This window comes from Rana temporaria, chromosome 6 (genome assembly GCF_905171775.1).
Source record: "Rana temporaria chromosome 6, aRanTem1.1, whole genome shotgun sequence".
Taxonomy (NCBI): domain Eukaryota; kingdom Metazoa; phylum Chordata; class Amphibia; order Anura; family Ranidae; genus Rana; species Rana temporaria.
This window is the reverse complement of record NC_053494.1, coordinates 45,885,565-45,957,653: the sequence shown is the minus strand read 5'-3', so window position 1 is coordinate 45,957,653 and position 72,089 is coordinate 45,885,565. Positions and strand designations below refer to the sequence as shown.

The 72,089-nt window shown below is 45.6% G+C and overlaps 1 protein-coding gene across 1 annotated transcript; it reads left to right on the top strand.

The window, feature by feature from the left end:
- The first annotated feature begins 12,216 nt into the window (after window positions 1–12,216).
- Window positions 12,217–61,969, top strand: LOC120943449 (cytochrome P450 2K1-like). The gene is made up of 9 exons (XM_040356754.1): window positions 12,217–12,438; window positions 22,260–22,422; window positions 24,222–24,371; window positions 33,790–33,950; window positions 39,102–39,275; window positions 44,562–44,703; window positions 53,429–53,616; window positions 59,945–60,086; window positions 61,654–61,969. The coding sequence occupies exons 1-9, from the start codon at window positions 12,247–12,249 to the stop codon at window positions 61,839–61,841; spliced, it is 1,500 nt and encodes a 499-aa protein (XP_040212688.1). The 5' UTR covers window positions 12,217–12,246; the 3' UTR covers window positions 61,842–61,969.
- The last annotated feature ends 10,120 nt before the right edge of the window (window positions 61,970–72,089 follow it).

Below are 72,089 nucleotides of genomic sequence, written 5' to 3'. Positions count from 1 at the left end.
AAAATCTTCTTATTCTCCGCTTCTTCCTTATCTTCTCCCGCATCTTCATCCTCCGCTCTTCTCCTCCCCCTGCTTCTTCTTCCACTGTTCTTCTGTCTTCTTTGTCCAGTGTTCTTCTTCCTCTCCTGCCGCCGCCGCTCCTCCTTCGATGCTGTGTCCCGCTGATCTGTCAGCGCTGATGTCCTGCATTAGTTAAAAAACGGCGGGGGCGTGGCAATCGGATTACGTCATTTGGTGGCCAAGCTCCCTTGTGACATCACAGACCTATCATGCCCCAGGCGGTGACGTTACAAGGGGGCGTAGCCTCCGAATGACGCAGTCCGTTTGCCACTCCCCCGACATTATTTAAGTAATGCAGGACATCGGCACCGACAGATCAGTGGGACACAGCATAGGAGGAGGAGGAGCGGTGGCGAGAGCGACCGCAGAGGAAGAAGGACACCGGACAAAGAAGACAGAAGAACAGCGGAAGAAAAAGCAGGGAGGGGAGAAGACCAGAGGATGAAGATGCGGGAGCCGATAGAGAAAAAAGCGGAGAAGAAGATTTTTAATAAAAGACTTGTCAAAAGCTGTTTACTGTATTTATTAACACTACATTACTTTTCTTGTTAAAGGGGGCTTCTAGATTCCGATAAGCCCCCCGCCCGCAGACCCTGCCAATCACCGGGCAAGGGTTGTCGGGAAGAGGCCCTGGTCCCCATAAACAGGGTTACAAGGTGCTTTGGGGTGGGGGGTGCAGACCCCCCCCCGCCCCAAAGCACCCATTACCCCCCCCCCCATGTTGAGGGCATGCGGCCTGGTATGGCTCATCCCCTTCCTTTCCTGACCTACCGGGCTGCATGCTCGGATAAGGGTCTGGTATGGATTTTGGGGACCATCACGCCATTTAAAAAAAAAAATTGGTGTGGGGGGGTCCCCTCCGAATCCATACTAGACCCAAGGGCCTGGTATGCACCTGGGGGGGAACCCCACGCTGTATTTTTTCTTGTTTTTTTTTCCGGCAATTCTTTTTTTTTTTACATTCAGCGGGAAGCCTGCTGACAACTGATGACTTATTGGTTGTTAAGGACGCTGCTTTTTGCGGGGAAAAAAGTCTCCGACCCTTCCCAAAAACACAGAGGCACAAAAAAGCATTGATTTGAACATTTTCCATAGGATAGGTTAACCTCTTCCATACAGGGCATTTTCACCCCCTTCCTGCCCAGACCAATTTTTAGTTTTCAGCGCTGTTGCACTTTGAATGACCATTGCGTGGTCATGCAACACTGTACCCAAACGAAATCTTTATGTTTTTTTCCTCCCACAAATAGAGCTTTCGTTTGGTGGTATTTGATCATCTCTGCGGTTTTTATTTTTTGCGCTATAAAATAAAGAAGAGCGACAATTTTTTAAAAAAAACACAATATTTTTTTTTTATTTATTTAATAAATATCACAATTTTTCTAAAAAAATTAAAAATTTTCCTCAGTTTAGGCCGATACGTATTCTTCTACATATTTTTGGTAAAAAAAATCGCAATAATCGTATATTGATTGGTTTGCGCAAAAGTTATAGCGTCTACAAAATAGGTGATAGATTTATGGCATTTTTATTTTATAATTTTTTTTACTAGTATTGGCGGCGATTTGCGTTTTTTTTTACCGTGACATTGCGGCGAACACATCGGACACTTTTGACACGTTTTTGGGACCATTCACATTTATACAGCGATTAATGCTATAACTATGCATTGATTACTGTGTAAATGTGACTGGCAGGGAAGGGGTTAACCACTAGGGGGCGCTGAAGGGGTTAATATGTTCCCTAAGGTGTGTTCTAACTGTAGGGGGGAGGGCACTCACAAGGGGAGGAGACCGATGTGTGTTCCTCTGTACTGGGAACACACATTAGTCTCCTCACCGCTGACAGGAGGTGGATCTGTGTGTTTACACACACAGATCCACACTCCTGCCGTGATTACAGGCAATCGCAGGTGCCCGGCGGCAATCGCGGCCGCCGGTCACCCGCCCCTGGGTCACGAGCGCTGCAGCAGGCGCGCGCGTGCCGCCGGCAGCCCGCGCCCTAGGATCGCCGGGAACACAGGACGTCATATGACGTCCACCCGGATCGAGAGAGGGTCCCTGCCGGCGTCATTTTACAATGCACCGGTAGAGAAGTGGTTAAAAAATGTCCCTGCATTTCTGCAAAATGCATCAAAAAACGCATTCGTGTGAATCAAGCCTAACGCTGTCCACTTCTTATGGGATCTCCTCCACTGAATGCTAGTTTACAAGAACTTTCTCTTTTTTATCGGATCTTTTCCATTTGTATATCAGCCATAAATGAACTTTTTTTTTTCTTTTTTATTTGTTCACTTTGTCATTCAGTATTGCACATTTCTTTATTGAAGATTTGCACTTTATAGTATGTTATATGCTATATTGTATTATGTTAGTCATATGTACTGTAGATACTATTTTGTTAATTTCACCATTATTCAATACTGCATATTATTCATAGTGATAATGCATATTGATCATTGCACATTTGCACTTTATATTACACGCTGGTAGGCATTGTGTCATTTATATTTTCAGTTTAATTTAGCGCTGCACTTTATATTTTGTAGTATAAATGAATAAAAAAAGCACTTGTGGGTTTAACTAATAATTTTTTTTTGTATAATTCTCCTTTTAAAGGGGCGTGACGGGGGTGTGTGTACATACTTTTGCTAACTAATGTCACTCACTCCCATTGCAAAAAGTTGGGAGGTATGTAACCATCAAGAAATGTATAACTCTATGCATATAGCTAGTCAATTATAAAAATTGTATTTCTTTCTTGTACATCATGGGACACAGAGCACGTATAGTAATTACTACATGGGTTATACGCCCACCTTCAGGTGATGGACACTGGCATAATCAAGACAGGAAGTCCCCCCCCTATATAACCCCTCCCATACCGGGAGTACCTCTGTTTTTTTTCGCCAGTGTCTAAAGGTTTTGGTCATGGTTAAACTGTTAAGCTCCATAAGTGGCCTGGACAGGTCAGGGGGCTATGTTATCGGATCCATTCAAAAGGTCTAATGCAAAGACAAAAGTGATGGTACCTGAGCCTCGGCACGGAAGAACAAGGTCTTGCCTGTAACGTTTCTCTCAGGAGAACTGGTCCCTGGGATCCAGCACCTTGGTCACATTGCTATTTCACAGGTTTTCTGGCAGGACACAATATAGGTCCAAGGCAGTGAACCCTACGATCAGAGGGGACCCTGTCCTTGAAAGTCTCGCATGACACCAACCCGCCATGATGGGTAAAGATTGGGTCACTGTGATATTCCAGTAGTACCCTGCCATGGGAAGGGTAAGTTAAAGCGGAGGTTCACCCGTACATAACACTTTTTCCCCTTAGATGGATGCTCGTTTTGTCTAGGGGAATCGGCTAGTTGTTTTAAAATATGATCCGTACTTACCGTTTATGAGATGCATCTTCTCCGCCGCTTCCGGGTATGGGCTGCGGGACTGAGCGTTCCTATTTTGATTGACAGTCTTCCGAGAGGCTTCCGACGGTCGCATCCATCGCGTCACGATTTTCCGAAAGAAGCCGTACTGAGACTCTGCTATATACGGCGCCTGCGCAGTCAGCTCCTAGTCTGTGCGCAGGCGCTGTATAGAGCCGAGTCCCAGTCCAGCTATTTTCGGAACGCGTGACGCGCCTTAGCCGCACATCAATCATCTACGCCTCTTCATAGGAACGCCTATTCCCCTCGGGAGTCTGAAAAGAAAAAGAACGATTAAACGGTATGTACAGCGAAAAAAAACCCCAGCATACTGTACATGTTGGCAGTATGCTGGATGGAATGGTATATAATTGTTTTAGGGTGAACCTCCGCTTTAAGGACCCTATTGATAGGAGGTCCAAAGCGGTGACCCGCTCCATGTTCACCATGCTTGGGTCAGCGTTGGCTGCAACTTTGGTGTCTCAGACACTCACTGAATGGGCAAAGATTTTGCAACAGACAGTAGAGGAGCATCATCTTCCTCCAGAGTGCGTGAGGCTGGCTGACCAATTGGTACAGGGCCTTGTGTATGTCTGTGATGCCACTCTGGATGCAGCCCCCTTATTCTCCAGAGCCTCTGTATCTGCGGTGGTACTGCGCTGCCTGATTTTGCTGAAATGCTGGTCAGCTGACCAAGCATCCAAAAAAGCTCTGGCAGATTTACCCTTCAAAGGTGGGAGGCTTTTTGGTACCTCGCTGGACGACATTATTAAGGATGTCACTGGAGGTAAGAGCACACTTCTCCCGCAGTCCTCTAAGGGGAAGGAGCCGCGCTGTAAGCCGGGGCCCTCCTATTCCGCGCAAAAGCCGTATTTTCGTCAGTCAGGGTCAGCCGGCAGATCTTCCCAGACTGACAAAGCTCCAGCTGGGGGACAGAAGCGTCCCTGGGTGCGTAAGCCAAACAAGCTGGCTAACAAGCCTGCTACCGCAAGAAGTTTTGCCCCCCGCCCAACTCAAGGGTGGGGGGGATGGCTTTGTGAGTTTGCAGCTCGGTGGACCTCCGTGCTCTCCGACAAGTGGGTCTGCGAGTTGGTCACTTTGGGGTACAATATTGAGTTTCTTTCTTGTCCACCAAACAGATTCTTTCCCTCAAATCTTCCTCTTCTTCCGGCTTGTCGGTCTGCTTTGATGGAAGAAGTACAAGACTTGCTCAGGTGCGGGGTGGTTTTACCTGTGCCATTGGAAGAAAGGTTTCAGGAATTCTATTCAAATCTGTTTGTAGTCCCAAAGAACGATGGTGTCCGTCCAATCTTGGACCTCAAGGCCCTCAATGCCTTTGTGAGGGTGCGAAAGTTCAGGATGGAATCCATTTGTTCGGCTTTCCCCTTCTTGACGTTTGGAATTTCAGACATTTGTGTGACCGTGTGTATGCAAGACAAGTTTGAGCCAAAATTCAGTCGGAAAAAAACGGTTTTGTTGTCGGAATTTCCGATCGTGTGTAAGTGGCATCAGGCTCTAATCATGTGCTTAAAAAAACAAAAACCCATTGGAATCCATGCGTCTGGCACCCTGCATGTAGTTTAGGGGCCGGATTCATGGATTAAGGGGGGGCGGCGCCCCTGCATCCCTAAAGGACGGGCCGCCACTGTGAATCACCTTAGCAGAAAATTAATGACATTTTTTTTTCAATAGATTTAAGTCTCAGTTGATCAAACCTTGCAATTGAAATGGGGACATTTTGTTCTATTGTAAACCTGGCCGTACAGGGACTTACTGAATTTAGATCCATTTATGGGCACCCTGGTTCTACAAAAGTCGATCTAATGATTGACTTCTGTAAAACCTGCCTGTTGGATTTTTCCCAAGCGATCAGTGCTGCAGGTTACAGCCAGCAGCACTGATCATTGTATTCTCATGACAGGAAAGGCTCCCTGCCATCAGAACACATCGGCACAGCGGGAGGATTCCTCCATCTACATCAAATGTGTGAAGGAGGATGTACAGTGCAACTTCTACTAGGATCTGGATGCTGGCAAGTAGAGATGGCCTGGCGGTTCACCCGGTGGTCGTTTTGCGGCGAACTTTGCTCGTTCGTGGTCCGCCAAATATATTTGCGGCGGTCCGCCATTTTACATTGAGAAGAACTTTGACCCATGACACATCCATCAGGTGGTACAGGACAGCCAATTGAGACATTTCAGCACATGGACATACCCCCTAACTTATAAATAGACCTGACTGCAGAGGACCAACACCCTACTAATCACACTGTGACAAATGTGCTACACCAAACAAAAAAATATATAAAAGTGACAACGCAGGGGTAAATAAAAAGAGAGTGGGGAGAAGGAAGATGAGGGAGAGTGAAAGTGACCATCGTGCAATGCAATGGCCGACACTTACTTCTGTATCTGGTGAATGCCTAATGTACCACCAGCCACAGAATACAAAGTTGTTTGCTGTCAGGTGAACGCCTGCGGCCGTGGGCTAATTTTTGGGGCCTGTAATGGCCGACACTTATTTCTGCATTCGGTGAATGCCTAATGTACCACCAGCCACAGAATACAAAGTTGGTTGCTGTCAGGTGAACGCCTGTGGACTAATTTTTGGGGCCTCTAATGAGCGGCACTTCTGTATCCAGTGAATAGCTTAACCACTTAAGCCCCGGACCAATATGCTGGCTAAAGACCCAAGGTGTTTTTACAGTTCGGGACTGCGTCACTTTAACAGACAATTGCGCGGTCGTGCGACGTGGCTCCCAAACAAAATTGGCGTCTTTTTTTCCCCCACAAATAGAGCTTTCTTTTGGTGGTATTTGATCACATCTGCGGTTTTTAGTTTTTGTGCTATAAACAAAAATAGAGCGACAATTTTGAAAAAAATGCAATATTTTTTACTTTTTGCTATAATAAATATCCCCCAAAAACATACATAATTTTTTTATTCCTCAGTTTAGGCCGATACGTATTCTTCTACCTATTTTTGGTAAAAAAAATCGCAATAATCGTTTATTGGTTGGTTTGCGCAAAATTTATAGCGTTTACAAAATAGGGGATAGTTTTATTGCATTTTTTTTTTTACTACTAATGGCGGCGATCAGCGATTTTTTTTCGTGACTGCGACATTATGGCGGACACTTCGGACAATTTTGACACATTTTTGGGACCATTGTCATTTTCACAGAAAAAAATGCATTTAAATTGCATTCTTTATTGTGAAAATGACAGTTGCAGTTTGGGAGTTAACCACAGGGGGCGCTGTAGGAGTTAGGGTTCACTTTGTGAGAGTTTACAACTGTAGGGGGGTGTGGCTGTAGGTGTGACGTCATCGATCGTGTCTCCCCTATATGTCTCCGCCGCCACAGTGAAGCACGGGGAAGCCGTGTTTACACACGGCTCTCCCCGTTCTCCAGCTCCGGGGACCGATCGCCGCACTCGAGCGGCGATCGGATCCGCGGGACCCGCGGTCCCGGAGCTTCGGACCGGGTCGCGGGCGCGCGCCCGCGACCCACGGCTGGGTACAAGTACAGGACGTATATATACGTGCTTGTGCCCAGCCGTGCCATTCTGCCGACGTATATGTGCAGGAGGCGGTCCGGAAGTGGTTAATGTACCTCCAGCCACAGAATACAAAGTTGTTTGCTGTCAGGTGAACGCATGTTGCCGTGGGCTAATTTTTGGGGCCTGTAATGGCCGGCACTTTCTTTTGTATCCGGGGAATGCCTATTGTACCACCAGCCACAGAATACAAAGTTATTTGCTGTCAGGTGAACGCCTGTGGCCGTGGGCTAATTTTTGGGGCCTGTAATGAGCGTCACTTCTGTATCCGGTGAATAGCTTAATGTACCTCCAGCCACAGAATACAAAATTGTTTGCTGTCAGGTGAACACCTGTGGCCGTGGGCTAATTTTTGGGGCCTATAAATGGCATCATTAACGCCTGGTTAATACTACAACAAAAAGACACTAGTCACAGATTTAAAACAGAAACAAGAGTAAAATGACAAATACATGTATCTATATAGATATGGACATATAATATGATAAATTCAAATGTTGCAACGCATGTTGTAAGAATCAATGTGTACCGTAGTCATCCATATACTTGAAAAGGATTTAGCACCAATCTGTTATGGGTAAAAGGTGATGTTGTTTAATTCCCTAAACTCTGTCAATCTCAATATATTTGGTAAGGAAGAGACTTCTTTAGTCAGTAAAGGAAGCAATACTGCCCCAAGGGTCGGATGAAGGCTAGCAAAGGGCCAAATCCGGCCCTCTGGCCGCAGTTGGAGACCCCTGCTTTAAAATAAAACACCTTTTGTGTGTAACAGGTCCCCCAGAACCCCCAACACGATCCCCTCAGCCATTCGGGACTCTCCTCCTGATTGGCTGGGGCACAGCCACGGTGCCATTGGCTCCTGCAGCTGTCAATCAAAGTCAGTGAGCCAATCAGGAGGCGGGGCCAAACAGCAAATGCATGCCTGAATGGACACACAGGGCTGCAGCTCAGCTCTAGTGCCCCAATTAGAAAGCTGCTGGTCTATGGTGGAATTTGTCAGGAGGGAGGGGCCAGGAGCAGCGAAAAGGGACCCAAGAAGAGGAGGATCTGGGCAGCCCTGTGCAAAACCAAGTGCACAGAGGAGGTAAGTATAACCTGTTTTTTTTTTTTTTTTTTTTTAAGCAAGACTTTTCAATAACTTTAACCAAGTGATTGAAAAGTATTATTAGTGGGCTTAACAGTTGTTTGGAGCCGAGACAAGCTCCCTCCCTGGCTTGCACTCACAGCAGTTGACACTGGACTGCTTTCCCTTGTAGCCTGAGCAGCACACAATTTTTATTACTGGTTCATAGTTATGAATAGGTTATGCATAGTGAGGGTAGGGGTGTCAGTGACATACCACCATCTCAGGCAAGATGGTCACATCAGCATTGCAAATGTTACCTAAATTGCATGCAGCAAAATACTACATTTGCCTCTTTCTGGGCAGATACTACTTATTTGGCACGTTTTCATGTCTTACCTTGTAAGCATTAAAGGGTCACTAAAGGAAAACTTTTTTTTAGCTGAAATGACTGTTTACAGGGCATAGAGACATAATAGTTAACTGATTCCTTTTAAAAATAGATAAAAAAACAATCATTTAATGTGCCTGCAGTGTAGTTTCGTTTTTGCTGTTGTTTGCTGGTTCTCTGATGTACAGAGAGCCACTAGAGGGCAGTCAGCCAATAGAGAGCAGTGATACTTTGTCTAAAACTCCTCAGCACCAATCCAGTTTCGTTTTACACACAGTAATCACACCTCCTTGATTAGTGACCACCATGATAAATCTCCCAGTACTGTGGTTATCAGGAAACAGGCAACCAGGAAGTGTCCAGAACAGAGAGGATTTACAGCAACATGAAAGCAAAAACGAACAATGAGGACATGAAACCAGGACTGCAGTAAGGTAAAGGAAGCTATTAAGATAAAAAAAAAAATTCCTTTAGTGACTCTTTAAGTCCTGGCATCAAAACTGCAAAATTTCAACATAATCACATATTAATTTATACAGGTTTCTGGAGTACAATATTTGGTAAGATTATCTATAGCTTTGTATTTTGCAATCACAAACTAAAACAGTCTGATGAGACAACTGGTTTATTTTTTTTAAAGCGGGAGTTCACCCGAAAAAAAAATGTTTCATGGCTCATTTTGGGAAGCAGAATCGGGTGGTCTTTTTTAAATCAAAGCAGTACTTACCGTTTTAGAGATACTTCTCCGCCACTTCCAGGTATGGTCTTCGGGACTGGGCGTTCCTATTTGATTGACAGGCTTCCGACGGTCGCATACATCGCATCACGAGTAGCCGAAAGAAGCCGAAAGTCGGTGCGGCTCTATACGCCGCCTGCGCACGGACGTTCGGCTACTTTCGGAAAATCGTGATGCGCTGTATGCGACCGTCGGAAGCCTGTCAGAACCCTGTCTATCAAATAGGAATGCCCAGTCCCGCAGCCCATACCCATAAGCGGCGGAGAACATCTCTCTCTAAAACGTACTGCTTCGATTTAAAAAAAAAACACCCGATTCTGCTTCCCAAAATGAGCCTCAATCTAATGTTAAAAATTGAGTTTTTGGGTAAATCTCCACTTTAATCAAAAAGGTTTTTATTGAACACATGATAAATCATGTTTCCAATGCACAGGAACTTACAAAGATGGTAGCACTAGCAGAGAACTTGTGCACATTCCAGTACTACATCACCAAATACTCCATACTTATGCATGGCAGTACTATGGACATTGTAAAATTCCAGACATCACAAGCTCCCTAGGGCTTAAACCAGGTGTATCTAGTCAACGTGATCATATACATTCGAACCTGCCCAGGCATCCCCTGTGCTGTGCTGGTAGATATATTTTTCCATAATGAGTTTGTTTCCCATGTGTGTTATGCATGAGGCGGTGGTAGGAGGCAAGGACGATTTTCATCCCATCAAAATTAGTTTTCTGGCCTGAAATAGTGCTCTAGAAAATGCGACCCTGATCGGTTTCTCAGGGATCACATCCTCCAGGACCCCCAGCAAACAACACATAGGGTCTGTAGGGACTATCGTGTATATATATATATATATATATATATATATATATATATATATAAATAAAACAAGCTGCGCAATGGATGTGAATTATCCAGAAAAAACAAAAACATCAAATTCAAATAAATGAATACATGAGTATTCAGTGTTTGTGATTTCACAACACAGATAGGTCACCCTATCTGTTATAAATTCCATATAGTCCAAACAAAAAGAAGATGAACAAGTGAATAGTCTGCTTTTCAAAAGAACCATCGGATGATGAAGAAAAAAGGTTAAGGTGTGCAGTCCTCCTATAGGTGAGTTGGTGACATCAAACCAAAATAAACCAGGGAAAAGTGATGTAATAGGAAAGAGATCCTCCACCTCCTAAATAACTGCCTCTTACCGAAAATGAAGATCCCAACTAGAGATCTTCTGTTGGTATATGGCTTCTAACCCAGCCAGGGGGTCTATGCAACTGGATATCTTTTCTTCTGCGATAAATCGATCAGCACCAACTCACAAGCAGTCCAATATAATCACAGCCAGGTGAGGAAAGATAAAAAGGCCAACATAGCGTAATCCAGTAAACATTTAATGTAAAAAGGTTAAAATTACACTCAGTGTGAAGATAAAAAAATAGCATGTGGAAATTTCGTAGCTGGCCGGCAAACACAGCCCGTTCACTCGGGACTCTCTTTGTGTAGTGATGATGTCAGCACGCCGCTTCTCCCTACGTCGTTTTGTTAAAACTGACTTCGTCCTGGGGCACGAGCGGCGTGCTGATTCACCGCTATTTATTCATTATAATCACTCCTCTCCTTGCCCTCCTTTAAATGGCTTGAAGTTTCAGCAATTAGCCTCAAAAAGCTCTATTAGTAATGTAGATGAGAGCAATGCAATGGCTAGCTGCCAAATGTCAGGCCTCGTACACACGACCGAGAAACTCGACGGGCGAAACACATCGTTTTGCTCGTCGAGTTCCTTGTTAGGCTGTCGTGAATCTCGGCGAGCCAAATTTCTTCAGTGCCGTCGAGGAAAAAGAAGACATGCTTTCTTTTTGGCTCGACGAGATCCTCGACAGTTTCCTCGTCGAAAAGTGTACACACGACCGCTTTCCTCTGCAAAAAAAAAAAAAACAGCAAGTTTCTTGCTGGTTTTTGCAGAGAAACTCGGTCGTGTGTACGAGGCCTCGGTGTAGACTCACCAAATGCTCATTAGATTGTGAATTGGTGTCATTAAACACTTCCATGCCTTGCCCATTGAGATGTGGTGTCCAAAGCCATTAATTCCTTAAATACTAGGGGCTGGATTCACGTAGATCCGCGCATTTTTACGGCGGCGTATCGTATTTACGCTATGCCGCCGTAAGTTAGAGAGGCAAGTGCTGTATTCACAAAGCACTTGCCTCCTAACTTACGGCGGCGTAGCGTAAATGGGGCCGGCGTAAGCCCGCCTAATTCAAATTTGGATGATGTGGGCGTGTTTTATTGAAATTTAGTGTGACCCCACGTATTTGACGTTTTTTACGAACGGCGCATGCTCGAAATTCCGCCGCAAATCGTCAATGCTTTAGACGTGAACGTAACTTACGTACAGCCCTATTCGCGAACGACTTACGCAAACGACGTAAAAATTTTAAAATTCGAAGCGGGAAGGACGTCCATACTTAACATTGCGTACGCCTCATAAGAGCAGGAGCAACCTTACGCCGTAAAGGCCTAACGTAAACGATGTCTAAAAATAGCGCCGGGTGTACGTACGTTTGTGAATCGGCGTATCTACATAATTAGCATATTCCTTGCGTAAATCGACGGAAGCGCCATCTAGCGGCCAGCGGAAAAATTGCACCCTAAGATACGACGGCGCAGGCCGTCGTATCTTAGCTAGGTTTACGTGTATCTCAGTTTGAGCATACACTTAAACTTACGACGGGCTTAGATTCCGAGTTACGTCGGCGTAACTACTTTGTGAATCTGGCCCTAGATGCGTGGACCACTACATACTTGGCTATGTGTACAGGCAAAACAGTTGTACATGTTTGAGGAATACAAATCAAAGATTATGTAATCACAAGCTAGAAAAACTGGCCATTGAATCAACAGAGTGCTATAGTTTTCAAGTTCCCTAGTTAAATATGTTAATAATTAATCCCCTGAGTATAAATGTTGTGTAGTGATGCTATTAGCAGATTACTATAACAGCCATTCACTATGACTGTTCTCACCTACTTCCTGACAAGGATTGACTTGCTATTGTATTTTACATGTATTGTATTATTTTTCTACTGGATTAACAGATCTAAGAAGAGCAATGGAAAGATGCCTCCAGGCCCTAAACCTCTTCCTATTATTGGGAACCTCAATGTGGTGGACCTGAAAAATCTACACGAGTCACTAATGGAGGTAGATCAAGTTAACATTAATACATAAAAACATATTTACAGTAAGGCTACTTGGTTATATCTATCTATCTATATATACATGCATGTATACAGTATATTACATATGGAAAGTATTTTGGCAAATAGTATATATAGAAGATCAAGCATCCCTCTGAATTCTATGATTATAAATATTTTATCCACTTCCAGACATGGGCATTGGAGATACACCATATAAAAAGTTCCAAGGACATGCAGTATCTCCTACACTCTGCACCTCGTCCTTGTGTCCAGATCCACTTCTGTGTAAATCACACTCACAGACAGGGCCATCTTAATGCAAGGGCACTCCTGGGCACTGCCCAGGGGCCCCCAGGTACATGGGGGGGGCCCACAATAATCTTGCATTGACATCATACTTGCCAACTGTCCCGGATTTGCTGGGACAGTCATGCTTTTTATTAAACTGTCCTGATATGGTCGGGTCCCGGGAAGCATCCCAGAACCTATACTGTGCCCTCCTGATCCCAGTATTGTGCCCTCCTGACCCCCCCTGTAATGGGCCCTTTGTTTTGACTAGTCTTTGATTTATGGAATGTTTTCCTTTTGTGAAATCAATTTTATTGAAAGTACTTATGAATATATGTTTAATTCTATCAACTATTTATACTCTATTTCTTGAAAGTAGGTATGTAAATTGGGGCAAGCTGGTGGGGCCCCAGTGCATTACTTTGCCCAGGGGCCTATGATGCTATTAAGACGGCCCTGCTCACAGATAGTGGCCCGGATTCAGATAGAATTGTCTATCGGCGGGCGTAACGTATCGCAGATACGTTACGCCGCCGTAAATTAGGGCGCAAGTTCCGTATTCAGAAAGAACTTGCGCCCTAAGTTACGGCGGCGTAACAGATGTGGTCCGGCGTAAGCCCGCCTAATTCAAATCTGGATGATGTGGGCGTGTTTTATTTAAATTTCATGTGACTCCGCGTATTATGCGCCGTTCGTGAAAGAATCCCAGTGCGCATGCTCGAAATTACGCCACAAATCGTCATTGCTTTAGACGTGAACGTAACTTACGTACAGCCCTATTCGCGAACGACTTACGCAAACAACGTAAAATTTTAAAAATTTCACGCGGGAACGACGTCCATACTTAACATAGGATACCCCTCATATAGCAGGGGTAACTTTGCGCCGGAAAAAGCCGAACGTAAACGACGTAATAAAAGCGCCGGGCGGACGTACGTTTCTGAATCTGCGTATCTACCTAATTAGCATATCCCTCGCGTTAATATACGGAAGCGCCACCTAGCGGCCAGCGTAAATATGCAGCCTAAGATACGACGGTGTAAGACACTTACGCCGGTCGGATCTTAGGGAAATCTATGCGTAACTGATTCTATGAATCAGTCGCATAGTTACGACCCCGCACACTCAGAGTTACGACGGCGTATCCGGAGATACGCCGTCGTACCTCCTTTCTGAATCCGGGCCAGTGTCTGCAATGGTCAATGAGCCTGCCAAAAAAAGAACTATTTATGTATTATTTCATTATCTTAAAGCAGTACTCATGAACAAACATTTTATATACTGCATCTTACCAATCTTTAACCACTTAAGGACGGGACCAATATGCTGCCTAAAGACCCAAGGTGTTTTTACAGTTCGGGACTGCGTCGCTTTAACAGACAATTGCGCGGTCGTGCGACGTGGCTCCCAAACAAAATTGGCGTCCTTTTTTCCCCACAAATAGAGCTTTCTTTTGGTGGTATTTGCTCACATCTGCGGTTTTTATTTTTTGCGCTATAAACAAAAATAGAGCGTCAATTTTGAAAAAAATGCAATATTTTTTACTTTTTGCTATAATAAATATCCCCCAAAAACACATATAAATTATTTTTTTTCCTCAGTTTAGGCCGATACGTATTCTTCTACCTATTTTTGGTAAAAAAAAATCGCAATAATCGTTTATCGGTTGGTTTGCGCAAAATTTATAGCGTTTACAAAATAGGGGATAGTTTTATTGCATTTTTATTTTTTTTACTACTAATGGCGGCGATCAGCGATTTTTTTCGTGACTGCCACATTATGGCGGACACTTCGGACAATTTTGAGACATTTTTGGGACCATTGTCATTTTCACAGCAAAAAATGCATTTAAATTGCATTGTTTATTGTGAAAATGACAGTTGCAGTTTGGGAGTTAACCACAGGGGGCGCTGAACGTGTTAGGCTTCACCTAGTGTGTGTTTACAACTGTAGGGGGGTGTGGCTGTAGGACTGACATCATCGATCAAGTCTCCCTAATAAAAGGGATCACTCGATCGATGCAGCCGCCACAGTGAAGCACGGGGAAGCCGTGTTTACATACGGCTCTCCCCGTTCTTCAGCTCCGGGGAGCGATCGCGACGGGGCGGCTATAAACGAATAGCCGCGCCGTCGTCCCGGATCGCTCCCCCAGGGAACCCGACCGCCACATGTACCGGGGGGGTCCCAATCGGACCCCCGACCCATGTCAAGCAGAGCACGTACAGGTACGTACATGTGCCTGTCCGTGCCATTCTGCTGACGTATATGTACATGAGGAGGTCGGCAAGTGGTTAAATGTGGTGGCTGCATTAGGTCCTCTTTTTATTTTTTTTTCCCTTTATTTTTACTAGGTGACTTGGCCAGTAACACACTAAGGCCCCGTAAATACGACCGGATCTATCCGCTGGGTTTGATCCGCGGATCAGTTCCAGCAGACAGATCCGGTCGTGTGTAGGCCCGAGCGGACATTTACCAGTGGATAAAAATCCAGCCGACGGATTTCCAGCGGATAAAAATTTCTTAGCATGCTAAGAAATCTATCCGCTGGAATCCAGTCCCTCTGACTTATCCGGTCGTCTGTACAGACTCACCGGATAAGTCCGCCCGATCCCCATCCCTCGCATGCGTCGTAATGATTCAACGCATGCGTGGAAGTATTTACCTTCCAGGGTCGCGCACGTCGCCGCGATGTATTCTGCGGGGATTTTGATCTGATGGTGTGTACAGCCATCAGATCAAAATCCGCCAGAGGATTTATCCGCTGGAAGCGGCCTCTCGTGTGTACAAGGCCTTACTGCCCTAGGATGGCTCTTCTATCTATGGAACAGGAAAAGAGTCACCCTCGGACATCAACACTGCCTGCAGTGCAGCTTGGTCTGTCAAATAAAGTTTAAAACGAAAGGCAGGATAAATATATATATTTACCACTTCCATGCTGGGCACTTTCACCCCCTTCCTGCCCAGGTAAATATTCAGCTTTCAGCTTTGTCGCACTTTGAATGACAATTGCACGGTCATGCAAGGCTGTACCCAAACACAATCTTTGCAATTTTTTGGAGACCGATAGAGCTTTTTTTTGGTGGTATTTAATCAACACTGGGTTTTTTATTTTTTGCTAAACAAATGAAAAAAGACTGAACATTTTGTAAAAAAAAAAATTCTTTGTTTCTGTTATAGAAGTTTACCCTTCACTAATGTGTACTGATGAGGCTGCACTAATGTGCACTGATGAGGAGACACTAATATGCGGCACTGATAGGCAGCACTGATATGTAGCATTGATGGACACTGATAGGTGGTACTGATGGATAGCCTTTATGGGCACTGATAGGCGGTACTGATGGGTAGCCTTTATGGGCACTGATAGAAGGCAATGATGTTCACTGATAGGCACTGTTGGGCAGCACTGATAGGTGGCACTGATGGGCAGCCTTTATGAGCACTGATAGGCAGCACTAATGGGTAGCATTTATTGGCACTGATAGACAGCACTGATGGGTAGCACTGATGGGCAGCCTTTATGGGCACTGATAGACAGCACAGATGGGTTGCCTTTATGGGCACTGATAGACAGCACTGATGTGCAATGATAGGTGGCATTGATGGGCAGACTTTATGGGCACTGATAGGTGGCACTGATGGGAAGCCTTTATGAGCACTGATAGGAAGCACTGATGGGAAGCCTTTATGGGCACTGATAGACGGTACTGATGTGCACTGATAGCCACTGATAGCCACTGATGGGTAGCCTTTATGGGCACTGATAGGTGACACTGATGGGTAGCCTTTATGGTCACTGATAAATGGCACTGGGCACTAATAGGTGGCACTTATGGGCGGGCCTGATGGGCAATGATGGGCGGCACTGATGGGCACTAATAGACCACACTGATGAGGCACTGACAAGCATCAATGATGGGCACTGATTGGCATCACTGATGGGCTCTTAAAGGCATACAAAAAGGAAAAGGTGAAAAGAGAGCCTCACCTGCAGTAATTACTAGGGACCATGCAGCTTATAGATAAGGGAACTTTATTACACAAAAATATCAAATGGTAATACAAAAAACACTGGATACAAATCCTATCACCAACACCTCAGTAAAAAAATTATTAAAATAGATAACGTTGTCTGATCAAGATGCAGCTGCGTCATAAAAATCCACACACATACATATGTCAACATAACATCCCTGGGGTAATAAAGCACCTGATACTATGGTGAAGGGAAACCAAATCACTGTTGAAACTGAATATTTCCACAGTGTACGGGATGGTTGAGCAAAAATGGGAGCCCTGCGAGTGCAGCAAGGGCGGGGAAAGCAAGTTTTTCCTATGACCATGTGGATAGCAACTCTAGGCACTAATGTGCCATATGTAGTAAAAGTATGTATCCCAAGTCCAACGTTTTCCACAGGAGGGTGAAGCCGGAAAGTAGTGATGTAGTAAGGTCATATACATCTCATATAAAGCTACAGCCAGTATCCACACAAGTCCACACTGCTTCCAGGCTGGGTGAGCGGACCTGGTCCATGCACTATACTCCTATGCTGTGCTTTTTTGTACTGCAGAGAACAATGGTCACACTGAGAACAATATGCCACGCTGGACTGATATCCTAACCACTGTTACACTGTAGCTTTATAAGGAGCTCAAGCTGATTGGGTGAAACGAGTCGGTTGTCACGACACCATGCAAGAACCAACTAGCTTCGCCAAATCAGCTTGCACTCTTCTGGGAAGAAGCGCAAGCTGATTGGACGAAACTAGTCGGTTGTCAGGACACCACATGAATGACGCACTGACGTCACCATCGATGTTGGCTTGCTAGCCCATACACGCTCACGGGAACCATGGCATTCATTTTAACTAAGGGAAGCTGAGACCGCTACGGGACCAGATTACATCAAACTGCACCCGCCGCTGACCTAGTGCCTGACTGGCAACACGGCCACCTCCCTGATCCCAATCCAATGGATGTGCAGGCGGGAAAGCCAGTATCCACGCAAGTCCACACTCCCTGGAATTGCTATCCACGGTGGTCATAGGAAAAACTTGCTTCCCCCCTCCTTGCTTCACTTGCAGAGCCCCCGTTTTTGCTCAACCATTCCATACACTGTGGGAATATTCCTTATCTATGGTGTTTCAACAGTGATTTTTTACTTCACCATAGCGTCAGGTGCTTTTGTGTGGATTTTGTTGACGTAGCTGCATCTTGATCAGACAACGTTGTCTATTTTAATATTTTTTTTACTGAGGTGTTGGTGATGGGATTTTTATCCAGTGTTTTTTGTATTACCATTTTATATTTTTGTGTAATAAAGTTCACTTATCTATAAGCGGCATGGTCCCTAGTAATTACTGCAGGTGAGGCTCTATTTTCACTTTTTTCTTTTTGTATGCTTGACTGATTACCAGGATCACACCTCAGGCCTCGTACACACGACCGAGTTTCTCGGCAAAAACCAGCAAGAAACTTGCTGGGATTTTTTTTTTGCCGAGGAAACCGGTCGTGTGTACATTTTTCGACGAGGAAACTGTAGAGGATCTTGTCGAGCCAAAAAGAGAGCATGTCTTCTTTTTCCTTCGACGAGAATGGAGAAACTTGCCTTGTCGAGTTCCTCGACAGCCTAACAAGGAACTCGACGAGGAAAACGATGTGTTTCGCCCGTCGAGTTCTTCGGTCGTGTGTACGAGGCTTCAGGCTCCATTCACACTAATGCGTTTTTTGATGCATTTTGCAGAAATGCAGGGAAATTTTTTAACATGGTTTTCTATGGAACATGTTCACATCAATGCTTTTTTGTGCCTCTGTGTTTTTTGAAAGGGTCTGGGACTTTTTTTCCCGCAAAAAGCAGCGTTTTGCATGTAATAGAATTCAATGGAGAGCTGAACTGGTTAACATCAAATAGTATTTTGTACTATTGGCAAACATGCAGTCACCTTGCTTGAACTCTGTTAAAATGTTGTACTGACACATTGTAGGAAGTTGGGAAAGTTTACTAAAGAAACATGATCATTTTAATCACCATTATTAAGTAAATATTTTTCTAAAATAAAAAAGTATTTAGAAAATTGATATTTAAAAACATCCGATGCTTGCAACCCCCCAGCCCCCCTGTTTACTTACCTAAGCCATCAAGAGTCCCGCGTCGTGAACGCGCTGGCTTCTCGGCCAGGCTTCTCAGCTCTTCTCGGCTCTTCTCGGCTCATTCATTGGATGATTGGCTCCTGCTACTGTCAATCAAATTAATGATGTGGTGCGCCGGGGGGCGGGGCCGAGTGATACAGTCGGCGGCTATGGCTCAATATGTGCAGGTACATGGGCTCTACGGTCACCAGCACCTTGGCAACTGAACCGCTAGGCAGTCGGGCCACTGATGTCATGGAAACCCATCACATCAAAGCATTCACTGCCAGCAGCTTTCAAAATAAAATACCAGGTTGTCTGCTGCACAATAAAATGGCTATATGAGAGAGGTCCCGGGCAGCAGCAGTGTCATTGCTTCTCCATAAATACACTGTGCTGGTGTGTGTTGGAATATGAAGCTAATTTCTGTCCGTCCGTCCGTCCGTCCCCCTTCCGGCTCCTGCAGGGTTCTCTGTTATCTGTGACTTAACTCAATTAATAGATTCATGCAACTACCATGAGTCCATTTCCCTACACTAGTTGCACACTAGAGGGTACTACATATATATTTCCTTTCCTATAGCTACTTTACCAGAGCACAAGTAAGAATACTTTAACCCCCTTAGCGTTATTCCCGAGCGTGACTCGGGGTGGATTTTCAATGCAATTATCGGTAACCCCGAGTCACGCTCGGGGTAGATGTGCAGAGCCTGCAGCACGCGCTGGCTTACCTTTTCCAGGCAGGGTTACTGTACTTACCTTGTCCCTGGATCCAGCGATGCATCCCCGCTGTGTGAGCGAGTGGCGTCCTCCATTCGATTCACACAGTGCCCGCGTGCCGCCGATCTCCGTTCCCTGCGACGTTACGACGCACAAGGGCGGAGACCGGCGGCAAATTCAAAAAAGTAAACAAACACATTACATACAGTATACTGTAATCTTATAGATTACAGTACTGTATGTAAAAAATACACACACCCCTTGTCCCTAGGGGTCTGCCCAGTGTCCTACATGTACTTTTATATAATAAAAACCTTTATTTCTCCCTGCAAACTGTAGATTGTCCATAGCAATCAAAAGTGTCCCTTTATGTCAAAAGTGATTTTAGAGCAGCTAGAAAACAGCGATAATAAATTATAATCACTTGCAGAATTGTGCGATAACGATTTGTGGGGAAATTCGTCATAAAAAAATCAAAGTAATGACAGCGACAATTCTGCAACTGAGCAAATTTCAGTGATTTTGATTTGATTACATTATTGAATATTTTTTATTATAATTACATTATCATTTGTTATAATTATTTATAGTTATTTATTATATTATAATTTTATGATTTGGTGTTTCAAACTTTATCATACCCGGGATGCCTATTAGACTCTTGTTTGGACAGATTTAAGTGAGTTATTCCTAAGAATTGCAGGCCTACAGTATAAAACGCAGGATTTCCATGCAAAATAATTGTACCGCTTTTGGTACGTAATTCCAGACAGAATCATACCGCCAGGGAGGTTAAGCAAATTTTTCATGAAAATTGTGTACTCAAAAAACCCTCTCCAAAAGGACAATGGACTTCTGGGAGGTAATATTTTTGCATGTCAGCCCTGTTAGTAAATGTCCCATCCACTGGGTGTTTAAGGCCATCACATTCTTTGCTTGTTTTGGAGATGGTTAGTTTCCCACTTTTACTAATTAAAAAACACTCTAAGATAAATCTTCTAAGATAAATCTTCTATACTAAGTGACAACCTTTTACATTTTTCTGGAAGAATATTTTTTTTATAATTGAGATAGGAGTTGAGTTAAAGGGGTTGTAAGGTCTCAAGTTTTTTCACCTTCATGCATTCTATGAGCCCCCCCCCTTTTTTTTATCAAAACAACGTGGTGTTTTATTGAGAAGAGTAAAGGCAATGTACAATATATGCATTGGCGTAATCCTAAAGCGTTTGTAAACCGCGCAAACTTTTTTTTTTTTTTTTTAAACCTGCAAGGCAAAAGGCACAATCAGCTAGTATGCACCGCATACTGGCTGATTATGAAATACTTACCTCGGAACGAGGTGAAGAACACTTACCTGGTCCACGCCAAGCGAGATGTCATCTTGCTCCGGCGTGTCTTCCGGGTATCGCCGCTCCAGCGCTGTGATTGGCTGGAGCGGCGATGACGTCACTCCCGTGCGTGCGCACCGGAGATTTAAATTGGGCAAGGTCCGGCGGCTGCCGGTCCTTTTGCCGTGGATCCCCCCTGCACATGCGCCGCTGCAATCAGCGGCGCATTGCGAGGGGAATATCTCCTAAACCGTACAGGTTTAGGAGATATTCTCTATACCTACAGGTAAGCCTTATTATAGGCTTACCTGTAGGTAAAAGTGAAAAAAGTGGGTTTACAACCACTTTAATATGATATACAAATGTACATGAATAGAGCCAGACATAAAACAGAAAAGATCGGTGTTCCAGACACATTACTACAATGCAGGGTTAGGCAAGTAAGTACAAGGATCAAAACAATTTGGTTGCAGGACCTAATATCAGAAGGGCTTGTAGGCCCACATCTGAGTTTTGGCTTTCAAGTTTTCTATCAGGGGTTCTATGTTAGGTTTGACAAAGTCCTCTGGTGAATGGGTAATCGTAATATCAAGATATTTCATGGAGCTGACTCTGAGGAACGGGGAGGAAGCTTGGAGCAAGGAGGGGACACCTATGTCTATGGGGAGGATTTGGGATTTATCCCAGTTAATTCTCAGGCCAGAACAATTACCAAAGGTTTGGATGGTCTCAAGGGCTATTTGTAGGGACGGACCCGTATCGGCTAAATACAGCAGCATGTCATCTGCATAGAGACTGATTTTCTCCTCCAAAACTACACATTTTAGGCCCTGGATGCCTGGGTGCTTTCTAATGGAAGAGGTGAGGGGTTCTACGGCAAGAGCATATAGTAGGGGGGACAAAGGGCAGCCCTGGCGCGTACCCCCCCTTTTACTTACCGTTCGATCCAGCGTCGAGGACAAGCCCAGCAGCTCCAGCTGCTGTCTCGGGTCCTTGTTGTATAGATTGATAGCAGCAGGAGCCATTGGCTCCTGCTGCTGTCAATCAGATCCAGTGACACAAGAACCGGACGGCGGGGCAGAGTCGTGCTGTCTGTGTCAATGGACGCAGCAGCAGGACTCGGGAGCGCGTCCGCACAAGTGCCCCCATGGAAAGTGGCTCTCCATGGGGGCACTCGATGAGGAGGAGGAGTGCCACCTGGGTATCCCAGAAGAGGAGGATCTGAGCTACTTTGTGCAAAACCCTTGCACAGAGGAGGCAAGTATGATATGTTTTTTTTATTAAAATTTTACAATCACTTTAAGTTAATGTTCAATTTCTATTGAATTGAAATTGCTATTTTATTATTTTATTGCAGCTCCATGAGAAGTATGGAGATATCTTTACTGTACACTTTGGACCCAAGGTGTGGGTGGTAATAGCAGGATACAGGGCTGTGAAGGATGCCCTTGTCAACCAAGCTGATGATTTTGGAGAAAGAGCAAATGCGCCACTGTTTAAACTATTAAGTAATGAAAAAGGTAAGCTTAAAGTTATCGTTTTCTGTAAACATTATCTTTTTTTCTTGGCCTAATAACTACACCTAAACCAGCAATATTTAGAACATGTATGGGCCAGCAATGATATCTCAAGCCACAAGTCTTGAACTCAGTTTGCCAGTTTGGTGGTTTTTGCACAATTTATAATTCAAATCAGTTCTTATTTTGCCCACAATTTTCAAGATCTTTAAATGCACAAGGTTTGGACATAAGTTATCATAAAACTGTCCTAACACAGCAATGTTATACAGAGGTTACAGGTGCAGAAGGGTTATTTTCTAAGCTCTTACTTTGTTTTTCGTTTACCCAGCCAACTGAATTTCTCCATTGAGTAGCGATGTTTGCTGACTATTTACTGTGATTTACTGCATTTTGGGCATGTTTTTTTAAGACCTTTTTAAAGACTAAGATTACTTAAAGTGGAGTTCCTCTCAAAAATGTAACTTCCGCTTTAAGTGCTTGTGACCCCCCTGACATGCCACATTGGGCATGTCCTTTTTTTTGGGGGGGGGGGGCAGGTACCCTGGTGCTCTCACTTTCTCCCCTGGTGCCATGGCACCATAACGAAAATCACCTTTCCCCCTCCCTCCCTGCAATCCTCTGGGACACATCACAAGTCCCAGAAGATTGGCCGGCCATTCACAGTACGCAACGCGGCTCGCACATGCTCAGTGTGCGCCCGGCTGTAAAGCCACAGCCGGGCACCCACAGTTAGAATGCCAGCGCTGTGGAGAGGAGGGGGAGAGAAGCGAGGATTCCTGCACCCGCATTGCTGGATCGTGGGACAGGTGAGTGTCTGATTAATAAAAGTCAGCAGCTATACTTTTTGCAACTGCTAACTATTAAATAGGTGGATCTCTGCTCTTGTCCCCATCAACATGAACACCCTCCCCATGTTGAGGGCATGTGGCTCAGGAAGGGGGGCGGGAACCCCACGCCAATTATTTTTTTAATTTTGGCATGGAGTTCCCCTTTGGGCCTGGTATGGACTGGGGGAGGGGGGGGGAGACACATTTTTTTTCCTTGATTTTTTATCTATGTTGCTGGCAATACATTACAGCCGCAAGCAATTTTAAATAATTTTTTCTCTTTTTGAAATCTCATTTTGCTGTGGCACTGTAATACACATCATACAGATGTGCCACTTTACAGGCCTGACTAAGGGGACCCCCCATGCACAATATTTAAAGGAATATTTCATTTTTATTGTTTCACTTTAAGCATTATTAAAATCACTGCTCCTGAAAAAAAAAATTTGCATTGACATATGTCCCCTGGGGCAGTACCCGGGTCCCTATAAACGTATTATGGTAATAACGTGAATATAAGCCTTTAAAATTAGCACTTTTGCTTTTTCACATTCGTGTCTCATAGACTTTAAAAGGGTTCACACAAATTATTTGCCTGTACGCATTTTCTGTTGCAAACCGAACCGGCGAGAGTGTTCGGCCCATCCCTATTGTTGAGTAGAAATCTTTCTCCAATGCCCCCCACAGTAATTGTCTGGTGCAACGTGGTTTGATAGAACTAAGGTAGCTGTCAGACATTCATCAACTGTGCTCAACTATTTCCACCCTGTCTGCCCAGCTCCACCATTTTTAGATGTGGTGCCTACAGCTTCTATGAATGAAACAGGGTCTTTGAATGGAGGGGGCAGACCTTTCAATCATCTGCTTGTCCTCCATTCATAGATCACATTACATTCATAGACTTAGGCATTAAATAAAGGCCAGTGTATGATGATAAACTGCTTGCTTACAATATTATTATGTGTATTTCAGGTATCGTGTTTAGTAATGGAGAACATTGGAAAGCCATTAGGAGGTTCACACTCTCAACTCTTCGAGACTTTGGAATGGGAAAGAAAACAATAGAAGCCAGGATACAAGATGAATTAATTCCTCTTATAGAAAATTTCAAGTCACACAATGGTAACACCTTCTATTAAATAGAAACTGTTTAAACTGTATGCCTATTACAGGGGGAGATGGCAATTCTTAGAGCCCATTCACACCTAGGCGTTTTGTCGCCTGTAGTGTGACGCCCCGCTGCCGCCCCGACACGCCAGAGGGATGATTTAACATTGCCCTCTATGGAGATGGTTCACATCTCCACGCCTGCCGACTGCCGCCTGAAAAAAAGTCCCGGACCTTTTTTTTCAGGCGGCTTTCGGCGTTCGGCATAGGAGATGGGAACCATCTCCATATGGGGACAATCTAGGGGCACATCTAGGCGGACAATCGCGGCGTTTTGTCGCCGCAAATCGCGGTACAAAACGCTGCTATTTGTCGCCACAATTCGTGGGACAAAACGCAGCGATTTTGTCCGCCTAGATGTGAATGCAGCCTTAAATGGCACTTGAACTGTGAAAGCAAGCAGATAGCAAATGCCTAATACCAAGTATTGTCTTTGGTCTCTGTGCAGCTGATCATGTTCCCAATACTGACATACCATTTCTTGTCCCGCACTGGGTTTTTGTGTGGAAACAGCCATTTTGGTAGAGGAGCAGGGCTGGGTTTCCCCATATCAGAGCTGCCAACTCTGATGATTGGTGATGTGACTGGTGTTGCAGAAATGATAGACTCACAGAATGAATGAAGCAAAACAGGGATATCCTGACACTGTATTACCTCATATGTAGGGGTTGGGGTGGAAGTGAAACAAAAATACTACCACAGAGGCACCATCCCCAGAATATATACGATTGAAGTACAAAATATGGTGGAGTGGGACTTTAATTGGTAGAGTATGAACATAAAATATGTAAATACCACAATTATGAGAAGATAGAAAAAGTTTTATTTGCCAACCATGGGCAGAGACTTCTTAAAATCTATTACAGTTTAAGACAAAATACAGTCTACTATATCTTGTATCCAGGATGTGCAGGTCTTGGTGGGAGATGTCAGAAGGTATGTCCTACTCGTTTTGCAGGAACCCCCACTTCATCAGGGCCTTAAAAATAGCACAGACAGACAATCATATAACAGCATTAAACTATCAAAAACATCAAGTAAAATCAGCATAGATTTAGGTTAGTGATAAATGAACATTGACATTGCATATATAACATATAACTTGTCTGACCCTTGGGTCATTGTAGGAGGTGAGCGGCCAATTCATAAATTTAACAGTTGATGTTTGGATAGATGGTTTTATCTGTTTTTTCTTCTAATAAGTTATCCCTTTGAAATTGTTGCCTTTATATGAACTAACTCCTACCATTAGGCTTTAGTTGGACTTTATTCACATTTGTTAATTTCTTTGTATGTTTGGATACTCATCATATTCATTCTTTGAGTATATTACTTTATGGCACATTATTGAATAAGCGCACCATTCTCATCTTTTTCTTTTTCATTTATTGCGCAGTGTTTTTTGAGTACACTACTAAGTGGTTGCAGCCAATTCACGGCCACATGTACTATATATTAGACATGTGCATTCGTTTTCGTTAGAATGCATTTTCGTCCGAAAATCTGTTTTTTTCGTTATCGTTTTACCAAACGATAACGAAAGTGCAAGAAACGAAAACCGAAAGATCCGACATAAAAAATGCTTTATTTTCGTTTTCGTTGCGGTAAAAATTCGATATAGAGAGATTCGACATTATAGGGAAAAGATTCGACATCATAGAGAAAAGATCCGACATTATAGAGAAAAGATTCGACACTATAGACATAATAGATTCGACATTACAGAGAATAGATTTCGATTTATGAGAAAATAGATTCGACATTATAGAGAATAGATTCGACATTATTACTAGTCATACAACATTAGAATTCTTGTAGGCGGAATATTCGAATGGAAATGTACGATGCGACGTAAAGATTCAACGTTCCGTCGAATATTCGTTTGACCGATCGACAGAAACCAAAAATATTCGACGGTCCGTCGAATATTCTTTTGACCATTCGACAGAAACCAAGTAGTATTGGATTTTCAGAAGAAAGCTATTCCCCAACGAAAAACGAAATGAATCAAAATGATTTTCGGGAGTAACTAAATAAATTTATTTTTCAAAACGAAAACGAAAAAATGAAACAAAATATTCCAGTCTGCACATGTCTACTATATATATTTTTTTTTCTGAGTTTATTTTCACTATATTCACTGGAGGCTGATGGTCTATATTTGCTTAAAAATTAGAACATAGTAGAGCGCGCAATTTTTCCCCTTATAAAACATATAACTCGATTCATACACGAGCACCATCTTGTTCCAAAACATCTATGATTACTTTTTGGTGGACTCCAGACAAAACATTATAAACCTTTGATATAAATATGCAGTTACATATTATGCCCTTAGAAGTTCAGTGGTATCTCACAGACGCAGAGTACGGTGGAGGGGGGTGGGGAAGGCAGAGAAGAACATTATTTAAATCTATTCTCTGTAAATACATTTGTTCAACAAAAGAGGGTTTATTCTGTGTATGTATATATATATATATATATATATATATATATATATATATATATATATATATATATATATATATATATATATTTACAGCTTCTTACCTAAGCTTGTTCCATTCAGCTTTGACAATATCACCTGGTAGCTGATTGGTTTCTATGCAGAGCTGCACCAGATTTAGCATTCTCCAGTTTAAATCAACCCCAGTGTCCCTTTAAATAGCAATAAGATGACCTTCTCCTCTTCATTACCTCTCCGGTTATATCTCTCCCTGTTATATGTAAACTCTTAGATTACTTTTTCAAGGTTTCAGGCCTACTTCTCCAAATCCCAAGCACTAAATATCTCTCTCCAGCCACTAATTGTGGCACAGCTGAGGAACTCGTGCAAGTTTGAATGGAGTGATGCCTCTATTTGTTACCTGGGGATAAATCTCACTTCCAAATTCGAACAATTGTATTCCGCCAACTACCCACCTATGTACCGGAAATTAGAAACCGACCTTAAAACCTGGGCCCAACTTGAGCTTTCCTGGTTGGGCAAAATCAATTCCATCAAAATGATCTTTTCACTCTCTCCGAATTGTAATCAAAAGGACCATCTACACTCTTTTCAAAGCAAAATTGTAAAATTTGGAAGGGGCAAGTCAGGGTACTGTTTCTCACAAAACACACTATTCAGTCTGAGAACTAAAGGAGACTTGGGCTTGCCAAACCTTTGGTATTACCAAGCTGCAAGATTAGCTCAGCTATCCACAGTATACTCCAGGGTATATAAACCAGACTGGGTCCATATGGAAAGACACTTTATTTACCTCTGCGGGCCCCATCTCTATTGTATCAGCAAACTGAATCTTCCAGTCTGAACAGATTTTGTCAAATCTCGCATTTCCACATTCTATCTGGACAACCAAACCTGACCCCCCTCATTTTCCACTATACAAACAATGGTGTGGTCAGGCCTCAGGGCGGAGGGGAGGTATATCTATCATTTACTCGTCGCTTGCTAAAATCCAATCTAAATGACCTTACATGCTAGCTTGGGAAAATGAGCTTCAGGAACACTGGGACATGGATTTTTGGCATAGAGCATTCTCCAGATAAAGGTATCCTCAAAACTTTTCTAATGAAAGCCAACCTGAAAGTCCTCACTAGATGGTATATGAGTCCAACAAGACTCTCTAGTATCTTCCCCTCAGTCCCCCCCCCCCCCCACTTATGTTTCCAAGGCTGTCGGATGACGGGCTCTATGTTAAACAGAAGCTTTTGAAACCAAACTTTCCAAATAATACACAAATAGTGCTCAGTTCCTAAGTCTCCTTCAGTAGCCCTCCTGAATTTTTGCATTCCCCAAAAGTACCAACATATGCTTTATTCTCCTGGGTGCCCAGCTTTCCATCGCTAAAGCCTGGAAGCTCCCCAGGTTCTCCATCTAGGCGACCAAGCGTAAAATTTCCTGCATTATGTCACAGGAGAAATTGGTGGGCTCCTCTCTAAACAATTTGAGGAGATCTGGGAATCCTGGGCTCGTTGTGTAGGCATACCCCTGTTTCCTGGTTCAACCCATCCCTAAATAGCAACATTGGGGCTCTGGTGGCTGAGCCTTCTCTTGCCTGACTCTCCTTTTTTTCTCTTCTGTTCTCATGCTTCCTTTCCCTTTCTCCCTTTCTTCCACTCTTCCTGTTTTCTTATGTAGCACTTACCCCCGAAGGAGCCGCTGGTTAGTTTGGGACCGGCTTTCCAAGTTACCTTCTTGACTTGATCTAGGGGTGACTTTTGTGAGTGTGAATAAAGAGCAAGTGTCCAGACACAAATTCAGTTTCAATGCTTTAATCCAAGGTCCCAAACTGGCCAACATCAACATGACACACGATAGAGAAAGGTTGATGAGCATAGAAGAACTTTAGTATCAGGCCTTGGATTTCAGGAGAGAGCAAGCCTGCTCTCAGCAATAGTCAAACTCAATTCTTCGCCACCCAATCAGGGTGGGTAAAGTGCCCCCGGACAGGCAACTATCTCAGACCTCTGCCACAGGCCTGGCTCAGGGCCTCTGCCACAGGCTAGACAATTTAGGATTTGTAAAATCAGTTTGAGCAAATCCTTCCAGTTAGTTCAATCAATGTCACCCACTGACAGTTTGAGCATACCTGTCATACGGTGTGGTGACCGGATCCCCGATGGGTCGTCTAGGTCTCCAGGATAACCTCTAGCTCTAGGTGCTTCCGAGCCAATCCCCCACCGTACAGTTTCCAGCTTAGGATCCTCTCAGCAGAAGGTTGGGACCCAGCAAGTCACTGGAGCCCCTTTCAATGTTAGGGTGATGCTCTACATGATGCCTGAACTCAGCCTGGCAGGACGCGGTGGCGGGGTCCATGGATGCGCGTACCCTGAAGGTGGGTACCGCACCTGGAACTCGGGCCCTGCAAGAACAACCCGCCAAAAGCGTCTGCCACAGATATATCCCCCCTCCCAGCATGCCCAACGAGGGAGAAACTCCTCTGATTGGCTGCTGGAAGAAGGTGGGTCCCCCAGAATCCCTCTAGCGCCAACTGCCGCCCAGGGGTGATAACGCACCCCTGGAGCGCAGACTGACCTACAGGACAAATTCTGGAAATGGTAGCAGCCTAAATTTCCATAATTAGAGAATGGGAGTAAATTAACCCTCCCATTCCCCACTAATTTTAGTATAGCCCCCGTACTGAAAGTAGGGGGGCGCTACACTTATCTCATGTTGTAGCATGGTTTATGACCTTTGTAGGTGACATTTTTTTTCCTAGAGACTTTTGCTCATCATTTTAAAGCGCTTTGTTAAATCCTTTTTAAATGTATCCACCTTTTGTCTCCCATTGCGTTTACTAACTGTCTTTGCGGTATTGACAATGTCTTATCTCTTTATCTACGATGGGCACTTTCAAGAGGGAGGGCTAGGGGGGGTTCCTTCCCCACCACACCTGTACAGCAAGTTCCCATGGGGGGTGCGGTGGGTGGGTGGGATCCATACACCTCCCCCCGGCCACTCATCACCTAAGTCACTGTTTTCATGCAAATGCCCTTTTCTCAATACCCTTGTTATTGGTTTAATACTCAGTTTGTTGATCCTACTATTGTCTCCAGTGAAGTTGTCTTTCTATGTCTCCTGTCACCCTACTGAAGAGCGATCCAAGTCGATGCCTCCTGCTGCAGAACAGGCTGGTGTCAGCATTGCTGCGGTGATGCCCCCTGTGTGGCAAAGGGTATGGGATCCACTTGGGTTGGAGCTGGGATCGCAGATTTGCCACGTGGTAGACCATAGTCCTCTCGCACAGCATCAGAGGGGTGTTTACTTGATGGGAAGCAAGAGGCATTGGGCCTAGTCTGCTGACCCTTTTAAAGCATAAGGCTAGATTCACACTATATGTGGGTGTGGGACTACATGTAATAGCACACTTCCCCACACCAGCATCAAAATTGCTCTGCTGTTAGCAATAATTCTTAATGGCACCCCAATCACTGCGCTGATTCCCATGGTGGGAACTATATAGCTCTATGCAGTTTCCCTTCGGCTGTGATTTTGTAAAAGGTGCAGGGATCTTTTCCCTGTGTTTTCTGTATGTACAGCAGCTCATTCAAATAAATAGGCTGCTGTGCCCGGTCAAAAGCTGCCACTGAGAAACCAGCATAGTGCAAACCTAGCCTAACATTGAAATACCTGTAGCACTACCCCCCAATGAGCTGCTGGTTTAGATTTTGGGTCTACGCTCTGCCTATGAACCCCAGAAGTTTGGCTCAAACCCTCCCTTGGCACAACTGGACAACACAACAATTATGGAACCCACTGGCAGTTGGGAACCACAATAATATCATACAGTAATAAAGATACAATTAAATGGTATTACCTGGTACCAACCACCTGTCCAAATGGTAACAGATAAGGCTCCACACAAAATGCAGTTTAACCAAGAAGTAAATGTTTACTTGGTAGAGAAAAAAAATGAAAGAGTTAAACAAACAGCAGTTGTCCTGGTCCTCCCCGCAGCCATCATAAAGCGATGGTGAATAGGTATCTCTGGTTGCTGTAGAGCAGGGGTGGGCAATTATTTTTTCGATGGGGCCACATGAGAAACTAAAAATATTTTGGAGGGCCGGGCCAAAAGGCTAAACTCAATACTGCATAAAATCAATTGTATTTCTTTATAAAAAGCAGTAAATATCATTGTTGGACAACTGGTACGAGTACTTGTTATAGTTAAACAATGAAAAAGTGAGGTTGCCTTACAAGAAAAAATGTATTAAACAAAATTTCCCAAAACAATGAACATTTTTCACTATTTGTGACTCATATTTAGTGTTGAGCGGAATACGCCATATTCGATTTCGCGATATATCACGAATATATAGCCGAATATTCGTGAAATATTCGCTAAAATCGAATATTCGTGATATTTTTAAAAAAAAAAAATTGCGAAATTTCGCTAATGCGAATTTATTTATTGCGAACATTTTGCGAATTTCTTTTTTTTTTTTTTTTTTTTCTGATTGGCTCTGATGCAAAAGAAGGGCGGAGAAAGTATTCTCGAATATTCGGAAATCGAATATTCGGAATATTTTATCAAAAAAAAAAATGTTGTGAAATATTTTGACAGCTGTGGTAGGAGAACTCTGATTGGCTCTGATGCAAAAGAAGGGTGGAGAAAGTATTTGCGAATATTCGGAAATCGAATATTCGCGAATACTTTCTCCACCCTTTTTTTGCATCAGAGCCAATCAGAGTTGTCAAAATCTCGCAATCAATTTCGCATTCGCATTAGCGAAATTTCGATAAAATATCACCAATATTCGATTTCAGAATATTCGCAAATACTTTCTCCGCCCTTCTTTTGCATCAGAGCCAATCAGAAAAAAAAAAAAAATTCGCAAAATGTTCGCAATAAATTCGCATTAGCGAAATTTCGCATTTTTTTTTTTATATTCGGAATAGCGAATATTGGCCGCGAAATTCGAGATATTCGCGAATACTCGAATATGCCATATTCGAGCCGAATATTCGCAATACGAATATTCGTGAGCAACACTACTCATATTAGTGAAAATTATGGTTTATGTATGTCTTATTGTCTTAGTGATTGATTCACATCACAACTTCATTGATAGCTTTTTTTTGTATGATTTTTTGTATGATTTTTAGTTTTGCTCATTACTGCCACACACGTGCAATGCATGGCTGCATGTGTGTGGCAGTGATGAGCAAAAGCAAAAATCATACAAAAAATAAGGGTATCAATTTCAAATCAATGAAGTTGTGATGTTAATCAATCACTAAGACATACATAAACCAGTGTGCCATCAATTGCTGCCAGTGTGCCATCAATTGCTGCCAGTGTGCCATCAATTGCTGCCAGTGTGCCATCAATTGCTGTCAGTGTGCCACCAGTGTGCCATCAATTGCTGCCAGTGTGCCATCAATTGCTGCCAGTGTGCCATCAATTGCTGCCAGTGTGCAGCCAGTGTACCATCAATTGCTGCCAGTGTGCCATCAATTGCTGCCAGTGTGCCATCAATTGCTGCCATTGTGCCATCAATTGCTGCCAGTGTGCCACCAGTGTGCCATCAATTGCTGCCAGTGTGCCATCAATTGCTGCCATTGTGCCATCAATTGCTGCCAGTGTGCCATCAATTGCTGCCAGTGTGCCACCAGTGTGCCATCAATTGCTGCCAGTGTGCCATCAATTGCTGCCAGTGTGCCATCAATTGCTGCCAGTGTGCCACCAGTTTTTTTTTTTTAAGTTTATTTTCATACATTTTTCTCAGTTGTACCTTATCCTCTTAATTTGTCTCCTTTTCCCACTCATTTCTTCATTTTTTCCTATTCTCATTTCTCTATCATCTTTTTATTTTTCACTCGTATTTTTTCTCTTATTTTCCTCTGCTTTTCTGTTTTCCTTATTTTTCTCTTTATATAGTCCCCTTTTTTTGTTCTTCCCTCTTCTTCCCCCTTTCTTATCTCCTTTTTGCCAGTGCCACCATTCATCTTTATCGATTTACACTTTCCTGTCTCCTCCTCCATTACCCCCTTTCTCGTTTACCTGTTTTGCTTCTTCTGTGTCTCTTTTACTTGTCTCCCGATCTGATGGCTTCACTTCACACGTGTCTTCCTCCCTCCTGTTGTTTTTTGAATGGACGTAATCTGTCTGGGTGGGCGGGGTCTCCAGACGTCATACGTCATCAGCGGCCCCAGCCCTGGCAGCGTCGGCGTTGCCTAGCTACTGCAGGCAGCAGAGCGTGTGCGGGGACAGCAATAGCTGTTTTGATTGGATCCGACCTGCTTCCTAGCAACCACGGATCCCTGCACAGCACTCATGCTGTTCAGTGTCTCCGGCTTCTCCCAGCCCTGCTCTGATGATAGATGACATTGGGCAGGAGAGCCTGGAGACTAGAGGAGACACAGGCACAGCCGCATAGAGGGAGGTAAGCGGTGACCGCGGCCTGTGTTAACCCCCTCCAGGCCGCGATCTGCTCTGGCAATGGTAGGCCCAGGCTTCTTAGGCCTAAGCGCCCTCTTAGCAGGCCTCAGCACAGGCTTCCTGCTTGCTTGAAGATGCTGTCCCAAGAGAGCGGATGCAAGCCTTCCCTTCCTTTAAGTAGCTCCTCCTAGAAGGCTGTGCGTGATGCAACGGTCTCTGGTAACACCCAAGGCAATGGAGTCTTTATCTCCCTGTACTTCAAGGTCCATAATGCATTGTTGTAACATAATTAAACCAAACAATTTGTGGCAGTATAACAATTGAACACCAGAGGAAGCTAAGTTCCTTCTCAATCACAAATTGTAGTCTATTAGCTACGTTGCAAAGTGACACCTTGCTACATACCCAAGACACAACATTGTTTCTGAAGACTCTTTCAGAGTAAATTAATGCAAGATTATCTTTCTCTTATATTTTACATGCTCCAGAGAAACCATTTGACACAGACCTCATAATGAATTGTGCGGTGTCCAATGTAATCTGCTCTATCATCTTTGGAGAAAGGTTTGAATATAACGACTCAACATTTAAAAAACTTGTCCACATAATAAATGAGAATGCTAAATTATCTGGTTCACCAAAGTTGATGGTAAGCATTGCATTTTAATATGTTATGATCATTAGCTTAGACATATTATAAAAAATTACAATAAATGACTCAAACACAAATAGGAGAGCAACATGTGCTTAAAAATATACGTAGGGGAAGTCAACTAGGAGCCTAAATCTCCAAAGGCAGCATAAATAAAACACTACCAACATTTCCTGTAGCCAGGGCCGGACTGGGAATAAAAACCAGCCCTGAAAAAAAAATTCACACCAGCCCAATAGCATTTTTATACCAGCCCAACAGCAAATGTCATTATTTTCTTGTTCATAAAAGGGAAAACAATTTTAAAGCACATTTTAAGAGTGTAATATATAGGGAAGACAGATAAAAAAGAACATAGGGCTATACAGTATATATATATATATATATATATATATATTGTAAATCGCTGCGTAAACTGTTGGCGCTATATACATCCTGTATAATATATATATATATATATATATATATATATATATATATGAGAAAATTCTGGTTAAAAGTGGAGCAATTATCAAGGGGGACCCCAGAAATGTGGGGGGGGACTCTGGTGACCAGAGACCACCTCCGCAGAAAGAATACACTAAGGTAAGGGGGTGAGGTTACTTATATAAGGGGGAAACCTTCTTATCAGTGCCCCATTACATTCTTGTATTCACTCCCCCCCCTTACATTAGTGACCCCCCCCCCCCACCTCAGGCTGGCCTGGTGGTGCTGTCACTGACCTCCTCCCAGGTGCACTGTTCAGGCATCAGTCAGTCGGCTCCAGCTTGGTGGCTCTGGTTTTATCCTATAGTCTCCTCTCCACAGTCCACATACGTCTGACTTCTCTCCCACGACCCCCATCCCGGCAGCACTCCCATTCTTGACTCCTCTCTAGTTTCCCTCAGAGACTGCAGACATGATACAAGAGATGATCAGAGGCTGCAGACATGATACAAGGGATGGTCAGAGACTGTAGACACTTTACAGTAGAGGGTCAGAGACTGCAGACATACTACAGGAGATGGTCAGAGACTGCAGACATGATACAAGAGATGTTTAGAGACTGAGGGCATAATACAAGAGATGGTCAGAGACTGTGGACACGATACAAGAGATGGTCAGCGACTGCAGACATCATACAAGAAATGCTTACTGCAGCCTGATCAGTGCCCATCAATGCAGCCTCACTGTGCCCATTTGTAGTTTCACAGTGCCCATTTCAGTCTCATCAGTGCCCATCAATGCAGTCTCACTGTGCCCATCTGCAGCCTCGTGAGTGCCATCAATGCAGCCTCATTGTGCCCATCTGCCGTCTCATTAGTGTCCATCAATGCAGCCTAACTGTGCCCATCTGCAGCCTCACTGTGCTAATAATGCAGCCTCACTATGCCATCAATGCAGCCTTACTGTACCCATTTCAGCCTCATCAGTGCCCAACAATGCTTACTTAATTTCCTGGCATTGTATCCTTTTTCCATCTATCACAGTCTAGAAGACTGGGCTTTGTTACAGTGAGCGGACGACCGTCGAACAGTTCAGACCCCAGCTCCATGACACAGAGGGATGTTCCCATCCCCTGAGTCCCGCTGTGTGTGATTACACAAGCAGAGGGAGGGAAAGAAGGGAGGACTCGGCCCTGGGCACCTCTGCAGCTGCACCTCATATCAGCCCCAGGGCAGGCAGCCTATCGGGGAATTTCCCAGTATCCTGATACGCCAGTTCGGCCTGCAGCGCTCACACACAAATTCTTTATGCAAAAATTAAAAATAATAAAATAAATGACACGTATAGCAATAAAACAAGACACTTGGCTCGGTTCACATGTACAGTATGTGAATCAAATACGTTTTGAACCGCATCTGATTCCCATAAACATGTGAACTGGACTGGCTTGCAATGTGAACTGGACTGGCTTGCAATGGAGCCGGTTCACACATGTCTGGGGTGGCTGCGGTTCATTTTTGAAAAGAGTCCTGTGCGATTTTTAAGTTCAGGTGCAAATTCAAGTAAAAATTTGCACCTGAATCGTACCTGAACCAGTCTTGTGTTATTGTTATACATGTGTCTTTTTTTTCTTTTATGTTAATTTTTGCACAAAGGATTTGTGTGTGAGTGCTGCAAGAATTGTTTATAATATTATTACAAATGTTAACGTAGTCAATAAAAAGTATTCTCACCCTTTGAAAGTTTTCATGGTTTACTATTATAGAACACTAAATTATAGTGGCTTTTGAATTTTTACTACAGTAATCAAGAGAAATTGGGGGTTATTTACTAAAGGCAAATCCACTTTGTACTATAAGTTCAAACTACAAGTGCAAAGTGCACTGAAAGTGAACTTAGAAGTGCAGTCGCTGTAAATCTGAAGGGTAGATCTGAAATGAGGGGAAGCTCTGCTGATTTAATTATCCAGTCATGTGCAAGCTTAACCACTTAAGGACCGGACCAATATGCTGCTACATTACCCAAGGGGTTTTTACAATTCGGCACTGCGTCGCTTTAACAGACAATTGCGCGGTCGTGCGACGTGGCTCCCAAACAAAATTGGCCTTTTTTCCCCAGAAATAGAGCTTTCTTTTGGTGGTATTTGATCACATCTGCGGTTTTTATTTTTTGCACTATAAACAAAAATAGAACGACAATTTTGAAAAAAAATGCAATATTTTTTACTTTTTGCTATAAGAAATATCCCCCAAAAACATATATAATTTTTTTTTCTCAGTTTAGACCGATACGTATTCTTCTACCTATTTTTGGTAAAAAAAATCGCAATAAGCGTTTATCGATTGGTTTGCGCAAAATTTATAGCGTTTACAAAATAGGGGATAGTTTTATTGCATTTTTATTAATTTTTTTTTTTTACTACTAATGGCGGCGATCAGCGATTTTTTTCGTGACTGCGACATTATGGCGGACACTTCGGACAATTTTGACACATTTTTGGGACCATTGTCATTTTCACAGCAAAAAATGCATTTAAATGGCATTGTTTATTGTGAAAATGACAGTTGCAGTTTGGAAGTTAACCACAGGGGGCGCTGTAGGATTTAGTGTTCACCTAGTGTGTGTTTACAACTGTAGGGGGGTGTGGCTGTAGGACTGACGTCATCGATCGAGTCTCCCTATAAAAGGGATGACTTGATCGATGCAGCGCCATAGTGAAGCACGGGGAAGCCGCGTTTACATACGGCTCTCCCCGTTCTTCAGCTCCGGGGAGCGATCGCGACGGAGCGGCTATAAACGAATAGCCGCGCCGTCGTCCTGGATCGCTCCCCGAGGGAATCCGACCGCCGCATGTAGCGGGGGGGGGGGGGTCCCGATCGGACCCCCGACCCACGTCTAGGCAGGGACGTACAGGTACGCCAATGTGCCTGTAGGTGCCATTCTGCCAACGTATATCTACATGTGGTCGGGAAGCGGTTAAATGCTGTTTTTTATTTTCCTTGCATGTCCCCCTCGGATCTACAGCAACTGCACTTCCAAGTGCACTTTGCACTTGTAGTGCAAAGTGGATTTGCCTTTAGTAAATAACTCCCAATGAGTGGATGAGGTTATTGTAGTCCTGTACTAGTGTATCAATGTTGCTTTTCCATAGATACAATTTATTTTTGGGGCATTTTCACCCTAGGGCAGGGAGTATGTTACTGGCAGAATCACCAGTTGAAAATAAAAGAAAAGCTGGAATTGCAACATGTTGAACTGTTCTTGGGTTTATATATGTGTTTAATTAAAAAGTATGGATTGGACTTGGTCTAGTGACATAAGGGCTCATGGATAGAATCACAGGCATGGCAGTAAACACAGACCTCTGACATATCTGCAAACATAAAAGTTATTTTAATGGTTTTGCTCTACAATAGAGTAAAGAGTCCAGTAAAGTATAAATTGTCGTCTTCTGTTTTTTTTTTCTCTGAGGCTAGGTTCACATCTTTGCAAATTGGATGCGTGTTTACCTGCATCCAATACGCACAAGGCAGGACTAAGGGTGGTGGGGGCCCCTGGGCTTAATAATCGAATGGGCCCCCTGGAGCAGAGACCGATCATAGTTGTTGAGGGGGGGTGGGGGCTGGATCCGCCGACCGACCTATCAAAGTTGTTGAGCGGGGGGAGGGTTAGTGCGCCGACATGTCATACTTGTTGAGCAGGGGGGGGGATCCGCCGACCTCCGGATCAAAGTTGTTGAGCGGGTGGGAGCCGCTGGACAGAGGGCCGCCTTCAGTCATTTTGGGGCCCCTTATAAAGCTGCAGTGAAGAGGCCCCCTGGAGCATTGAAGCTGTTGAGCGGGGGGGCTGCCGAGAATTGCATCCATCCGCCGAAGTTGTTGAGCGGGGGGGATATTGTGGGGGGGCAGAGGTTGGTTACATCCATCGCTGCTAAATTGTGGGAGGGGGTTGCCGCGATATTGCGGGAGGGGATTGCTGCGACATTGCGGGATGCAGTTGCCGTAATTGCCGCAAACGGGGGTTGCTGCGATTGGGCCTGGGGCCCCCTATTGGGCAGGGCCCATGGGCTTGAGCCCAGTCAAGCTCAATGGTAAGTCCGGCCCTGAATACGCATAGCAGGAGATTGTGACTGGCTCTCTATGGAGCCGGTTCACATATCTCCACAGAGGATCCGGTGCGATTTGCACAGGAGCCCTGTGCGTCTTTTGACGCACAGGGCTGTTTCAGGTCCGAATTCAGCCCAAAATTCGGGCTAAAAATCAGACCTGAAACTGTGAATGGAGACGAACGGACCCCTGCGGTGAGCCGCTTTGTGTTAAGGCCCCGTACACACGACCAGTTTCCTCGGCAGAATTCAGCTTCCGACCGAGTTTCTGGCTGAATTCTGCCGAGAAACCCGTACACTTTCGGCCGAGGAAGCCGACGAGGACCTCGGCGAGGAAATAGAGAACATGTTCTCTATTTCCTCGTTGTTCTATGGGAGAACTCGGCCCGCCGAGGTCCTCGGCGGCTCCAGGACTGAACTGGCCGAGGAACTCGATGTGTTTGGCACGTCGAGTTCCTCGGCCGTGTGTACGGGGCCTCATAGTGTGAACCCAGCATGAAGGTTTGTTTGAAAAGCCAGGGGGACGAGAACAGGATGCCACATTGGAGTGCTAGATGTGATTCAATGTAATTATGTACATAGACCAAAGTTCTAAGAATTACTTTTTTTCTCCACAGCTATATAACTTTTTTCCTAGAATCTCATCTTTTCTTGGAACACAGAAACAGATTGTGAAGAATTTTGATGATCTCAAAGAGTTTGTTTTAAAGCGCATTAAACAGCAGAGACAAGTGTTTGATACAAATGCCATTTCTGGATATATAGATGCATACCTTCTGAAACAAGAACAGGTACGGTATATTTTTTTTTTTTGTGCTGGATTTATCAATGGACCTTGTGTGATTTTGTGGTTTCCTTCACATTTATGAGAATTTATCGGCACTCAATGACAAGGCACATGAATCATTCCAAATGTTGTTCTTTACATCCTCTAGTTTCTGTAAGGCATAGGCTCTTAAGCTGGCTATAAATGGGTCAATTTTATTGATCAACTAGTGAATTCCCCCATCCACCTTGAATCCTCCTGCTGTTTCACTGTATTCTGACAGCAGGGAGACTTTCCTGCCATCAGAATACCCTGATTTGCACTGTAGGCTATAGCATATATCAGCACTGTAGGATATTGGTAGATATTGGTAGATTGGTTTGACATACAATTTTAACCACATGCAATCCATACATAAAAAGAAAATAAATAAGCTCAGAAATGAATTTGTGTAGTAAGATGGAATGACATAGGGGAAAATGATTGAACATGCTAACTGAAAGGTATTTAATACTTCATACAAAATCCTTTGGGCCAGATTCATGTACATTTGCGGCAGCATAACGTATAGCATTTACGTTACACTTCCGCAAGTTTTACGGGCAAGTCCTTGATTCACAAAGCACTTGCCTGTAAAGTTGCGGCGGCGTAGCATAAATCCCTCCGGCGCAAGCCCGCCTAATTCAAATGGGGCGTGGATCATTTAAATTAGGCGCGTTCCCGCACCGAACCGACTGCGCATGCTCCGTTTTGAAATTTCCCGCCGTGCTTTGCGCGAAATTACATCGCACCGACGTGATTTTTTGAACGTCGACGTGAGCTACGTCCTTTCCTATTCACGGATGACTTACGCAAAAAATTTTTTTTTTAATTAGACGCGGGAACGACGGCCATACTTTAACATGGCAAGTCTAAAGATAGGCCAAGAAATAGCAGCTTTAACTATACGCCGGGAAAAGCCGACTAGCGACGACGTAAGAGAATGCGACGAACGCGCGTACCTTCGTGGATCGCCGTAAACAGCTAATTAGCATAGCCGACGCGGAAAACGACGGGAACTCCACCCAGCGGGCGCCGAAGTATTACACCTACGATCCGAAGGCGTACGAAGCCGTACGCCTGTCAGATCGAAGCCAAAAGCCGTTGTATCTTGGTTTGAGGATTCAAACTAAAGATACGACCTGGCAAATTTGAAAGTACGCCGGAGTATCAGTAGATACTCCGGCGTACTTCTTCTGTCCCTTTGTTGGTAATGACAGCTTCAAGACGCCTCCTGTATGGAGAAACTAGTCACATGCATTGTTCAGGTGAGATTTTGAAGGTTCTGTGGGCCTATCTATGAACTCTGATCTTTAGTTCTTTCCATAGATTTTCTATTGGATTCAAGTCAGGTGATTGGCTTGGCCATGCTAGCAGCTTTATTTTCTTTCCTTGGCTTTGTGTTTGGGATCATTGCTGAAATGCCCACCCTCATTTTTCATCTTCATCCTCGTGGTAGATGGCAGCAGATTTTTATCAAGAATGTTTTGGTACATTTTTCCATTCATCCTTCATTCAATGCCATGAAGTTTGCCAGTGCCGTATGCTAAACAAAAACCCCACATCATTATGTTCCCACCTCCAAACTTCACTTGTGGTATGGTGTTTTTGGGATGTTGTGCAGTGCCATTTGACCTCCAAACATGGTGTGTTTTATGGCAATTTTGTTCTCATCTGACCAGACTATATTCTTCCAGTATTTCACAGGCTTTCTAAATGTTGTGCAGCAAACTTTAAGCAAGCTTCATCATGTTTTTCTTCAGCAATGGAGTCTTACATGGTGAGCGTGCATACAGGCCATGGCAGTTGAGTGCATTACTTATTTTCTTTGAAACAATTGTATCTGCTAATTCCAGGTCTTTATCCACTTAAGCCCCGAACCCTTTTTGCGATTCGGCTTGCGCGGCTCCCAAAACAAAATTTACGTCCTTTTTTCCCCACAAATAGAGCTTTCTTTTGGTGGTATTTGATTACCTTTTTTATAAACAAAAATAGAGTGCCAATTTTGAAAAAAAATTCAATATTTTTTACTTTTTGCTATAATAAATATCCCCCAAAAAATATATATTTTCACAGTTTAGGCCGATATGTATTCTTCTACATATTTTTGGTAAAAAAAATCGCAATAAGCAATAGCGTCTACAAAATAGGGGATAGTTTTATGGCATTTTTGTTAATATATATTTTTTTACTAGTAATGGCGGTGATCAGCAATTTTTATCGTGACCGCGACATTATGGCAGACACATCAGACACTTTTGACACATTTTTGGGACCATTGTCATTTGTACAGCAATCAGTGCTATAAAAATGCACTGTGTAACGTAAAAAGGACACTGGCAGTGAAGGGGTTAACCTGTAGGGGGCACTGAAGGGGTTAAGTGTGACCTAGGGAGTGCTTCTAATTGTTAGGGGGCGTGGCTTGCCGTAAAAAAGTCACTGATCGCTGTTCCCGATGACAGGGAACAGACGATCAGTGACATGGCAGGGGAAGGACGGGGAGTTGTGTTTACCCTGACATCTCCCCGTTCTTCAGTTCTGTGACTCGATCGCGGGACACTGGCGGACATCAAGTCCACGGGTCCCGTGGGCATGGTCACGGAGCTTGTGGTTATGCAGCTCTCCACAAGTATTCCTTGGCTCTTGGACAACTCTTCTGATAATTATTTTCACTCCTCTGTCAGTAATCTTGCGAGCACCAGGTTGTGGCTGGTTTATGGTGAAATTATGTTCTTTCCACCTCCAGATTATGGCCCCATTAGTGCTCGATGGAAAATGCAGAAGTTTAGAAATCCCTCTGTAACGAATGCCATCAGTATGTTTTGCACAGGTCTTAAAAGAGCTCTTTGCTTTTACCCATCATGAGATGTTTCTCGTGTGGCACCTTTGGTAATAAGACACCTTTTGATAGGCTATCACTTGAGAACCAGCTGATATTAATTTGCACTGACAAGGGGCAGGATTGCTTTCCAATTAAGCTGGTGCCGGTTTTCTATGCCTTTTTGCACATCCCTTTCTCCATGTGTTCAATACTTTTTCCCAGTGTCATTCCATTTTATTACACATAACTTAATTTCTGAACTGAATCTGAAATGTGTGGATTGCATGGGTTGTTACCGAGTCCGACATGTGGTGAAAATGTCATGTCAATAGCACCTTTAGAAATATATTTAACTAGAGAAATGGTGATGTGTTTAATACTTATTTTACCCCCTGTGTATATCAAAGCCCTGGAGACAACTTTGATTTAGCAGGGCCATCCCTGAGTCTCAGGCCCCGTACACACGATTGAACATGTCCGCTGAAACTGGTCCGCAGACCAGTTTCAGCGGACATGTTCGGTCGTCTGTACGTCCGACCGGACAATTTTCCAGTGGATCGTACAGTTTCCAGCGGACAAATGTTTCTTAGCATGCTAAGAAACATGTCCGCTGGAAGCCTGTCCGTCGGACATGTTCGGTCGTCTGTACAGACTCACCGGACATGTCCGATTGGCCGAAAGCCCTTGCATGCGTCGAAGTGATTCGACGCATGCATGGAAGCATTGACCTTCCAGGGCTGCGCACGTCGCGGCGACAGCGCGGCCACGTTACCGCGTATCGTGTCCGCGCTGATTTCTGTCTGATGGTGTGTGTACAACCATCAGACAGAAATCCGGCAGCGGACATGTCCGATGAAAACAGTCCGCGGACCGTTTTCATCGGACAGATCCGCTGGTGTGTACGAGGCCTCAGAGGTAGCTTTGCTCCCTGAAGTTTTAACATTCGTGACTACTCTGTTTGGACTCTGGATGTCCTGTTACAAGTCAAGTGATAAACTTTGTGAAATCTGGGCCCAGTCACTTTTAGTGAAAAATCTCCTTATTTAAATCTGTTTTATGACAGCATTGCATAGTAGTAAATTATAATAAGATTGTGATTATAGTTGTATAACCTTGTATTTGTTCACTTCATCTACATACTCAAGGTAATTTTACACTGGTGTGCAGTGTTAATTTTGGCAGCAAATTTCGATTTAGTTTTAGTCTTAGGACTAAAATGGCATTTTAGTTTTAGTCCCATTTTAGTCTTTGCAATTATTTTAGTTTTAGTTGTATTTAGTTGACTAAATCTAAAATCTCCAGTACATTTTAGTGGGACTAAAATAAATTTAGTCGACTAAAACAAATTTTAGTCATATAAAATCTAATGGGTGTAGTTAAATTGTAATGCATTATTTTGGCATTTCCAAGCTCATTATATACTGCTGGAGTAAAAAATTGAATATGGTATTATTTATGTCATTGAGGTATGAACATATGTAAATAATGGTAACAAAGATAAATCCGCCCTTTCTGTGTTCCCACCACTGCGCTTATGAACAAATAGTGATAATCAAATTGGCAAAAGAGTGAAGCAGCTACTTTTAAAAAATCAAACTGTAAAAAACATATTCTAAAACCCTAAAATTAGTGTAATAAAATATAAGCAGCGCTGTAAACAATGTAAGATTAAATATCCGTTTTCACAGGTATTCAAAAATAATGCTAATGTCCATAAACATCACCATGTGACAAAAGTGAATATGTGCACAAATGCCAAAAAATGTATATAAATGTGTTTAAATATTAATTAAATATAAGTCCATAAAACACATCAAGTAGGTTTGTGAAAAAATAATGATAATAGCTTGCAATCTTCCACCACACCCGGTGTCAGTGAATCTTCTCCCTTCAGATGCAAAACTCACCAACTCAAATTGCCTTACACTCTCGTGTTCGGCGTGTAAACGTGTACAAAAAGACCTCACTGGTAGGTATAGCAGATAATTCCAGTTCCAACCATTTCACTGCCAGAAAGCTCCGCATGTAAATAAAATAAGTGCTCAAAATAGCGTGATACTGTAAAATCAGTTTAATAACATACTTAAATCTTCAAATATAACACTCACATGAATCTCAAAAAATAGAGCAATACACAGCACAGCAAACACTCGTTCAGAGATGAACCAAAAACCGAGTATATTGGTCACAGCAGATCCAAGGTGTCAACTGATCGCTCACCACCTCCCCGCTGTTCCTTCCTGGATCTCTGCTTCCTTGATCGGCCTTGATACGTCACACGTTCACTTAAGATGGTTGCCGCACAGCCACGCCCCGACATGTTTCGTCATAAAAGACTTAGTCATGGGATTGATGGGATTCCCATCAATCCCATGACTAAGTCTTTTATGACGAAACATAAAAAAAAAGTATAATGGAAAATAAATTATTAGTTGATGTTTATGTTTTTAGGAGTCAACCAAAGCTGAAACGTACTTTGATGATGAAGACATGGTGTTCTCAGTTTTGGATCTCTTTTCTGCTGGGACAGAAACAACAGCTACAACACTACGCTGGGGCATTTTATTGATGATGAAGTATCCAGAAATACAAAGTAATTTTGTGGGCTTACAAAGTGAAGCCATTTTGGGAAAATGTCTGCTTGACCACTCTGCTCCATCCTTACCTAATGTGTGGGTCTTCATCCAGATTTTATTTTTAGCTTTTGATAGCCTTGGAAAAAGTATATGCCCCTTTCTCACACTTTTGGGCAAATTTCACCTAATTTCCTGAATCACTTGTTAGCATATGGGTTAGTGCTTCCTCAAAGCCAAAGGCTGTATTACCATCCCAGGGTGCAATTTGGCCATTTTTATAACCTGTAATACCTGGATGATCCTGCCTGGTTCTGCCTTCCCCCAGCAAACTGACCACGGTTTATCATGGCTGCTGAGCCCTGACACTGTGGTCAGTTTACGTGCCTCTATCATCCACAGCTATCTCCTCTGTCCTCCTCTCCCCCTCCCTCCCTGCCTGTCAGCTAGTGACAGAGCCGGCTCCTCCCTTCCTGCTGTTGAATTTACTTAGAATTCTTGATATTATCCTCTATTGTTAATAATGCTGTGTGCCCCGGGGGCTGTGTTTTATAAAAGAAATGCTGTTCTATACCTGATTCCAAAGCATCGCTCGCCGCTCACGTGACCGGCCGCTTCTCTCCTCCCCTCCTAGCTGATGTCAGCAGGGAATTCTCTGCCCCTCCCACAGTAGATGTCAGATCGAGAGAGGAGAGAGGTGGCCATGTGTTTTGGAATCGGGTATAGAACAGCATTTTTTTTAATAAAACACAGACACTGGGGCACACAGCATTATTAACCACAGAGGATTATATGAAGATATCACAGTGGCTTAACAACCACTTTAAGGAAGCTTATTTCAACTATCATGGACGATTTCTTTTTGCCAAAAAATTACAGATTAAAAAATCAGACTGAAAAATGTCTCAATGTACTAAATGTTTTATTGCAGGGATTACATAAATTCACTGCATGCTCATATTATCATTTTTTTTGCGCTGACTGTTCTCAATTATATTGTTCTTAGCTTTCTCTGAGGACTACAGAATCACCACTCTCCTCTAAGTTATGTAGACTAACAGAAGGGTGAGGTCCTTACCCTTGGTTCACATCTATACTTGAGCGGATTCAGGTTCATTTTTGCCCTTTTCAATGGACTTCCTACCTTCGAGAAATGCAGAGAAAGAATTCCCCACCCCTTTGTAAAATTGTGACACACCAAAGGTTGCCTATGCGTGGGGATGCCAAAAACAATTAATGGCACACCCACACGTTTGCTAAAGAGCAGCGCATTTCTGTGTGTAGAGGTATCCCTGCAGGAGCCACTTCATAATTTGGGTTCTCTGCTCTGTGCTTTGACTCCCTGAGACCCTCTGTCATACCTGATTGAATGAAAGTTACTACAAGCACTTATAAGAACATGCGTATAGATACCTTTAACACAACTGTGAATTAGTACAAGGAAATAGACACATGACGGTTTAGTGGCAATTAACTCAATGTATTGGTACAGGTTAGAATAAGGATGGCTTCACACTGCCCTGGTGCATTCCCACTGCACTTTGGGCAAAGGGCAGCTAACCCACAGCAGTATTGTCACTTCTATAATGTCCCACAGTTCTGGCTTCAGAACATGCACCAAAGATGCAGATAAATGAATATACAGAAGATAGGTTCAGACACTGTCCGCTAGACAGTATAACCACTATGCCAAGGTAATTTATAATAGACTTCCGTACCACTAGACTGGGATTAATTCATGAATCAGCAAAGTCAGTAATAAACAGTGCATAAAAGCATTAACTGCAATATAAATAATAATACTATAACTAGTCTAGAGTGCACTGTAGGAGAATGGTTAGGATATGATGCAATGTCCCCTGATAGGTACCATTGAGCATAAGCAATAGGTGAAGATTTATGTATAGCAGTGGGGCAGTCTTTAGACCTAAAACTTCAACTGGCTAGCATTGGGGCCCAGTTGTACTATGGGTGCACATGATAATAGTCCCAGTCAAGCCCGCAGGCTGGAATAAGGCCACTAGATGGTTGTATGGTCAGTTCCTAAAGGGTTCCCAGTAATACTGAAGCTCACAATCTGGTCACCGACAGTGATTCATCCACACTCTGCTCTGCACCCAGTTGACTCTGGTTATCGGGACACCTGGACTCAGCACTCCAGATCCTGCTCAGACTGCTGTTATGCAGCAGTAGTGATGCACACCGCACAGCAATGTGCACTCTCTCCGAGCTCCATAATGGCAAGAGGAATCTATGTCCTGTACAGCCTGAGAAAATGCAGGTCTTTCCCCTCCTCCTAGCAATCTTTCTCTGGGAATACAATTCAAAAGCTCTTGATTACAATAGAGACTCTTTCCTCTGGACTACAGTTCCCACAGTGCTGGGCTCAGTCTAATGAACTCTTCCTGCTCAGCAGCTCCCTCCTCTTGCTGATATACAGTTTCAATAAGAAGTATGTGAACCCTTTTGGGATGATATGGATTTCTGCACAAATTGGTCATAAAATGTGATCTGATCTTCATCTAAGTCACAACAATAAACAATCGCAGTCTGTCTAAACTAATAACACACAAAGAATTACATTTTACCATGTTTTTATTCAACACACCATGTAAACATTCACAATGCAGGTGGAAAACGTGTGTGAATCCTTGGATTTAATAAGTGGTTGAACCTCTTTTCGCAGCAATAACTTCAACCAAACGATTCCTGTAGTTGCAGATCAGACATGCACAACGGTCAGGAGTAATTCTTAACCATTCCTCTTTACAGAACTGTTTCAGTTCAGCAATATTCTTGGGATGTCTGGTGTGAATCGCTTTCTTGAGGTCATGCCACAGCATCTCAATCGGGTTGAGGTCAGGACTCTGACTGGGCCACTCCAGAAGGCGTATTTCTTTTGTTTAAGCTATTCTGTTGTTGATTTACATCTATGCTTTGGGTCGGTGTCCTGTTGCAACACCCATCTTCTGTTGAGCTTCAGCTGGTGGACAGATGGCCTTAAGTTCTCTGGCAAAATGTCTTGATAAACTTGGGAATTCATTTTTCCTTTGATGATAGCAATCCGTCCAGGCCCTGATGCAGCAAAGCAGCCCAAACCCATGATGCCCCCACCACCATACTTCACAGTTGGGATGAGGTTTTGATGTTGGTGTGCTGTGCCTCTTTTTCGCTACACATAGTGTTGTGTGTTTATTCCAAACAACTCAACTTTGGTTTCATCTGTCTACAGAATATTTTGCCAGTACTGCTGTGGAACATCCAGGTGCTCTTGTGCAAACTGTAAACATGCAGAAATGTTTTTTTTTGGACAGCAGTGGCTTCCTCTGTGGTATCCTCCCATGAAATCCATTCTTGTTTAGTGTTTTATGTATCGTAGATTCGCTAACAGGCATGTTAGCATATGCCAGAGACTTTTGTAAGTCTTTAGCTACCACTCTAGGATTCTTCTTCACCTCATTGAGCAGTCTGCGCTGTGCTCTTGCAGTCATCTTTACAGGAAGGTCACTTCTAGGGAGAGTAGCAGCTTTCTCCATTTATAGACAATTTGTCTTAGGCTCCATTCACATCTATGCGACAAAACGCCCGACGCCGGACGCTTCTGCCACTAGAGGGGAGAATTCCCATTGCTGTCTATGGAGATGGTTCATATCTCATAGACGCCGAACGCCTGTCGCCTGAAAAAAAGTCCCGGACCCTTTTTTTCAGGCGACATTGGCGTTCGCCCATTGACAGCAATGGGAAGAATCTGAAAAAAAAAAAGATACACACTCGCGGCAAAATACGCCGCGTACGCCGCTGTCGCATAGATGTGAATGCAGCCTTACCATGGACTGATGAACAGCAAGGCTTTTGGAGATATTTTTATAACCCTTTCCAGCTTTATGCAAGTCAACAATTCCTAATCGTAGGTCTTCTGAGAGCTCTTTTGTGTGAGGCATCATTCACATCAGGCAATGCTTCTTGTGAAAAGCAAACCCAGAACTGGTGTGTGTTTTTTATAGAGCAGGGCAGCTGTAACCAACACCTCCAATCTCATCTCATTGATTGGACTCCAGTTGGCTGACACCTCACTCCAATTAGCTCTTGGAGATGTCATTAGTCTAGGGGTTCACATACTTTTTCCACCTGCACTGTGAATGTTTACTTGGTGTGTTCAATAAAAAAATGGTAACATTTAATTATTTGTGTGTTATTAGTTTAAGCAGACTGTGATTGTCTATTGTTGTGACTTAGATGAAGATCAGATCACATTTATGACCAATTTGTGCAGAAATCCATATCATTCCAAAAGGGTTCACATACTTTGTATTGCAACTGTAGCTGTTTAGCACCACAGGGTAGTAGCTACAAAGAGCAGCAGCAGCCAGTGTTTTTCTTACTCTCCATTCTTAGCCAAGCACCTGGCTACATGTGCATGTTGGAAAAGTGCTTGATTTTGCTTCTGGACACGCATATTTGTGAACAAGCCTTAGTCCTATTTTATTTCTGTTGTCCTGACACAGACGGGTGAGTGAGTGTTTTCACCCAAGGACAGGAAAAGTGTTACTGACAGAATCACCAGGTTAAATAAACAAAAAAAGTAAACCAATTCATCAAGCTGCAACATAATTATAAATGTCACACTTCCATGAACATCGATCCGGCACCAGGTTTTGTCTCCTGTCCATGTTGCTCTGGTTGTTGCCTATCTGCCCTGAACCCAGGTATTATTAAGCCTTTGCACCTGTGTGTTAGTGTTTAACCTGCCTGGCGGTATTCCCGAGTCTGACTCAGGGTTAGATTTTCCTGCTGCGAGCGGTAACCCCAAGTCAGACTCGGGCTTGCCTCGCTAGATCCACAGGCATGGTTTACTTACCTTGTCCCTGGATCCAGCGATGCCACCGCGCTGTGTGAGCGAGCGGGACCTCACTCGATTCACACAGTGCCTCTGTGTGACGCCGATCTCCGTTCCCTGCGACGTTACGACGCACCGGGACGGAGAACGGCGCCAAATTCAAAAAAGTAAACAAACACTTTACATACAGTATACTGTAATCTTATAGATTACAGTACTGTATGTAAAAAAAACACACCCCCTTGTCCCTAGTGGTCTGCCCAGTGTCCTACATGTCATTTTATATAATAAAAACGTTTCTTTCTCCCTGCAAACTGTAGATTGTCCATAGCAACCAAAAGTGTCCCTTTATGTCAAAAATAGTTTTAGATCAGCTAAAAAACAGCGATAATAAATTCTAATCACTTGCAGAATTGTGTGATAGCTTTTTGTGGGGAAAATCGTCATAAAAAAAATAATAATGACAGCAACAATTCTGCAACTGAGCAAATTTCAGTGATTTTGATTTGATTACATTATTGAATAATTTTTATTATAATTATATTATTATTTGTTATAATTATTTATAATTATTTATTATATTATAATTTATAATTTTGTTTTTAAAAAAATGTCATACCCAGGATGCCTATTAGAATCTTGTTTGGTCAGATTTAAGTAAGTTATTTCTAAAAATTACAGGCCTACAATATAAAACGCCAAATTTCCTTGCAAATAATGGTACCGCTTTCAGCATGTTTTTTCTGAAAGAATCATACCGCCAGGGAGGTTAAGCAACGTCTTCACGTATATAGCACCCTTTAGTGTGCTAGGGAAATAGTATAGTTTTTTTCCCTATAACAGGTACATTTCCAGGCATGGTTGGTAGTCAAGCCTTGGTGTGTTCTGGGATCTGGGTTGGGAGTGGCTCAGAGTAGTGCTGGGTGACTCACAGGTGGCATCACAAGGACCTCCTACTGCTTTCTAGAATTTACCAGTGTTTTCTGGAAAGAGAGGCTGGAGGGGAAGTGGAACCACCTGGGGTATTCCAGGGAGCCCTGACCAATCCCCAACTTGCATTGGCAGGGGCAGGCTTCCATAAATACCCAGGGTCAGCCCAGCTGGGGAGGAGTTGATCGGGTGGAAGAATTGAGATGGAGTGTAAGGTTGTCTGGGCCTTTGAGGGAGCTCCCCAGTCTGGGGGGTGACCTTGAGCCTGAGCTCGGTGTGGACAGGACCCTCTTGGAACCAATAGAGGTGTCCTGGACAGGAGGATCAAGAGAGGACAATGGGAGGACACTGCTGGGCATGTCTCCAGGAGTTCCACAGAGGCAACCAGGATGACTGGTGAGTGAGCACACTGTCGGAAAGGACAGAGAGGCACGCCTGAGAGGACTGATGTGGTGCAGTCTGGGATGGGTGCAGAGCCAGTCTGGAGGATGATGTGTCATGGGCAGTGGAGCGAGGCAGCTGAAGCCAGGAGGGCTGGCAGTGCCTGAAGAGGTGGTACTGGGAGCAGTAGCCACACGCACAGCTAGCACTGGGACTTTTCTATTTGCTACACCATAGGGGCCCGTGGCCCCTGCCTGTAAAGGGCATTTGCTTTGGGCCTGGCTGAGCCAGTGTCAGGCCTACAGTGCTAGCTAGTCTGGAAAAGGAAAGAGAGGAAGCGTTGTGCAGGAGTTAGATGTGATACTATGAAGAAAATAAGTGATGTGCATGAGGAGTAATGGGCAATGTATATACAGGATGTATTTAAACTCCCAATTGTTGATGTTTTGATTCTACAGGCATCTCATAGGTCCCCATCCCTATCCACGTTCTTTTTTTTTTTCAAATTTTCCTTTTTATTTCGTTTCTTTTCCAAGAAAACAAAAAGCAAGAAAGTGATACAGGAAACATAAGAAGAGGACTAAGCATAGTCCTATACATCAACATATGTATGGAAATTATATTTATTCTCTCTCTTCAACTCTATTTACTATTCATAATATCTGTATCACTACTAGTTTCAATCCATTCCTCTATAATAGACCAAATACTTTCTACTTCTAAACTAAATTTCAGACTACCCGAGTATTCCATCTCCCACTAAATATCCATTTATTCTTTATCTAAAGTACTAATTCCCTCCTTATTCCCGCAGCACTTCCTTCCTCATTTTATCCCCCCTTTCCCTCCCCCCTTATCCCTACCTCTAGACCCCCTTCTTCCCCCATTCCCCTCCTCCAGCCGTCTATCCTCAGGCCGGAGAGAGGAATTAGGAGAAGAGAAGAAAAAAAAAAAAAAAAAAAAATTCTTAATAAGACAATACAATACACCCCTCCCCTCCTCCGCTGTCCTCCAACCGTGCGCAAAATGTTCTCTCTCCTATTTTCCTTCTTTCTTCCATCTACTACCCTTTATCTTATTCTCCTATTAGCTTTTTACCTTCCTCCGACTGTAAAAATAATTCCCAAGGTGCCCATATCATTTTAATTTGCTCTTTCTTATCTATTGTTTTTGGGAGGAGTTTCTCCATTATCCCTATTTTCCTTACTTTTTTCAGCCACATAGATATTGGAGGTGCCTCGGGGTCTTTCCATTTTGTTGCAATGCAACTTTTCGCCGCATTTATCAAATGACACATCATTGATCCCTTATATCTCACCGGATATATTTCAGCATGATGTAGTAGAAAAAACGATGGGTCAACTGGAATATGATATTCCGTAAATACTTGTGTAATTCTCTGTACTGTTTCCCAGAATTGTTGTATTATCCCTATCCACGTTCAATCTCCCTCAATAAAAGATAAAAAAACAAAGCGCAAGGACTACTTTCATGTCTCTGGATGAATGAAGGGTGTACCTGGCTGGGGCAGGGTGACAGACTAACCACAATACTCAGCAGCTACTATGGGGGTACTGCTACACATAGCAACTAGACTCCTCTGTTTCTGTGGAGTATTTCCATATTCTGTGTGTTGTTTGATCCTGTCTTTGTTCTCAGTGTTTTCCCTCTGGCTGTGCAGTTATATTTCCTTTGGTTTCTGTCTATGGATCCCTTCATGTTTATTGTTGTTCTTTGCCTGCAGCCCTTTCCAGCTTGATTATCTATCTCTCTCTCTCTGCACCATTGCTCGGCATCCCCCTCTCTCCTGCGCTTTAGGCTTGCTCCCTGTGCCTTCTCCCCTGGCATCCCTTACTAGCCAGCTGCAGTAGGTTTCTTTGGTTCCTAGTCTCCTGAGTCCTGTGAGTACCCCGTGTAATTCCAGCATGCTATTTGGTTGTACTGTGCCCACATGGGTGTGTTAGAGAGCCTGGGGGCTGCCTCGCAGCCCAACATCCACACTTCTATTGGCCCTGGTGAAGACCGGGTGGCATCTTAGATCCTGTGACTCTGCCACACCTCTGTTTGCGTGCGGTCACACTGCTCCCACATATGTGAGGACTGGTACCCGGGTAATAGGGTGACCACATTTCCAAACTACCATTCAGGGACACCCTCCCTTCCCAAAAATCAGCTTGTGCTGTAACAAATCACAGCACAATGATTGGACACAAGAGGAAGGATTTATGATTTCTCCAATCACAAGCAGGGGGCGGGATTGTGCTCCTCCAGACATTCCCGGCCAGGACAAGTACTGTCTGTGAGTAAAGCAGTGATGTGGCAGCCTTTTTTGGGGGAATCAGATTGGCCTGGGGGGGGTGGCTGCGTCAGTTTCATTCCAGGACACTGTATTGTCCTGGAATGAATGTGCCCGGGACAGACCTGCAAAATGCAGGACTGTCCCGGGCAATCCGGGACACGTGGTACTCCTGTTTAGTTGTTCCATTGGCCTGCTAGATGTTGAGTTTACAGTCCCAGATGAACTTACCCTCTGATCGTGACAATAAATATGTTCACATATTGTGGAGAGGCTGATGTAATTTACTGTTATTTTCTAGAAAAGATACAAGAAGAAATACGGACACATATTAAACAAGGTCAGATGCCTACAGTGGATGATCGCAGGAATATGCCTTATACTGAAGCCGTAGTACATGAAATTCAGAGATTCGCTAATATCATTCCTTTGAATGTGCCACACACAACTCCAAATGATGTGTATTTCCGAGGTTACTGCATCCCAAAGGTGAGATCAACAAACTCCTCCTCATTTGTCAGTAGAATCACACACAATCACACAGCAAATGAACAGATTTCAACGAAAAAACTAATTCTAAGAATGTAGGTCTCCTATTTTGTCACTGTACAGTTAAAGGGGTTGTAAAGACAAAAATATTTTCCTCTTAAATTAAAGTCTGACAGTAGCTGATAAAGTACAAAGTAATGTTTTGCATTATAACTAGTTTGATACCTGTTGAAATCGAGCTGTTTTATTCACCTCCGTCACTCCTGAATCGTTATTCTCACTGACTTCCTGGTTTGTGGTGCGCATTCATTCTTGCTACATCACGGCCTAATGGGAACTACAGTTCCCATTAGGCTTAGCCTCCATGCCTGTGAGGGATAAGAGAGCATCTTCACGCAGGTCTGTAGTCATAGGGAGGGGGTGAGCACATTCTGCTTTCCACCATGCAAAACAGCACAGATGCTGGTGGAAAGCAAGAAGAGGAGTGACAGGAAATGGCATTTTCAAACCTGGATTACTGTATTTTGGAGGTCAAAAGGAAAAACGAGGTAAGTGATATTTAAATGCTCTTGCTTAATGCAATCAATTGATCTAATTACAAACGAACCTTTAGTGTTCGTTTTAAAGGTTATTTCCACTCAAAAATTCCATCTAAGTTTTACATGTGTAGCTCCTGGCTACTTTTATAGCAGGTGCTCTTGTAAATTTAAGGTGGAGTCAGAGAGTTAATTGACTCTGACCAGGTTTATTTGGCTAAATTTAAAGGGGTTGTAAAGATTCGTTTTTTATTTTCTAAATAGGTTCCTTTAAGCTCGTGCATTGTTGGTTCACTTACCTTTTCCTTAAATTTCCCTTCTAAATGTTTTTTTTCTTTGTTTTCTTTGTCTGAATTTCTCAATTCCTGTTTCTCCTCAATAAGGTGTTCAGTAAGCTGTTCTGAATGACTTTCCATCGCTCGGATGATGGTGGAAAGCTCTGGCTGTACTGTGTGCCTATCCTCCTGTCTGGGGACTTCAGGTACCCCCGGGCAGTAGGTGGCAGCAGTAGAATCAGGGTCGTGTGGATATTTCTTCCCAGCAGCCAATCAGGAGGGCTGATCGCTTCGCTTTGCATGCTGGGGAGGGGTATTTAGGGGCAGACGACATTGGTTCGGGGTCGTCACCACCCTGCCGCCTTCCACCTGAGCAGTGTTCCACAACCCCCCCCCCCGTGTCGCCCTCCTGGCCCGGGTGTGTGTGTTGCAGTCTTCCTGGCTCCGGGAGCACGTTGGTCCGGAGCCCTGTGCAAAGGAAGGAAAATATGGACAGCCGCACTCCAAATTCTTAAAAAGACGTGCCCTTTATTGAGTGAAGGAAAAATGCACTACAGATACCAGCATACAGTGGGAAAACATCTGACGCGTTTCGCATTGAATATCAATGCTTCGTCATAGCTACAAATAAAATGAAAAGTAACAAATATATATACACACAAAAATCTGTACTCAATTTGGCCCGCCCAGCATCTGATTGGCTCCAGCAATTACCGGGATTCGAATCACATGTGGGGGGGGGATTAGGTGGAAACACACATGACAACCTTGCATGTAAAATTACAAAATGTATGCAGTGTCAAAAGCAACAATAAATGTTGCCAAAAAAGACAAAATTTTGAGCATAAAATAAAATGAAATAAAATGACATTGGTGACATAATATGTGTAAACATAAATAATATAATATATAAGTATAGCCCAAAAAGGAAATTCTAAATATATATATGAGTCTAAAAAATGGTGATATATCGTGGTGAAAAAAAAAATATATATATGTATATATTATGCTACACAAAAGCATGATTTAATGTATGTGCCTCGTTAATATGCGATACATAGGAAGTAAAAAAGGGTTTAAATAAATGAATAAATAAGATATGTGTTATGCTACATAAAACATATGAATCCTTATCATGAAGCATATGGTGTCATTTTATCATGAAACAAGGGCGAAATGGTGTAAACAAATTGCATTATACGTTATAACATAATGAAATATTGAAATATTGGTGAGTAAATATAAAATGTGAATATACATATAAACGTATATGTGAGATCTAGAAAGTGAATTATTATATAAATGCAAAATGATAGTGGTAATAATGTGTGATGAAGGAAAAAAGTAAAAAAAAGGTAAAAAATGACAAGATTTCGAAAGGTACATCACTGAGGGGATGTATAACATCCCTCAATTATATATGTATGTATATAGACATCCAGTTCTGTATGCTGTAGAAAAAACGACAAAGCGGTAAATGATATATGCACTAATCTACCTCGTAGACTTGGTAGGCAGACTGAGTCTACAACTGGCAAGTGGTCCTGTGCTGTCTGTCCAAAGTGGAGGAAGCGATCGATGGAGAACCTGTTTGGGGAACACCGAGCACGAGGCTGGTGTTACAGGAGAGGCCTATCTGCTCATCAAAGGATATCTGAGAGGCTGGACGATGGTCGCCTATCAGTTTCCTGACATAACTAAAGCTGTTAAAGGGAGATCCAGGTGCTAAATCCAGATGAGAAGGATTTTGGACCGAGGTTATCTCCACCTTTAGGAGGGTCTGTGGCAGAGACTTTAACCTAAAGTTTCCGAGTGACACTCTGGCTGCTAGGCTGGTGAGAGAGGCCTATCCAGGTCCACTATACCCACTCTGGCTAGAGTGGCAAAGAAGTTTGTCTTTGGGAGCAGGACTGTTTCCAGTACCAGTTAACCCTGAATCTGCCATTTCCATTACTTCTATCCCTTCACCTATTTCTACTTTCATCGGTTTTACCCGGATGGGTAATAAAAGCACAGAAAAGACACCTGTCGTGTGGACATTGACTTTATTACAGCTCTCATCCAGTACCCTAGATGGCGGGGATACAGAAGTAACGTGCCACCCAAATCAAACCAGCAGCTCCTTCGGGGGTAGTGCTACACATGGTTGGTAGTAGTTAAATCACATCACATTTTAAAGGATGGGAGAGGCTCAGGAGAAGTCCTAGAGGTGAGTATGGGAGGAGGTGACGAGGGAGCTAAAGTGCAGAAGGTCTTCGGAGGAACGAAGAGGACAATTTAATTGGTATTTTGAGACTAGGTTAGTGATGTAGCTGGGGGCCAAGTTTGGGAATGGTTATTGTTAGTATTTTGAGTTGAATTCGTTGGGTTAGTGCCAGCCAATGGATATATTGTCAGAGAGGGGTAACAGACACTGTGCGGTTTGTAAGGTGGATGAGTCTGGCAGCAGCATTCATTATGGACTGAAGGGGGATAGCCTATTTAAAAGTAAGCCAATGAGGAGGGAGTTGCAGTAATCGATGCGAGAGATAACCATGTGGGCCCGAAAGGAGAGTTCGGAGTCCAGGATAACACGAGCACCCTGGCATACGGAGAAGGGTGGATGGCTGTGCCATTGCTCTTAAAGTGGAGTTCCACCCAAAAATGCAACTTCCACTTTTTGGAATCCTCCCACCCTCCGGTATCACATTTGGCACCTTTTAGGAGGGAGGAGGGAACAGATACCTGTGTAATACAGGTATGTGCTCCCACTTCCGGGCATAGATCACTGCAGTGATCACGGTGACCTACGCCACATCCGGCACCTACTCCCCCCCCCCCCGCTGTCTTTTGGGAGACACACAGGTCCCAGAAGACAGCAGGGACCAGTGGGAACGCTCAGCGCGAGTCGCGCATTCGCAGTAGGGAACCGGGAAGTGAAGCCGTGAGGCTTTACTTCCCGATTCCCTTACCGAAGATGGTGGCGGCAGCAACCGAGAGCCGAGGGAGAGATCGGCTTTGAGTGCCGACATTGTGAGTGCCCAGGACAAGTAAGTGTCCATATATTAAAAGTCAGCAGCTGCAGTATTTGTAGCTGCTGACTTTTAATATATTTTTTTTTGGCGGAACTCTGCTTTAATAGAGAAGTCAGGGGAAGAAGCACGTGGTGGAGGAAATATTATGAGCTTGGTTTTAGACATGTTGAGATTGAGGAAGTGGTGTGACATCCAGGCTGATATGTCTGTTAGTAAGTTAGTGATGTGTGAGGAGACTGATGGAGTGAGCTGAGGGGTGGAGAGATAGATTTGGGTGTTGTCAGAGTAGAAATGATATTGAAAGCCATGGGAGGCTATCAGCTGACCCAGGGAGGAGGTATAGATTTAAAATAGGAGAGGTCCCAAAACAGAACCTTGGGGGACCCCGATGGATAAAGGAAGAGAACTGGAGGAAGTAGAATTGCAAGTGACACTGAAGGTGCGGTGGGATAGATAGGATGAGAGCTAGCGCAAATAGTTTTTTGAGGCGGAGGGGGTTGTGAACCGTATCAAAGGCAGCTAAAAGGTCCAGAAGAAGTGTACAGATTAGTGTCCATTGGTTTTTGCTGTTAGTAGGTCATTTGTGAGTTTTAAAAGAGCAGTTTCTGTGGAGTGTTGAGGGCAAAATCCAGACTGAAGGGGATCAAGAATTTTATTCATAATGAGGTGGTCACTCGCGCTGAATGTTCGCGTTTTTCCCTTCTGAAAGAAGAACTGTCGTAAGTGGGTCTTGAAAGCTGTATACTACCAATCAGATATTTTTCGTCAGATTTTCTGATCATGTGTGCTAGGCTTAGACTGGATAATTCCAAATATTTCTGTGTATGGTCAATTTAAATCCTTCATGTGACCTGGGCCTTTGTGGGTCACTTGTAAAATGAAAGAGAGTGATGGTGCATGAATCGTAAAGCACTCCCCAGCCACTGCTAGTGCTGACTTTTTTTAAAAATATTAGTTGCATAGTTGTCTGTGTACTCACTACTTTAGCTGTCCAATCACAGCTGGTCACAGTGTAAATAGGAAATTATGTTTTTTGTCTTTCCTCTCCTCACACTCACAGCGCGTGAGGAGAGGAGAGCCAATAAGCGACTTTCCTCACAGGGGAGATCTTTCTCATAAGTAATGTCTGTCAGTGCCCACCAGAGATGCCATCAAGTAATGCCAATCTGTGCCCATCAGTGATGCCTTTCAGTACCCACCAGTAATGCCTGTAAGTGCCCACCAATGCTGCCTATAAGTGCCATCTATAAGTGTCCATCAGGGCTGCTCATCAGTGCCGTTTATCAGTGCCCATCAGTACTGAATATTAGTGCCTCTTCATCGGTGCCACTTAACAGTGCTGCCTATCAGTGTCCATCAGTGCCGCATATTAGTGCCACCTCATCAGTGCCGCCTATCAGTGCCCATCAGTGCAGCCTCATCAGTGAAGAAGAAATATTACATATTTACAAAATTTTATAACAGAAACTAAGAAACTGTTTTTTTTTCAAAATTGTCTGCCTTTTTTTTTTCTCAAACAAAGGTTTTTATTGAACCAAAATGACAGTACAAGTAAAGAGCTCCAGAGCAAAAACATTACCCATAGTCGATGTGACGCAGCACATCCATACATCAGAAAATAGGTACCCCACCAAAAGCATTTACATGAGACAAGAACCAAGGAAAAACATTAGATACATTTGTCCCTACACAGTCAACCTCCCCAGCAGTCAAATCACAATTGCCCACATAGCCGCCCCCCCATACATCTCGGTACGGTATGTCCTGTGCTAACCAGCCAGTAATTTATCCGAGTCTAAAAATTCCCCCCTCCCCTCATCCCTAAAATATATGGTCATATACCAAATCTATTGGGGCCAGACCTGGAACATTGAGCCAAGGGGCCCATCATTTTTCAAACTTGGAGCTGGACCCTCTATGTTGATATACCGCCTGCAAGGCCTCCTTCCACTGCCTCTCCTCAAACACCCCCACATCTTGTTCCCACCGGACCTTCGCCCTCAAAGGGGCCCCCGGTAGAAAGAGATTCAGGAGCATGGCATAGCAACATAAGATAAAGCCTTTAAACGTGTCCACTTCGACCACATAATTAAAGACAGACGCTGAGTCCGAGGACCTTTTCTGCCTTTTTTCATTTGTTTAGCAAAAAAACTCAGTGGTGATTAAATACCACCAAAAGAAAGCTCTATCTGTCTCGCAAAATAAGAAAAATGTTGTTTGGGTACAGTGTTGCATACATTTAAGTACCGTATTTATCGGCGTATAACACGCGTATAACACGCACCCTAACTTTAAGAGGGAAGTTTCAGGAAAAAAACTTCCCACAGCCCCCTGTGTATAACACGCAGGCACAGTTTACCCTCTATTTTCAGGGTAAAAAAGTGAGTGTTATACGCCAATAAATACAGTATCTATTAGTAAATATAGAACTGCCATCACTTGTATATTTTACGTTTGCCTAGAGTTCAGCTTTAAGTATTGTACAATGTGCTTCTCCTTGTAGGGTACAGATGTCATTCCTTTACTCACATCTGTTTTGTATGACAAGACTCAGTGGGAAACTCCTTGTGAGTTTAATCCGAATCACTTTTTGGATGCTAATGGAAAATTTGTAAAACGAGATGCATTTATGCCCTTTTCTGCAGGTAGGTCACTATTATTATTACATCTAATTTTAAAGCAATAATAAACTATTCCTATGTTATTACACCGAAAGACCTCAACCCCTAACTATTTCTGATCTCTATGAAGGCAGTGCATTGTTCACCTTTATTCATGCTCTTTATATGGACAGTGAACACAGGTGTGGGGTGGGTACATAACTTGAAATGGAGGACAGAGGAAATATTTATTCGAAACATGGATTTTACCCCTCAATTTCATTTCAGAGTTCATGCCTGCCGTTCTTGGCAGCATACAGAGCTTAGCGGATGTAATTAGTGTACTGGGCTAGGTTCAGATCAGGCAGTGCCAACCGCACATACTTTGGCCATTTATTTTGACAGCACATAATCCAAACATGCATGAGCTTAAAAGTTCCTTTTTTTTTTAAAAATAACAAACATGTCATACTTACCTCCACTTTGCAGTTCGTTTTGCACAGAGTGGCCCCGATCCTCGTCTTCTGGGGTCCCTCGGCGGCTGTCTCAGCTCCTCCCTGCATCAGCTAACCCCCGTTCTGGGAAGCGCTCTCCCAAGGGGGTTAGCTTGCGGGCACACACCCATGATACAGTTGGCGGCTATAGGCACGCCGCGTCATTGATTTGATTGACAGCAGAGGGAGCCAATGGCTGCGCTGCTATCCATCATCCAATGAATGAGCCGAGAAGAGCCGAAAAGCCCAGTCGAGAAGCCTGTCGCGGGACTTTCGAGGGCTCAGGTAAATAAACGGGGGGACTGGGGGCCGCTAATCTTTGGATGTTTTTTCACCTTAATACATAGAATGCATTAAGGTGAAAAAACATGAACCTTTACAACCCCTTTAACTGGACTATACACGCCTTTTATCCAACCACCATCCTCTGGTAGCATTATAGTGATACCATCATCTTCCATGGAAAGTGGGCATTTTACATGTTATCTCTGAGCACTGGTTGTATTCCAATCAACCAGTTTATCCTAATATTCAGACCATTCTGAATGTAGTATTTGAATTTAAGTCAAACTAATTTGTATAAATCAAAAAATAATATAGGACTAATACTCACATTGGTAGGGTTGCAGGACGCCCAGTTTGGAAGGGGTCAAACAACTGGATAGTCAGGGCTGCAGAGAATATTTCTGTCCCTACACAGGTATACTGTATGTCGCTATTTGAGGAAACAAGCCCCAAAAAATGGTCATTGATTGCAGAGGCGCCTGTATGGAAGAGCATGCTTAAGAGAATCTTGTACATCAAGTACTGGACTTCATTGATCATGGAATGTATGTATACACCATCAAAATGTTTTGTGGCACTAACGACAGCCATCTTCAGGAAGATGTGGATAAACAGTTTGGGGTTAAATTGTGATGACCCATTCTGTAGCTTTCTGTGTGTTTTTGCACAAATACTAGGTATCTAGTAGCTGTCCACATCACAGTTTGGTTGTTGAAGTACATGTACCATAGGATCACCATTCCATCAATAATTTAGTTCTAATTCTCTAGAATTTTAATTTCCAGTGGCTAAGTATATATTTTATCACACTGAGTTTTTCTTTGCTCCCCCAGGAAGAAGAGCTTGTGTTGGAGAAAGTTTAGCCAAAATGGAACTTTTCCTGTTTTTTACTGGTCTTCTGCAAACCTTCACGTTCTACCCACCTCCAGGAGTCTCCAGAGAGGATATAAGTCTCAAGTCTGACGCTGGATTCATTTTACGCCCTTTACCACACTTAGTATGTGCAAAACCCAACTACTAGTCAAGATCCACAAGTAACAACAAGAGGTGTTCAATCCTTCAGAAGAATGGATGAATGTTTTCCCCAAAGGAAACGTAGTCATTTCAGTGTTTGTTTTTAAATAAACATGTAGATCATCTTGGCGCGAACAAAATTGTTGAAATTTGTTGAGTGAGTGAGAAACTTATATAGCGCAACACATGCAAACTGAATCACCTCTGGGCACTTGGTAGCCATTCCTTCAGTAAGCCTCAGAAGAGATGGGTTTTGATTTTTCTTCTGAAGGCCAGGTGGTTTACCTCCAACCGGTTGCTGGTAGATAGAGCGTTCCATAGTCTAGGTCCTTGGACTGCAAATCTACGTTCTCCTTTGGACTTGTATCTGGCTTTGGGTATCTGGAGTAGATTTTGGTTGGTGGATCGCAGAACGCGATTGGGGTTGTGAGTTTTTAGTTTTTCGCATAGATATTGTGGGGCATGTCCTTGAACACACTTATGTGTTAGACAGAGTGCCTTGAAAGTAATTCTGTCTTTTACTGGCAACAAATAAAGGGATCTCAGTGAAGGTGAGATTGATTCCCATGGTTTTTTCCCAGTCACCAGCAGGGCCGGATTCCAGACAAGGCCAACAAGGCCAGGCCTCGGGGCGGCAGTAGGTGCAGGGGCGGCACTGCGGCTGAGAGGAGAGGACACTTTTACTTTCATATCGGGAGTTCCCCTCTGTCATGCGGATGGTGAGAGGAGAAAAAACAGAGGGAAGAGGAGGTGAGATAGTTCTTGGCAGCAGCACCCCCAAATGCTCAATGTCATTTTTGGCAGCAACAACCCCCCCCCCCCCCCGCTTCTCAGTGAGTGTCCTGCCGAAAAAAGGCGGATAATGTCCTCCCTGTACTGCGCAGGCGGGGGCGGTGTAGTGTCACCGTTTGCTCCCTATCACAGAATGCAGCCTAAGTCACGTGGCAGCGAACTACGCATGCGCAATGCGTTCCAATGCCAAATGTGATGCGTTCCAGGGGATTCACGACACTACCCCTCAGTGAACCCATCACAATTTGTCACGGAAGTGACGAGGAACCATAACGAGGAGGCATACACAGAGCGGGGGGGCGGGACAGAGCAGATACAGATCCAATGACAAACCTACAAAGAGCGGGGGGGGGAGACGGAGGAGAAAGAGACATGCAGATACATTAGGCTGCATTCTGTGATAGGGAGCAAACGGTGACACAGCCCCGCCTCCAGCCCCGCCCCCAAAGCAGAGGCTTATTGAGGTCCGTAAAAAGCATAGACTCGGGTGGGCAGGCGGAGGCTTACATCCCCCATGTATAGTAAAATGTCACATTGTTTTGGTGTATGCAATAAAGACTGTGAAGAAAATGTGTATGTAGGAGGAGAGCTTCTGAATACCAACAAACACATTTCCATTTTATTCCTCATTTCTATGGGAAAGTTTAAGGTGGAACTTTAGGTTTGATTTATCTTTGAAGTGAAATGTTACCCAGAAAGTAAAGTTCCCCTCTTCTGTATTTTTTTAGGCTCCATGTACACGGGCCCATCCTCACCCCCCCCCCCCCCACCGCCATCCTCCCAGCTGTACGAACCCCCCCCCCCCCCACCGCCATCCTCCCAGCTGTAGGGATCACCCCCCCCCCACCATCCTCCCAGCTGTACGAATCACCCCCCCCCCCCACCACCATCCTCCCAGCTGTACGAATCACCCCCCCCCCCCACCACCATCCTCCCAGCTGTACGAATCACCCCCCCCCCACCACCATCCTCCCAGCTGTACGAATCACCCCCCCCCCCCACCACCATCCTCCCAGCTGTACGAATCACCCCCCCCCCCACCGCCATCCTCCCAGCTGTACGAATCACCCCCCCCCACCACCATCCTCCCAGCTGTACGAATCACCCCCCCCCCACCGCCATCCTCCCAGCTGTACGAATCACCCCCCCCCCCCCCCCACCCCCCCAGCTGTACGAATCACCCCCCCCCCCCACCATCCTCCCAGCTGTACGAATCACCCCCCCCCCCACCGCCATCCTCCCAGCTGTACGAATCACCCCCCCCCCCACCGCCATCCTCCCAGCTGCAGGGATCACCCCCCCCCCCTCACCGCCATCCTCCCAGCTGTAGGGATCACCCCCCCCCCCCACCGCCATCCTCCCAGCTGTAGGGATCACCCACCCCCCACCGCCATCCGCCCAGCTGTACGAATCACCCCCCCCACCTCCATCCTCCCAGCTGCAGGGATCACCCCCCCCCACCGCCATCCTCCCAGCTGTAGGGATTATTCCCCCCCCCACCACCATCCTTCCAGCTGTAGGGATCATCCCCCCCCCCACCGCCATCCTCCCAACTGTACGAATCACCCCCCCCCACCACCATCCTCCCAGCTGTAGGGATCAGACCTGTAGTAAAAAATCCTCGGACCTGTGAAAAAATCGTACCGCGTCACTTCCGGTGCTCGTATGCCAGGAGCACAGCTGATCGCGGGTCCACGGCGCATGCGCAGCTGCTTTTTCTTTGGTCCGTGAATATCCTAGACTGGGGTAGGTCACTTGTGCCCGTCATACGCAGCCAGTGTGCCCACTATATGCAGCCACTTGTGCCCGTCATACGCAGCCATTGTGCCCACTATATGCAGTCACTTGTACCCGTCAAACGCAGCCATTGTGCCCACTATATGCAGTCACTTGTACCCGTCATACGCAGCACTTCCTTCTTCTTCTTCTGTAGCGGCGGCTGTGGCTCCTGTGTCCGCTTGGCTCCTCAGGCTTCCTCCGTCATGTCTCCTTTTCCGCCAATGCGTTAGGCATCCAATAGGATCGCCTAAAGCTTTGGCCAATCGGGAGACAGGTTTTACTGACCTGCCTGCTGATTGGCAAGGAGGAACTTTAGTGTGAAAATAGCTTCTGGCTCTTATCACGTGCTTCACGGCAGAGGTGACGGGCCCACCATGCAACCATGCAGGGGCCACCACTGGTCTTTGATCTCTGTCAAGTGCTGGGGTCTGGATCGCCTCCGCTGCTTTTCCTCCAATCGGGCCAAAGAAGCTGAGTGCGAGTTTACCTGTAGCCCTCACACTGGAGACTTGCACACCATCATCATGGCATCCCAGGACGGTGGGTATCAGGTCACGGGAGGGCAGAGCGCATGTGTGTCCTGCTTTGGGGTCACTGGTGGCTTAGGGAGAAGGAGAGGGCCCCTGGGTGTCCGTGGCAGAAGGAGAGGGCACCCCTATCTCCCCCGGAGGACGGGGACACCCTTCTCTCCCCCGGAGGACGGGGACACCATTCTCTCCCCCGGAGGACGGGGACACCATTCTCTCCCTCGGAGGACGGGGACACCCTTCTCTCCCCCGGAGGACGGGGACACCCTTCTCTCCCCCGGAGGACGGGGACACCATTCTCTCCCCCGGAGGACGGGGACACCCTTCTCTCCCCCGGAGGACGGGGACACCATTCTCTCCCCTGGAGGACGGGGACACCATTCTCTCCCCCGGAGGACGGGGACACCGTTCTCTCTCCCGGAGGACGGGGACACCGTTCTCTCCCCCGGAGGACGGGGACACCGTTCTCTCCCCCGGAGGACTGGGACACCGTTCTCTCCCCCGGAGGACGGGGACACCCTTCTCTCCCCCGGAGGACGGGGACACCATTCTCTCCCCCGGAGGACGGGGACACCCTTCTCTCCCCCGGAGGACGGGGACACCATTCTCTCCCCCGGAGGACGGGGACACCATTCTCTCCCCCGGAGGACGGGGACACCATTCTCTCCCCGGAGGAGGAGGACACCGTTCTCTCCCCCGGAGGACGGGGACACCATTCTCTCCCCCGGAGGACGGGGACACCGTTCTCTCCCCCGGAGGACGAGGACACCGTTCTCTCCCCTGGAGGACGAGGACACCATTCTCTCCCACGGAGGACGAGGACACCAGGGCTGGACAAGGAGAAGAGGTGAGCGCTGCGGGGAAACAGAGCATCATGAGGGACGGGGGATAGAGGAGCAGGAGAGGAACAGAGAAGCATGTGTGGGAACAGAGAAGCAGGGGGGGGGGGGTATCAGTGGAGCACAGGGGGGACCAGAGAAGCATGAGGGTAAGAGGAGCATGGGGGGGGGGGGATAGAGAAGCATGTGGGGGAACAGAGAAGCAGGGGGAGAACCAGAGGAGCAGAGAGGGGGACAGAGGCGCATGGGGGCCGGCCGCCATGGGAGAGACTTGTCAAAGTGTATGAAGTCCAGGGCAATATTTTTGTCCCAGTCCAGCCCTGGTGTCCCTGTCCTCCAGGAGAGAGAATGGTGTCCCCGTCCTCCGGGGGAGAGAACGGTGTCCTCCTCCTCCGGGGAGAGAATGGTGTCCCCGTCCTCCGGGGGAGAGAATGGTGTCCCCGTCCTCCGGGGGAGAGAATGGTGTCCCCGTCCTCCGGGGGAGAGAAGGGTGTCCCCGTCCTCCGGGGGAGAGAATGGTGTCCCCGTCCTCCGGGGGAGAGAAGGGTGTCCCCGTCCTCCGGGGGAGAGAACGGTGTCCCAGTCCTCCGGGGGAGAGAACGGTGTCCCCGTCCTCCGGGGGAGAGAACGGTGTCCCCGTCCTCCGGGAGAGAGAACGGTGTCCCCGTCCTCCGGGGGAGAGAACGGTGTCCCCGTCCTCCAGGGGAGAGAACGGTGTCCCCGTCCTCCGGGGGAGAGAAGGGTGTCCCCGTCCTCCGGGGGAGAGAATGGTGTCCCCGTCCTCCGGGGGAGAGAAGGGTGTCCCCGTCCTCCGGGGGAGAGAAGGGTGTCCCCGTCCTCCGGGGGAGAGAAAGGTGTCCTCGTCCTCCGAGGGAGAGAAGGGTGTCCTCGTCCTCTGGGGAGAGAAGGGTGTCCTCGTCCTCGGGGGAGAGAATGGTGTCCTCGTCCTCGGGGGAGAGAATGGTGTCCCCGTCCTCGGGGGAGAGAATGGTGTCCCCGTCCTCTGGGGGAGAGAATGGTGTCCTCGTCCTCGGGGGGAGAGAAGGGTGTCCCCGTCCTCCGAGGGAGAGAAGGGTGTCCCCGTCCTCCAAGGGAGAGAATGGTGTCCTCGTCCTCCGGGGGTGAGAAGGGTGTCTGTCCCCGTCCTCCGGGGGAGAGAATGGTGTCCCCTACCCAGGGCCGATCCGCCCCATAGGCTCACTATGCAAGCCGCTTAGGGCCCCGCAAAGCTGCGGAGGGCCCCCCAAATTACTAGAGCCCCCGCTTCTCACTTTAATGTAAGATGTCATTTCCGACAGCAGAACACCCCCTCCCCCGCTTCTCAACTTTAATCTTTGTGACACCATGTGACATGTCATTTTGCTTAGGGCCCCAGGGAGGTCAGGATAGGCACTAATGTATGTGATGTGGGCCCCAGGCAGAGCATTCTGTACTCGTACTGTGGTACTAGTCCTGACTCCTGGTGGGGTGATACTAAAATCTGGGGGCCACAGGTCACCCTATCACCACTCTAGGTCTGTCCCTCTTATGTGGTCGGGCGCTCTCCAAGGGGATTGGTGAAGAGTTATGGGTGACGGCATCACGGGTCAGGTAGAGGGCCCCTTAGCAAATTTTGCTTAGGGCCCCCGGTTAGGTCAGGATCGGCACTGCCCCTACCTCTGGGGAGAGACTGGTGTCCCCATCCTCCGGGGGAGAGAATGGTGTCCCCGTCCTCTGGGGGAGAGAAGGGTGTCCCCGTCCTCCGGGGGAGAGAAGGGTGTCTGTCCCCGTCCTAAGGGGAGAAGGGTGGCACCCTCTCCTCCTCCAACCACCCAAGGATCAGCTCTTCCAATTTTGGCCAACACTGGGGCCCATCTGCTTCTCCTTCAAACAGCCAGGGGCCCACTCCTTCTCTGCCAACCACCCAGGTTCTCTCTCCTTCTCCCCCGGCCACCCAGGGGCCCTCTTCTTCACTAAATGGCCACCCAGGTGCCCTCTCCTTCTCCCACGGACACCCAGGGGCCCTCTCCTTCTCCCACGGACACCCAGGGGCCCTCTCCTTCTCCCACGGACACCCAGGGGCCCTCTCCTCCTCCAAACACCCAGGTGCCCTCTCCTTCTGCCACGGACACCCAGGGGCCCTCTCCTTCTCCCTAAGCCACCAGTGACCCCAAAGCGGGACACACATGCGCTCTGCCCTCCCATGACCTGATACCCACCGTCCTGGGATGCCATGATGATGGTGTGCAAGTCTCCAGTGTGAGGGCTATAGGTAAACTCGCACTCAGCTTCTTTGGCCCGATTGGAGGAAAAGCAGCGGAGGCGATCCAGACCCCAGCACTTGACAGAGATCAAAGACCAGTGGTGGCCCCTGCATGGTTGCATGGTGGGCCCACAATGCATGGGCACCGCCCCCGTCACCTCTGCCGCCCTCCCTATTCATGTGCCTGGCCCCTTTTAGGATGCCGGACACATGAAATACTATGGCGGGAATAGGCGGGGTGTGTATTTCGAAGCACGTGATAAGAGCCAGAAGCTATTTTCACACCAAAGTTCCTCCTTGCCAATCAGCAGGCAGGTCAGTAAAACCTGTCTCCCGATTGGCCAAAGCTTTAGGCGATCCTATTGGATGCCTAACGCATTGGCGGAAAAGGAGACATGACGGAGGAAGCCTGAGGAGCCAAGCGGACACAGGAGCCACAGCCGCCGCTACAGAAGAAGAAGGAAGTGACGCGTATGACGGGTACAAGTGACTGCATATAGTGGGCACAATGGCTGCGTATGATGGGCACACGTGGCTGCAAATAGTGGGCACACTGGCTGCGTATGATGGGCACAAGTGGCTGCATATAGTGGGCACAATGGCTGCGTATGATGGGCACAAGTGGCTGCATATAGTGGGCACAATGGCTGCGTATGATGGGCACAAGTAGCTGCAAATAGTGGGCACACTGGCTGCGTATGATGGGCACAAGTGGCTGCAAATAGTGGGCACAATGGCTGCGTATGATGGGCACAAGTAGCTGCAAATAGTGGGCACACTGGCTGCGTATGATGGGCACAAGTGGCTGCATATAGTGGGCACAATGGCTGCGTATGATGGGCACAAGTAGCTGCATATGGTGGGCACACTGGCTGCGTATGATGGGCACAAGTGGCTGCAAATAGTGGGCACACTGGCTGCGTATGACGGGCACAAGTGACCTACCCCAGTCTAGGATATTCACGGACCAAAGAAAAAGCAGATGCGCATGCGCCGTGGACCCGCGATCAGCTGTGCTCTTGGCATACGAGCACCGGAAGTGACGCGGTACGATTTTTTCACAGGTCTGATCCCTACAGCTGGGAGGATGGTGGTGGGGGGGGGGGGATGATCCCTACAGCTGGGAGGGTGGGGGGGGGTGATTCGTACAGCTGGGAGGATGGCGGTGGGGGGGGGGGGTGATTCGTACAGCTGGGAGGATGGTGGGGGGGGGTGATTCGTACAGCTGGGAGGATGGTGGTGGGGGGGGGGTGATTCGTACAGCTGGGAGGATGGTGGTGGGGGGGGGTGATTCGTACAGCTGGGAGGATGGCGGTGGGGGGGGTGATTCGTACAGCTGGGAGGATGGCGGTGGGGGGGGGGTGATCCCTGCAGCTGGGAGGATGGCGGTGGGGGGGGGTGATTCGTACAGCTGGGAGGATGGCAGTGGGGGGGGGGGGTGATCCCTGCAGCTGGGAGGATGGTGGTGGGGGGGGTGATTCTTACAGCTGGGAGGATGGGGGTGGGGGGGGGGGGGTGATCCCTGCAGCTGGGAGGATGGCGGTGAGGGGGGGGTGATTCGTACAGCTGGGAGGATGGCGGTGGGGGGGGGGGTGATCCCTGCAGCTGGGAGGATGGCGGTGGGGGGGGGGGGGGTGATTCGTACAGCTGGGAGGATGGTGGTGGGGGGGGGTGATTCGTACAGCTGGGAGGATGGCGGTGGGGGGGGGGTGATTCGTACAGCTGGGAGGATGGCGGTGGGGGGGGGGTGATTCGTACAGCTGGGAGGATGGTGGTGGGGGGGTGATTCGTACAGCTGGGAGGATGGCGGTGGGGGGGGGGGTGATTCGTACAGCTGGGAGGATGGTGGTGGGGGGGGGTGATTCGTACAGCTGGGAGGATGGCGGTGGGGGGGGGGGTGATTCGTACAGCTGGGAGGATGGCGGGGGGGGGGGGGTGATTCGTACAGCTGGGAGGATGGCGGTGGGGGGGGGGGGGTGATTCGTACAGCTGGGAGGATGGCGGTGGGGGGGGGGGTGGTTCGTACAGCTGGGAGGGTGGCGGTGGGGGGGGGGGTGATTCGTACAGCTGGGAGGATGGTGGTGGGGGGGGGGTGATTCGTACAGCTGGGAGGATGGCGGTGGGGGGGTGATTCGTACAGCTGGGAGGATGGTGGGGGGGGGGGGTGATTCGTACAGCTGGGAGGATGGTGGTGGGGGGGGGGGGTGATTCGTACAGCTGGGAGGATGGCGGTGGGGGGGGGGTGATTCGTACAGCTGGGAGGATGGTGGTGGGGGGGGGGGTGATTCGTACAGCTGGGAGGATGGTGGTGGGGGGGGGGGGTGATTCGTACAGCTGGGAGGATGGTGGTGGGGGGGGGGGGTGATTCGTACAGCTGGGAGGATGGTGGGGGGGGGGGTGATCCCTACAGCTGGGAGGATGGCGGTGGGGGGGGGGGGGTGATTCGTACAGCTGGGAGGATGGCGGTGGGGGGGGGGGGGGTGAGGATGGGCCCGTGTACATGGAGCCTAAAAAAATACAGAAGAGGGGAACTTTACTTTCTGGGTAACATTTCACTTCAAAGATAAATCAAACCTAAAGTTCCACCTTAAACTTTCCCATAGAAATGAGGAATAAAATGGAAATGTGTTTGTTGGTATTCAGAAGCTCTCCTCCTACATACACATTTTCTTCACAGTCTTTATTGCATACACCAAAACAATGTGACATTTTACTATACATGGGGGATGTAAGCCTCCGCCCGCCCACCCGAGTCTATGCTTTTTACGGACCTCAATAAGCCTCTGCTTTGGGGGCGGGGCTGGAGGCGGGGCTGTGTCACCGTTTGCTCCCTATCACAGAATGCAGCCTAATGTATCTGCATGTCTCTTTCTCCTCCGTCTCCCCCCCCGCTCTTTGTAGGTTTGTCATTGGATCTGTATCTGCTCTGTCCCGCCCCCCCGCTCTGTGTATGCCTCCTCGTTATGGTTCCTCGTCACTTCCGTGACAAATTGTGATGGGTTCACTGAGGGGTAGTGTCGTGAATCCCCTGGAACGCATCACATTTGGCATTGGAACGCATTGCGCATGCGTAGTTCGCTGCCACGTGACTTAGGCTGCATTCTGTGATAGGGAGCAAACGGTGACACTACAGCGGCATTGAAGGACCTGGCCTTGGGGCGGCAAAGGGAGTAAATCCGGGCCTGGTCACCAGTCTGGCGGCCGTATTTTGAATGACTTGCAGACCAGTGATTTGGTATTTGGGGAGTCCGAGATAAAGGGCATTTGTTAAAGCATTTGTAAAGGAAAACATTTTTTTCCTTTAAAATAACAAACATGTTATACTTACCTCCACTGTGCAGTTCGTTTTGCACAGAGTGGCCCCGATCCACGTCTTCTGGGGTCCCTCGACGGCTGTCTCTGGTTCTCCCCGCAATTACTCACCACAGTCATGCGAGAGCTCGCATGGTGGTCAGTAATTGCGGACACGCTCCCGTGATACAGCGAGCGGCTAATAAAAAATACAAAAACTGTGCTTTTACAGGAGATTAGCATATATTTTTTAATGCCTTTAAACACAGTTCTATGTTAGCTTATGTGGCCATGCACATTAGATATTTAGATCATTATTTTAACCACTTCAATACCAGGCACTTTCACCCCCTTTCTGCCCAGGCCAATTTTCAATGACAATTACTTGATCATGCAACACTGTACTCAAATTTTTTTATCATTTTTTTTTTTTTTACTGATGAGGTTGCACTGGTGAAGAAGTAGTGGGGAAGAATCTGGGGGGTTTTGGTAGATCATAAGCTCAATAATAGTATGCAATGCCAAGCTGTGGTTTCCAAAGCGAGCAAAGTTCATTATTTTATTAAGAGAGGTATGGACTCCAGACAGAGATATCATTTTGCCCCTGTACAAATTATTAGTAAGACCTCAAGGATATCGGGGAACTGGAGAAGGTGCAGAAAAAGGCAACCAAACTGATAAGAGGCATGGAGGAGCTCAGCTATGAGGAAAGATTAGAGGAACTGAATGTATTCACTCTTGAGAAGAGGAGAATAAGGGGGGATATGATCCACATGTACAAATAT

Coding starts and splice junctions, on each gene's coding strand:
- LOC120943449 (XM_040356754.1), top strand. CDS start 12,247: ATGACTGTTCTCACCTACTTCCTGACAAGGATTGACTTGCTATTGTAT. Junction 22,423..24,221: donor ACTATTAAGTAATGAAAAAG/GTAAGCTTAAAG, acceptor TGTGTATTTCAG/GTATCGTGTTTAGTAATGGA. Junction 60,087..61,653: donor ATTTATGCCCTTTTCTGCAG/GTAGGTCACTAT, acceptor TTGCTCCCCCAG/GAAGAAGAGCTTGTGTTGGA.